We start from the raw sequence: 68,751 nt of genomic DNA, 5'->3' as shown, positions 1-68,751 counted from the left end.
GAGCTCCAACTCCCAGCAGGTGCCTCCCGCCCCGGCCTCCCCTGTGCTCGGGCCTCAAGTACCCAACTGACGCCTTCACGTGGGCGCGTCTGTGGAGCTTCTCAAAAGCTCCACGGGCACAAAAGCCAGCCAGGCTCCGGCCCGGCTTCTCTCTGGGAGACAAGTCCCCTGTCATCCTGGGGGGCGGCCTTTCTCTGGCCCCCCGAGCGCGTCCGTCGGCAAAGCCTGGTGGTGCAGCCGAGACAAATCTCGACTCGACCTCATCCCTCACCTCCGCCCTCCCCACCCCCGCTGGCCTCTGAACTCCTACAGCTGCTCCTTCATCAGTTCTCCCTGTTTCCGCCCCTAAATAAGTGTGGTCTCACTACCGCCCCTGCTCGCAGTTCCCAGCGGCCTCAGCGAGGCCATCTGGGCTCCTCTCTGATGCGTCTCTGCCCCCTGTGTGTCTCGTCCCAAAGCTGCTCGGCTGCCCTGGCTGCCTCGCTGTTCCTCCACACCCAAGCTCTCCTACCCCAGGGCCTTTGTACCTGCCGTGCCCTCTGCCCAGAAACCTTTCTCCCAGGTACCTGATGGACTCCCTCCTTCGTGAGCCACTTCGTCTGGGGGTCTTCCCTGACCGCCTTACTGAGGAGTCCCTAGAGACTGCCCCCGGTGGGCACACCCTCAGTTATCGCCAGCCCATGCCCCCGAAGGCCGGTTCGTGCCCACCGGACCCCGCTTATCCTGGAACAGTAGGTGCTCGCCAAGCCCTCGTTGGACAGACAGAACAAACAGCCACTGGGAAGGAGGAACAGGGGGTGTGACACCCCAGGCCGCCTCTCTCCACATCCTGGGAACCCAGCCCAAGCTGAGGCCCTGGCCTGAGCTCTGCCTGCCCCTCGCGAGGGCCTGGGGCTCCCAGCCCCGCCGCCCGAGGACCAGCCTCCTCCGCGCCGTTTTGGGGACGGTGTGGTTGGAAGGTGCCACACCCCGTCCTTGCTGGCTGTCCTGCCTGCAGGACAGCTGTGTGACCTCGGCAAGTCCCCATACCTCTCTGACGGTTCTCGTCCGAAGGGACGGGCCGTGCTCCCCGCCGGCCTCGGGAGCCACCCTCGGACGCTCAGCCCAGGCTCCGCGCTGACGCCGGTTGCCGTGTGACCTTGTGCTGGTCCCTCACGCTCCGGCCCGAGCTGCCAGTCAGCTTCTCCCTGTGCCGGGAGGGTCAGCGGTTCAAAGCAGGGACCTCAGAGCACTCTCGAGCTGAGACCAAGCCCCCTGGCCTCTCCCTGCCTCCGTGAGGTGACGACAACGGCCCCACGGAGCAGGTGAGAGTTAATGACCCCCCCGAGCATCTTTCTGGCCTGTGAGAAGTTCTGGGTGACGGTAGATGTGCGGCTGAATGATCCGGGGCGCCTCTGAAGCCAACAGGTGACAGGAGAAAATAGAACCCCCCCCCTTATTCCTAAAAACTGCACCCATTTCCCCCAAAGTAGGAGATCTTTGTCCTCGTACGAGTCACTGGGAGCGAGAGTTGGCAGGTAACATACAGGAAACCCAGTTAAAGGTGAATTTCAGAAAACAGCAAATAATTTTTAGCATAAGTATGTCCCATGCAGTGTTCGGGACATACTTGTACAAGAAAGGCATTCCTCCCCCTCCCGAAACTCACATGTAGCTGTCAGCCCTGCTGGGGGGTCGTCACCGGTGCGCACCCACCGCCGGCCCAGAAACCCACCTCGGGAGTGGAGCCGTGGCGTGACGGCCCCCCGCGTGGTCTCAGATGCGCCCACCGCCTCGGGGTGACTGCGAAGCTTCGGGGCCACCGGGACGAGGCTGCGGTTTGACGGGTGGCCACGAGGTGGCGCCATTGCTCCGCAGATGTAGGTCCTTGGCCCCTGCCCACAGAGCCCCCCACCCCCACCGCCTCCCGGACAGACCTGGGCACCCTCTCTCTGCGCCTGGGCTCACGGGGGGGGGGGGGGGGGGGCGCGCCACAGCAGGTGGCAGGGCGGATCCAAGGCTCTCACGGGGCTGCCTGGCTCTCCTGCTGCACATCGCCTCCCCTGGGCGGGGGGAGCCCGACAGCACCTCCCCTTGGGGGGGGGGCCCTCCTGGTACAGGCCTCGGCTCGCAGCCCCCTAGGCAGGGTGGGGGGGACCCCATGTGCTGAGGAGGTGAAAGTGAAGCAGAGACCTCCTCACCCCACACTCCTGCTCAGATTCACTCCTTCTTCCCTCTCGGTCTCTGTCTCCCACCTGCCCTGTGCCCGTCTGCTCCTGTGTGTGTGTGCGTCCGGGTCTCTGTCTGGGACTCTCTGTCCCTCCTTCCAGCCTCCATTTGCCTTGCCCTGTCACCCGGGTCCTGAGCTCCGGTGCCCCCTGTTTCCCGGGGGGGCTGCTGGGCACCTCTGGAGGAGTGAGCAGGGCCCAGCCCAGGGCTCCCCACACCTAGCCGATGCCCCTCGGAGGTGGCTGGTGGGATTGCGCCCGGCGGGTGCTGGGGCACAGAGGGGACCGGGAGCTCAGGGTGTGGCCGGGAGGACCCTGACTCCTCCCCGGGCAGCCCCGCCATGTGCTAACCTGTCTGGGGTGCAAACGTGAGCTAGGAACGAGCCGCTACCAGCTCTGGCCCTGGAGGTCGTGCGTGAAGGTCCGGTGTGGCCCTCTGACCGGGCGAACGGCTGCAGGACGCCCTCCCCAGCGGCAGGGGGACAAAGCCAACGACCGGGCTCAGTACCCCACGAAGTGTGGGCGGCATTTCCCAGCCCCGGGGTGCGTCCCTCGCCTGTTCTCTGCACGCGACCCCAAGCTCTGCCCAAGCTCGGAAGGCAGGGCAGCGGGGCTCCACGCGCACCCGTCTCTGACGCACCCTTTGGGGCGTCCCTGGGGGCCATTTGCCACCACAGCTCCCGGGTGCAAGGGCTCTGCCAGCCTGCAGCTCCCACACGCGGTCCGGGGGCCTGGATGCCCTCCAGCCAGCAGGTCTCGGCTGGAGCCCCTGCGGCTTCAGCACCTGCACGAATCACCACATTAACCACCCATTTTCTTAATGGAGTGTCAGCCCCGGAGACTTAGGCAGCATAAATAATGCAGGGCTGCGCTGCCCGTCACCAAACCGGGATGGCTGCTGTGATTCCCCTCCTTCCCTGAAAGTGCCTGGAGGGGAGGGGGCTGGGCGGTCCGGGAGAAGGCGCAGGCCTGGGAGCTGGGGCCTCACGGAGCACGGAGCAGGGCACCCCTCCTCCCCCCACCCCCCAGGCGGCCTGCCCCTTCCCACTCTGGCCACAGCTCTCCAGGTCCCAGGAGCTCAGAGAACCCAGGACCACGTCCTGAGCTTAGCAGACCCTCCTCCCCGGCCTCCTGCTTGGGTCTGCAACTGGGCCCAGACTGGCACGGTCACAGCCTGGGCGGGAAGGACAGGGCAGGCCAGGGGAGGCTAAGGGCAGCGCAGGGGCGGGTCCGTGGCCCTGTGTCCGGGCTGGAGGGACGGAGCAAGCTCGGCAGGTATCTTGGAGGAGGGGGGCTGGCCTCCCTTAGCTCTCGGCACCCCGGTGACTCTGTGGCCTTGACCGCGGGCTGAAGGTCTCAGCCCAGAGCCGTGGAGCCAGCTCTCGCGGACCTAAGCAGCTGCGGTGTCCAGAGTCTGACCACCAGGCATGTCCCAGCCGGGACCCTGCCGGCCGTCAGGCCCGCTCCTCCCAGAGCCCCACGGGAAAGCGTCTGCATGCTGTTTCCGGGCCACCCCTGCCGGGACTCCACTTCTCCGTCCTGGGCAGCCCCGGGCTGTGGGCTTTACCACCGACGTCCTTGGCTGGGCTTCTGCCCAGGGCTGCCTCCCCATCACTCCTGTGGGGTCCCCACCACGGCGTCCCTGGGGCCCCCAGGGCCTGGTGCACGGCAGGGACGCCACCGCTGATCGCTGAAGGGATGAAAACAGCCTTCTTCCTGCTCTGGTCCCTCCCGGCCCACGTCCCGCCCCGGGCTCCGGCAACAGCTCCCGGGTTCCGCCGGGGACACAAAGGGAGACCCTCACGGCAGTAACGTGGCTCCCGGCCGCTGCCCTGCCCTGTCCGCCCCAGGGGATCCCCTCCCTACACCTGACCCCCCCGAGAGGACGCCGGAGGCACACCTCCACCTGTCCAGCTGTTTGGTGTCGCACACGCTCTGCCTGTGTTTTCTCTCTCCCAGCCCTAGGCCGCTGTCCCCATCCTGCAGATACAGGACACTGAGGCCCAGAGAGTCCGGGCCGGGAAGAGGCAGAGCTGGGATGTGAACCCTGGTCCTGGACGCTGGGCGCCGACCACGGGGCTGTCCTGTCCCCCGCTTCTCAGATCTTCCGGGGCCCCCAGTCGGCTCCCTTGACTGGACAATCCTCCGGTGGAAGTCAAGCGAGGTGAGGCCTGGTTTCCATTAAACTCCATGTGAAAACAATTCTTTCCAGAGACATAAACAAAGAGGCTGCTTTGTTACAAACAAAGGCTGCTCAGGGGAGGCCCGCAGCACGCCCCACTCCCACGGCCGGCCAGAGAAAGCCGGGGCACGTGCAAAGGGGTCAGGGGTCGGGGGAGGGAGGTGACACAGCCTGGGCTCCACTAGGGACACCGCCATGGAGACGCACGGGACGAGGCCGGCCTCAGAGAGCCTGGGGGGCACCGCACGGAGCCCCTGGAGATGGGCTTAGGACCCCCAGCGCTTGGGGAGCCTAAGAGGCAGGCAATGAGGTCCTCTCGAGGCGGGGGAGTCTGTGCTGAGGGCCGGCGGTGGGCGGGAGGCCTGGAAACCCCCCACCTCTGGGTTCTCAGGTGTGGAGTGTGACCTGTGGCCACCTGTCTCCCCTGGAACAGCTCCACCAGCTGGGGGAGAGAGGGCGGCATCCTGGGGGACCTGGTTCCGAAACGCTTTTCTCTCTTTTTCCCCAGTAGACTAACTACACTGCCCATGAGTTTGGGATGTTTCCAGAACAGCCTCACGCTTCCAGTTTTAGCCTTCCAGGACAGCGTGAGCACTGGCACGTTCTAATGTGCCCGGGGGGACAGAGATCGAAGGCCCCGTGACACTCCCCCCGTGGACCGGCCACAGGGTGGACACGCGTCCCCTTTATCAGACGGGTAACCTGCTTCCAGGCCTGGAGCCCTTCTGCGCTATCCGCCGGGGACAATCTCAGGAGCACCATCAGCAGCCGGGGCGGCGCGTGCCTGTCCCATCTCACGCCCGGGCAGCCGCACTTGAGCGCGGTTTCCGTTGGCGAATCTGCGCCTGACTTGGCCGCACTCCCAGCTGTTCGTTAACCGGCACTCGGTCCTGGGAGGTGGTGTCTTCATTCCCCAGGGCTGCCCAGATGGGACTCCACAGGCCGTGGGGCCTACAGGCTGGGAACGAGGCGTCTCTCGGCTCTGGAGCCTGGCCGGCCAGGTCGGGGTGCTGGAGCGGCTGCCTCCCCCGAAGGGGCCAAGAAAGGATCTGCCTGTGTCCGAGCATCCGGCACTGCCCGGGGGCACCTGCTGGTGATGACCCCCTTCCGTGCTCTGCGTCCAAAGCCGCCCCTTTCGGAGGGACCCCAGTCCTGCTGGGGTAGAGCCCCTCCTCCAGTCTGCCCTCATCCTGATTCATGACGCCTGAAGGGACCCTGTCTCCACATAACGTCACATTCTGCGGTCCTGGGGGTTACGAATTCAACACGTGGACTTCGTGGGGGACACAGTTCGGCCCATCGCAGATGGGTCCACAGGCACCTGCCGATAGGAGAACGCTCCCCTGCTTGGGGATTTTCTTCGGCAACCTCCGTCAGCGGCAGGGGAGGGCCCCCCGAGACGCACCCTGAGCGGGCTAGGAGCAAAGGGTCCCGGCGGGAAAGGTTGGAAAATTCTGTGCTAAGCGATGGAATTCTTTCGGGGGGGAAAGGAGAGAGAGATGTAGAGCCAGCCTGTGGCTTCGAAGCTCTGTGCCTTCACACGCTACAAGGTCAGCAAAGCACTGAAACCCCCATTAAGCTGACAAGTACGCTCAGAAATAGGAAAATGATTTTTTTTTTATGGCCTTTACTGCTCAGACCCATCCATTCGGCTGAGAAAACAATACCCCACCAAGAAGGCGATCTGCTCCGGGTGTCCCCACGGCATGCTGTCACGTCTAGAATTACAGTCACACGGGTAACTGCCCGGCACTTAGCAGAGGCTCAGCAAACACCCGAAACACGAGTGCATGTATGATGTGCCTGCATGGATGAGGGAATGAATGAATGAATGAATGAATGAAGGTGGGTGGTCCAGATGCAGACTGTGTGGGGACTGCCCGGGTCGCCCCCCTGTCATTCGTTCCCGGGAGCCGCACGGACAGCTCCATCGGGAAGCAGCCAGGGCGTGGCTGTGCGTCCGCACCGACACCCTGTGGGAAGCACTCTTTCCAGCAGCACCTTGTGTGGAGCCAGAGCACGACTAGAGAGAGGTGATGGGGAGGGGGCCGATGTGTGTCACCACCAGAGGGACCAAGGAAAGAGGGTCCGGGGGACGGGGTCGCTGCTTTCACTCATTTGCAGGAAGGCTGCGGGGGGAGGGGTCCTGTCACGTGGGGCTCTGTCTCAGGGACATGGTCAGAACTGGTGAGTGGCTGCCCTAGGGAGGCGGAGAGCACTGAGCCTGTCCAAATATAGAAAGGGGGTACTCAGAAGATAGTGAGCTCACCGTCCCCAGAGGTGTGTGAGAAGGGCCATCCTACAGAGGCAGGTAACAGAGTTGTTCAAGTGTGGAAAGGGTGCCCTTAAGAGGTAGTGAGATCACTGTCCCCAGAGGTGTGCAAGCCGGGTCTCATCAGCAGTCCGCTGGGAATATCCTGGAACGCCCCAGTGGGCACGAGTATGGGCCGGGAGCTGAGTGGTCGGGGGCCGAGGGGGGGTCGCTCGCTGTATGTCTCGCCCTGAGACCCGGCAGGGAAGCCGAGCCCTTGTGGACGACGTCATTACTTCCACTCGCCCACCGGAGATTCACCGCCACTGTCCCAGAGCTGGCAGGCCTCGCTTTTTCTACTTCATGGAAGACAAGGCTGAGTTCCCGAGACAGCGGGTGCAGGGCCTGCCAGGGAGCTGGGCCCTCCGCTCGGCCTTCTGTCTCCCCGACAGAGAGTCCACGGGCGGAAAGCATCCCGGCTCCCCAGCCAGGCCTCGGGGCCAGCCTGGAGGGGACAGGAGCTCTGGGAGGAGGAGGAGGAGGGGAGGAGGGGAGGAGGAGAGGAGGGGAGGGAGGGGAGGAGGGGAGGAGGAGAGGAGGGGAGGAGGAGGAGGAGGGGAGGAGGAGGAGGAGGGGAGGAGGAGGAGGAGGAGGGGAGGAGGAGGAGGGGAGGAGGGGAGGAGGGGAGGAGGGGAGGAGGGGAGGAGGGGAGGAGGGGAGGAGGGGAGGAAGAGAGGAGGGGAGGAGGAGAGGAGGAGGAGGAGGAGGAGGGGAGGAGGGGGAGGAGGAGGAGGGGAGGAGGAAGAGGAGGAGGAGGAGGGGAGGAGGAGGAGGAGGGAGGAGGAGGAGGAGGAGGAGGGGAGGAGGGGAGGAGGAGGAGGAGGAGGAGGAGGAGGAGGAGGAGAGGAGGAGGAGGAGGGGAGGAGGAGGGGGGGGAGGAGGAGGAGGGGGGGAGGAGGAGGAGGGGGGGAGGAGGAGGAGGGGGGGAGGAGGAGGAGGGAGGAGGGGGGGGAGAGGGAGGGGAGGAGGGGCAGGGGAGAGGAGGGGGAGGAGGAGCAGGGGAGAGGGAGGGGAGGAGGGGCAGGGGAGAGGCGGGGGGGAGGAGGGGGAGGAGGAGGAGGAGGAGGGGAGGAGGAGGAGGGGAGGAGGAGGAGGAGGAGGGAGGAGGAGGGGAGGAGGAGAGGAGGAGGAGGAGGAGGAGGAGGGGAGGAGGAGGAGGGGAGGAGGAGGAGGAGGAGGAGGAGGGGAGGAGGAGGGGAGGAGGAGGAGGGGAGGAGGGGAGGAGGGGAGGAGGGGAGGAGGGGAGGAAGGGAGGAGGGGAGGAGGAGAGGAGGAGGAGGAGGGGAGGGGAGGAGGAGAGGAGGAGGAGGGGGGGGAGGAGGAGGAGGGGGGGGAGGAGGAGGAGGAGGGGAGGAGGAGGAGGGGAGGAGGAGGAGGAGGGGAGGAGGAGGAGGGGAGGAGGAGGAGGGGGGGAGGAGGAGGAGGGGGGGAGGAGGAGGAGGGGGGGAGGAGGAGGAGGGAGGGAGGAGGAGGAGGGAGGGAGGAGGAGGAGGGGGGGAGGAGGAGGAGGGGGGGAGGAGGAGGAGGGGGGAGGAGGGGGGGAGAGGGAGGGGAGGAGGGGCAGGGGAGAGGAGGGGGAGGAGGAGCAGGGGAGAGGAGGGGGAGGAGGAGCAGGGGAGAGGCGGGGGGAGGAGGGGGAGGAGGAGGAGGAGGAGGGGCAGGGCAGAGGAGGGGGAGGAGGGGCAGGGGGAGGCCGGCCGGGCCCCCAGCTCTGTCGCCGTGAGCCAAGGTGTTATAAAAATCCCAGGAATGATGATGGCTTCAGCCTGTCGGGCGGGGCGGCCACACCGCGCTGCTCGGGCTCCCGACGCCTCTGGGCGCGGAGGGTGCGGGTGCGGAGCGAGCAGGTCTGGGCTCTTGATTGGCCGCCGGCCTCCACCCTCCGGCGGGGAGATCAGGGGGCAGCCTCCGAACGAACGTCTGTCAGCTCCCCCGGTGTAATGGGGAACAGATGCCCCCGAGGGGCCCGGGGGGGGGGAGGGCTGCCCGCGGGGGCCGGCGGGGGTTCCGCGACCCAGCCGGGACTCGCCGCCCCGAGCAGGGCCGCCACCGGCCAGAACCTTCCGCGCGCGGCGCCAGGCGCTCTGTTGGCGCCGGCTCGTCACCTCTGACCCGCCCCGCGGCCGACGAAGCGGAAATGCCACGTCCTGGGCGCTGGAGGAGGAGCTGGGTGCTGGGTGCTGGGGGGGAGGCGCACACTGGGACGCGGACCGGTGCCCGGGGACAGCAGGAGGCGGGCGGATCTGAACTCGGGTCTTCGGGGCGTAAGGCCCGTCAAGTGCCCCCCGTGGGGACGCGTGCCAGCTCAGGTCCTGATGCCCTCACTCCCCGCGATCCGGTCACCAAAGTGCACGCGTGGCCAGGTGCCACCCTGGCCGGTGCAGCAGAGGAAACGCCCAGCTGGTGTCGGCGCTCCCGGCGGTGGCTTTGCCTCCTCTGCCACGTCAACGTCTGTCCGCCGTCACGGATCCAGGCGCAGAGACCGCAGCCCCAGAAATGCAGCGGGGCCTCCCCGGCACGGGGATCTGTTTCCCCAATTCCCCTCATCTAACGAACCGTGCTGAGCACCGGCCTCCGTGCCAGCCTCCATCCTGTGTCGTGGAGGGCGCTGGGTGAGGCGGGCGACGCCCAACGCGACCACAGCACGCGAGCAGGCGTGGAGGCAGGCGGTTGGTGCCACGGGGGAAAATACCACGATGGGGCACAGGGAGGAGGAAGCTGACGTTTGAGGGACGTTGGCACAAAGACCTAAGGGAGATGAGGGAGCGGGCCACGCGAAACCGAGAGCCAAGAGTCTCAGGCACAGGGCACGGCCAGTGCAAAGGCCCTGAGGCAGGAGAGGCCCGATGTGTTTGAGGGCGGCCAGACAGTAAGCCCCCTCCCCAGCCCAGATGTCTCGACGGGGTCTCCGTTTCCCATGGCTGCTGCCACAAACGGAAATCCGAAATCCAGGCATCACCGGGCCTCCCTCCTTCCGGAGGCTCCGGGGGAGGATCTGTCCCTGGGCTCTTCCACGTCTAGTGGCCACCGGCATTCCTGGGCTCGCGGCCACATGCCTTGTCCCTGCCTCCGCGCACACGGCGCCTCCACCCCTGTCGACCGTCCCCCTCTGCCTCTCCCCCGCGGCCGCTGGCCACATTCAGGGCCCCCCAGCAGCCCAGGAACATCTCCCCCTCTCGAGGCCCTCAGTCGCACCCACAAAACTTTGCTGAAATTAGGTCACATTTGGTGTCTGGGGATTCCAACACGGATGGCTTTCGGGGGGTGGGGGGCTCGTTTCTCAGAGAGGCCCCAGGGCAGGGCCGTCTCCACGGCAAGCCGGGCAGAAGATATTCGGTCAGCGGTGGAGGGCGGGGTGGCCAGTGTGGCTCTGGCGGGGCCCCACAAGGCCACTGCTCCTCTCTGGGGGGCAGCGTGAGGTGAGGGCGAGGCCTGGCCGGGGGCTCGCTGTCCCTGAGGTGGGGTCCCGGTGCCCTGTGACGGAGGGGGGCAGGGCGGCTGCGGGAGCGACACCTTCACACGCCCGCGGCCCAAGGGGCCGAGCGGAGCCTGGATCTAGTCGCCCGAAGGTATAATGGTCCCAGCTGGTGGCAGCTGGGCCGTGTCAGCCACGGACACGTGAGCGAGCGGGGCGGCCCGGCCCAGGGGCACTTCGGGAGCCCTCAAGACTGTGAATGCCGGGTTAGGAACCAAGGTAGGTGTTTCCTTCCTAGGAGAAGGAATCACAGAATTCCATCCGTTTAAAAAAAAAACAAAACCCGACAAATACCACAGATCCTCAGAAATCCAGAAAAAGAACATATGATTTTTATTACCTGCCTGACGACATGAAGCATCCTTTCCCGACGTTCTGGGCGTCTGTTTCTCCACGGCCTCGCCATGTGACAAGGCCCTCACGTCATTTTCTACCCAGAGGCCAGAAAGAGGAGGCCGGCTGCCTTCACGGGGGCCGCCTTGTCCCGCTCTGTGTTCAGACTCGCGGGGCTGTTTCCGGGACGTTTCGGTGCCTGGATGACTCAGCGGTCATCTGTCTGTCTGTCTGTCTGTCTGTCGGGGCCTCGCCCTGCAGCGCCTGATTCGCATTCTGGCCGCATTTCACGCGATCTTGGCTCCTTCCTTCGCAGATAAATTTACCGCGGACGGACCGTGAGGCGCCTTTGATGTCCGTCCAAACCGGGAATCTGTAATTCCTCACCGGTTTTATTGAATCGCTCCAAACTGTCTTTGCAAATTAGGGTTTAAAGGGCATCCCCGAGCCTCTCCGGCTTTGGGGAGCAGGCTCTGGCGTCTGGGCTGTGCGCAGGGGTCTCTTCGGGCCCTCGGGACTCCGTGGCCCACAGACTTTCCCCGGCACCTCGGCAGCCGCCTCCCTGAGGACGGCCGCCCTTGTCCCCACGCCTGCAGGGGAGCCTCAGAGCTCGCCCTGAGCGCCGCCCGACGGCCGGCCCGCTCTGCGCGGCAGCCCCCCAACTTCGCCCCGTGAATCTGCAGGGCCTGGGCTCGCGGGACGGGGACCCGCTTACAAGGCCTTCGGAGACAAGGAGCGCCAACAGCCATGTGCCACGCTCGTGTGTCCCGTGAAGCGTGATGAGGTCCCCCGCCCCCCCGGGAACAGGAAGGGGCCTGACCCTCGAGGCCAGGGGCCCCCTTCCCCTGCAGCTCGGGCCCCCTCCTCTGCGCGGGGGAACCGGGGCAGGTGCCCACCTCCCTGGGTCCGGGCAGTAACACCTGGGGGGCGGGGAGGGGGACGGGTGAGCCGAATTGCTCTACAAAGGAAGGAAAGGCCCCTGGGAGGGGGAAGGAATGCGGGTTTGAGAGCAAACAGGTGTGGCTTCTAATCCTGTTACCGCCCAGCCGGGACCCCAGGCAGGTAACTCAACCTCTCCATCCCCTTGCCCTCCGGCAAGAGACACAGCTGAGAGCACAGGCCGGGCCAGGCGGTGCCAGCGGGCAGGAAAGAGGCCGAGTGGAGGCCAGGGCGGGCTGCGAACCAGGGCCGCTGGTCTGCGTGCTGAACCTCACACAGGAAACAGAGCGGCCCTCGCGTTCCGCCACATGGTCAGGCCGCCTCGACCCCCGAGTGTGGGCCGCACGGCTGCTCACCGGTCCTCGGCCCGTAATTGCTCAAGGACGCCTCGGCCTGGCGCCCCGCTCAGCCTCCCAGGAGCTCGGGGAGGGCTCCTCGTCCACACCTGCGGCGAGCCGGCCCCACGCTCTCCCCTCGCCGTCCCCCGGCTTGGCCGAGCCCCGGACACAGGGCGGGGTGGCAGGCTACAGGTCACCTGAACGGTCAGCCCGCAGGGTGGGGGGCTGCCGCCTGGGGAGGCCCCCCGCCGCGCCTGCCCTGAGGGTTCCTCGCCACCCAGCACACAGCCAGGCTCCCGGCACGCACGGGCCCCGCCGGAGGAGGAAACAGGGGCCCCTCGTCATCTGCGCTACCTTTGGCTTGGTTATTGGACCGTGGTCCTCAGCAGTGCCTCCCGGTGACGCCCGCGTCCTGAGCCCTGGCCCGAGACCACCCGGGGAAAAGCCACCTCGCAGGTGGGTCAGGAGAAGCGCTCAGGGGGCCTCTCGTGCGTGGCCAAGGGCCCTCAGGAGATCGAGGCCGGAGGTGGAGGGAGGAGGGGGGAGTGCGGGAGCAGAGGTCAGAGGAGGGAGCACAGAGGAGGGGCCGCAAGCCTAGGGACGGGGCCTGGCGGGGGGGGGGGCTCCTGAAGCTGGATGGACGGGTGGGGGGTCCTCCCTGGGAGCCTCCAGGAGGAGCCGGCCCTACGGACCTGGACCCGGGATTTCAGCCACCCCCCCCCCCCCAGGCCGAGGACTATCTCACCTGTGTCGCTCGCTTTTAGCCACCGCGTTTGTGCTGATTTGGTGCTGCGGCCACGGGAAGCCAACCTCTGCCTTCCGTGTGGTACCAAGGACACCCGAGGCTTGGCCTTGGAGCTCACACCCCAGTTGGGTGGTCCGGGTCTGCTGCTGGGGACTCGCTTCACCCCGAGCCTGTCCTTCTCAGAGGGAAGAGCTAAGAACGTCTGGATGCCTGCCCAGCTCTGGATGCCTGTAGGTCACATGACAGAAGTGTCCCCTCAGCCCCACATTGTGAAGCCCGGAGCCCTGCTTTACAGGTGGGGAAACTGAGGCTCCGCAGGGCACTGGGGGAGTGATGGAGAGGCTACAGCAGGCGTAGCCGGGCCCCCTCCTTGGGGGAACAGGCTGAGCCCAGACCCCTTCACAGGGGCCGGGGGTGCAGGGGGCACGGAACCCCCACCCGTCCCCCACTCCTCCAGCTTCTCCCCTGCATCCTGCCCCCGAGGCTCTCCCGTCCCTCTTTCTGTCTTTCCGTCAGTATGACAGAACAATACGTTCGCAGACGAGTTGGATGAACCCAGCTGCCTGCCCCTGCCCCTCCCCCCACAACCGAGGACCCGTGACAGCCCGGCCCCCAGAGGCTGCCTCCAGCCCGAGCGGACAGGTGCAGGAGAACCCCCAGGCGGAGCCACCCGGAAAGGCCCGGGCCCTGCCGGGAGCCGCAGGGAGAAAGGGCGGATGCCACCTGAGCCGATCCACGAACACTGCTCGGGGGGTCTGGGGCCTGCTGGCGTCCCGCCGCTCGGAGGGACAAGCAGATCCACGAATGCACCCGTGCCAGGATCCCTGCAGAGTTCCCAGGGTGAACGGGGGTTTGAACGTAGCCCCAAGGCCCCGGGAGTGTTGTTGAGCTTGACGTAGAGAGTCCTAGTAAGGAGCGATTTTAGCAAACGCGCCCCCCCCCCCAACCCCGCCCGGGGGCAGAGGGACGGGTGACAGTGCAGGGTGGCCAGGACGGCACGGGGGCTGCCTCTGTGTGCCTCACAGACATTTCCCGGGACCCTCCCTTGAGCCAGGCCAGGCGCTGAGGACACGAGCAGGCACCGTCCCTGCCCCAGAGGCTCGGCGTCTAGGAGGGGAGACAGACATTGAGCGAATAAGCACAGAAACGATTGGGGAAGTGCATCAGGGAGTGTGTGCAGGAGGGCTTCCTGGAGGCGGTGAGCGCTGGGCAGAGGTCAGAGGGATGCCCAGGAGAAGAGGTTAGGGGAGAGTCACGAGGAGGGCATAGGAAGGTGAGACCCCACCGAAGGTGGGTGTGGCGAGCAGGTGGGGCAGCGGGCCAGGTGTCCCGTCTCCCCTTCCGAGCCGTGTGTAACGACACACGCGTGCCACACGTGGATAAGCGTGAAGCGTTTATACAGAAGGGGAAGGAGCAGAGGAGGCTCAGCCCAGAGGCCGCAGCGGCTGGACGGCGCCCTCAGGAGGCACTGAGGGCCCGAGGGCGCCCGGGACGCCTGTCCTGAGGCGGAGGGAGAGGTGGCTGAGGGCTTCGTCCTGCCCGGTTCCAGCACGTTCTTTCAAACTCGGGTCTGGTAGGGAGCAGAGGACTGGGGGGGTCACTAGCGGCCGGCCCCTCTGGGGTCCAGGCTGGGGCAGGGGGCCTGGGCTCCTCACCCCCAGCCCCTTTTCTCTACGAGACAAAGAGCCAACGAGGAGCACCACACGCCTCGGACCCCCGTGTGCTTCAGGGAGCCCAGCCTGGCCACGACCCCGCTGAGGACCGAGGCCTCAGACACGCGGGCAGCGCCTGCAGGCCGGCAGCGCACGTGGGCGCGAGATGGGCCCCCCCGCCTGGGGACCGTCAGCCGGGGACAGAGCGGTCTCTGCCCCCGGCCCCCCCAGGGCTCCCCTCCAGAGGGACCCGGGTGGGGGGCGGGGTCCGCAGCCCAGAGAAGGGCCTGATCCCAGGACCGCCCAGCGTCTCATTTCGAGGCCCCCGCAGCCCCAGGTGTCAGAACCGTGGCCCAAAGGCAGACCCTGTGCACCTGCCCCGGACACGCGGGCCCCACCAGCCCCGGCACGGCAGTTCTCCCCCAGACACGGCGTGCGGAAAAGGCAGGCGTCGGTTTTTGCTGTCCAGGCATCCGCTGCCCTTTCCAGAAGAGCCAGCCAGCATCTGTGAGAGAGGCGCACGGACTCGCGCTGTGCTCCGGGAGTCCGGGTCCTGTTGAACAGCGCAGTGGCCGTGCGGGGGCCCGTGGTCTCACTGCCCGCCCGGACCCCTGCCCCGGCCTCTCCCCGGCTCTCCCCGGCCTCCGTGCCCCGGGGCAAGAGCCTCGTTTCTTCGTCTGTCACGGGCGAGTCGGGACAGCCCATGAGTCTGCTGCACGGACCGCACGCGTGGCCACCTGTGTGCACGCCGGGCGCGGGCTTCGAGTTGGCGGACGCACCATCAGCCGTCAGCAGACGCTTCCCTAGCTGCTCTCTGTGCCACGCGCCCTGAATTTCATCGTTCCGGCTGCCCTCTGGCCGCGGGAACCAACCCCTCTGTGTCACTCGTGCAGAAACAGAGCTCAAATGTTTACCCGGCGGGGACTCGGGCGCGTATTTCTTTCTTTTTTTTTTTTTTTCAACGTTTTTTATTTATTTTTGGGACAGAGAGAGACAGAGCATGAACGGGGGAGGGGCAGAGAGAGAGGGAGACACAGAATCGGAAGCAGGCTCCAGGCTCCGAGCCATCAGCCCAGAGCCCGACGCGGGGCTCGAACTCACGGACCGCGAGATCGTGACCTGGCTGAAGTCGGACGCTTAACCGACTGCGCCACCCAGGCGCCCCTAGGGCGCGTATTTCTAAATATGTACAATGTTCACAGCAGGCGCTACTCATGAGCGCCACGGGCGGGCGGACGGATGAACAAAATGTGGCCCCTCCACACAATGGAATATTACTCAGTCTGAAAGGTCGGGAGATCCCGCGACCTGCCACCACCTGGATGAATCTAGAAGACAGTGGGCTCCGTGAAAAAAAAATCAGGCACAAAATAATAAAATAAAATGAAAATAAAATAAAATAAAATAAAATAAAACAATAAAACAAACAAAACCTGCATGATTTCGCTTATGGGAGGTCCCTAGAGTCAAAGTCACAGAGCCAGAAAGTAGGAGGTGGTCGCCAGGGGCTGGGGACAGAGTTTCAGTGGCTGAATTTAGTGCCACTCACTTGCATCCTTGTAACACGGTTAAGACGATCAACTCAACAGTACGTGAACTTCACCAGTTTGAAGAAGTTTGTGTGGCTTTATGGGCACCAGCTCCTGAGCGGCAAGGCCGGGAGGACCCACACCAGCCCCCTCCCGCAGGGAACCCCACCGACCCTTCCCACACCCGCCGACCCCCGCCCTGCCCCCCCTGGGCGCGCTGGCCCCGCCGTGGGCTTCCCAGAGCTTCCGGGTCCCCCTCGCTACAAGACAGGCCCCCACTCTCAGAGCCACGGGGAGGGAACGCCAGCCTGTGGACTGGACGCCCCAGGCACGGGACCCCACGGCCATGACAGAAGAGCTCACCCACCCGGACAGAGTCGCCCGGATGGAGAGGAATGCAGAACGTGCCTGGGGTGACGTCCTGGGCCCTTCTTTCTCTGCGCGGGCACAGCGGGGCCTCCGGCTCGTTGCAGCACGGGAGCAGGGGAGCGTCCTTCAGGCCGGGACGGCGCACCTCTGAGTGTGAACGGCTGTCAGAAGAGTGCACACCTCCAGGAAGTGGCTCTCAAGGAGGAGGGCACAGAGGCAGGAAAATGAAGTCTCTCCATGCGTCGGCACAGGAGTAAATTCAGACACGGCGCTACGACCCAAGGCCTCCATCATTTAAGACGTCTCTGCGCGCGCGGTCCCTGGCGGTGAAGGGGTGGGCACGACAGGCGTGGTCGGGCCTCCTGGAGCCCGCGGTCCGGCCACAGTCGTGCAAGTGGCCCCTCTCCGGCCACCCGAGGACTCCGCTCGTGGTGCTCACCCCTGCAGGGCTCCTCTCCTTCTGTCCTGTTTCCCCGAGTCCTTTGCGACGTGTGGTTAATGCACAACACCACTGCTTCACGCCTCCGGGGTTGGAGGGGCCCGGGTGTCACCTGGTGACACAAGAAGACGCAGGGTTTTGGTCATCGTGGTTTTCTTTTTTTTTTTTTAATTTTTTTTTTAACGTTTATTTATTTTTGAGACAGAGAGAGACAGAGCATGAACAGGGGAGGGGCAGAGAGAGAGGGAGACACAGAATCGGAAGCAGGCTCCAGGCTCCGAGCCATCAGCCCAGAGCCCGACGCGGGGCTCGAACTCACAGACCGCGAGATCGTGACCTGAGCCGAAGTCGGACACTTAACCGACTGAGCCACCCAGGCGCCCCGGTCATCATGGTTTTCAAGACAGATACCGAGGACAGCAGAAATAGGAAATCTCCGGAAAATTGCCAGTAACGTGGGTCTGGAGCATGAATGTCACTTTCTTCTTGACGACCCTTGTTGCAAACTCTCACAATGAGCCAGTTCTGTCTTTCAGAAAGTAGCCACAGAGCACCGCATGACCCAGTGATTCTGCTCCCAGGTACACAGCCCAGAGGATGGAAAGCGGGTGTTCAAACAAACGCTTGCACGTGAATATTCCTTGCAGCAATATTCACAATAGCCCAAAGGTGGGCTGTGAACCCAGTGGGAGAATGGGTAGAGAGTGACACCAGCAGGATGGCAGGGTAGACGATCCTACCTTTGTCCTGCCGCAGGAACCGTCGGACCGCCACCTGCGAGTGGAAACAGCCCTGTGAGGAACCTTGGGCAGTGCAGCAAAGCCAAGGATGGAGAATGACCTCGCAGAAAGGATCCTTGGGGGGACTGTTCCGCTGACGTGTCTGGAGCCCGCTGGGAACAAAGAAGAAGCCCCGTGTATCTGTATCAGCCCCGTGGCAGGTGCCCAAGGGAACCAACAACCAGCTGTTGCGGAAGTAAGCGTAGGGGCAAATTCAGAAGACTCCAACGCTGTAATGGTGGTCTGTAATTCACTTCACTCGAATATAAAGGTTAAGATAGGAATACTAAAAATTACTATAGCTACGATAATTTGTTAATGGATACATGGTGTAAAGAGATACAAATTGTGACATTTAAAACATACACTGTATGTGTGGGGGGGGCAGAAAAAGGGTGGAGTTTTTGTATGTTATCAAAGATAGCTGTTACCAGCTTAAAATAGACTGCTAACACAGTAAGATTTAACTACAAATCACAAGCCTGTAGTAAACACTCGAAAGAGAAAGGGCATCCTGCTAAGGAAAAGCGTTGAGTCACAAAGCAAGACAGCAAGAGATGAAGGAAGGAACAAAGAAAACACAAAACAGCCAGAAAACGACTAACGCGATGGCAACAGTACTTTCTTATATATCAGTTACTACTTTAAACGTAAATGGATAAAATTCTATCAAAAGACATAACGTGCCTGAAGGGGAGAAAAATAAGCCCAAACTATGTGCCGCCTACGAGGAATCCCTTGAGCCGTAAGGACGTGCCTAGGCTGGAAGTGAAGGGGTGGGAAAAAGACACTCCGTGTAGATGGAAACCCAAGTGCACAGGCACGGCTACACTTACGTCGAGGAAAGTACACTTCAGTCAGGAACTGTACTGAGAGACAAAGAAGGTCGTTACATAACAATAAAGCGATTAATTCATCAAGAGGATGTAACGATTATACATACACAGGCACCCAACATCGGACACCTAGATAAAGTGAGCAAATATGAACAGACGTGAGGGCAGAGTCAGCAGCAAGATAATGGTAGGAAACTTCCAGACCCCCCAGTTAACAATGGGTAGGTCGTCCAGACAGGAAATCATAATAAGTAAAAAATCGCACTTGAACTATATTTAAGACCAGATGGTCCTCGTCTAAACGACCACAGAAGAGTCTATCCAGGAGCAGCAGAACACACATTTTTCAGGTGCACAAGGAACATTCTTCAGGATAGATCCTGTACGAGGTCACAAAACAAGTCTTAACAAATGTAAGAAGATTGAAATCATATCAAGTGTCTTTTCCAACCACGGTGGTGTGAGACTAGGTATCCACAACAGGAGGACAGCTGTAGAATGCACCAATACGTAGAAATTAAACAACATACTCTTGAACATTGATGGGTCACAGAAAACATCAAAAGGGAAGTAAAAAAAAAATATCCTGAGACAAAAAGGAAAACACAACATACCAAAACATGTGGGATGCGGGAAGAATGGTTCTAAGAGGGAAGTTTATAGTCGTAAACATCTACATTTAGAACAAAGAAAGATCTCAAAGAAACAACCTAACTGTATACCTCAAAGAACCAGGGGGAAAAAAGAACAGACCAAACCCACAGTTAACAGAAGGAAGGAAATAAATATCGGAATGGAAATAATGAGGGGCGCCTGGGTGGCTCAGTCGATTAAGTATCTAGCTCTTGATTTCAGCTCAGGTCACAATCTCGTGGTTCGTGGGATCGAGCCCAGGGTAGGGCTCTATGCTGACAATGCAGAGCCTGCTTGGGATTTTGTCTCTCCCTCTCTCTCTGCCCCTTCCCCCGCCTCTCAAAATAAATCAATAAACTTACAAAAAAAATGGAAAGAAATGAAATACGCAGAGCCTAGAAAAACTATGGAAAAGACTGATAGAATGAAAAGCTGTTTTTTTCACAGCTGGACTAGGCTGACAAGGCTTTAGTTAGACCTAATGAGGGGAAAAGAGGGGACTCAGGTACGTAGACTCAGAAATGAAGGAGACAGGACAACAGACAGCTACAGAGGACCATACAAGGTTACAATGAACAATTATATGTGGAGAAATGGGGTAACCTCCAAGAAACGGATGAATTTCTAGAAACATACAATGCAGGAAAACTGAAATTAAACATCTGAGCAGACCAATTACGAGTAAAGGCCCTGAATCCATGACCAAAAAATTCCCAACAAAGAAAAGCCCACGACCACATGGATTCCCCAGTGACTTCTACCAAACATTTAAAGAAAAATTAATGCTGGTCCTTCTCCTACAGCTCCAAAAATTTGAAGAGAAGGGAATGCTTCCAAACTCATTTTATAAGGTCAGCGTCACTTTGGTACCAAAGGCAGACAAGCCTCTACAAATGAAGAAAATCACAGTTCAATACCCTTTATGAGCACGGATGCGAAATTTCTCAACGAAACACTGGCAAACCAGATTCAACAGCACATTAAAGGGACCATACACCACGGTCAAGTGGGACTTAGTCCTTGAGTAAGTGCAGCTGCCAGGATAGTTCGACACACGCGGATCGGCGTGGCACCAATAAACACACAGGACGCACCACATTAACAGAATAAGGGATAAAAATCATACTATTATTTCAGGGCACCTGGGTGGTGGCTCAGTCGGTTGAGCGTCGGACTCTTGGTTTCAGTTCAGGTCATGATCTCACAGTTTGTGGGTTTGAGCCCCACGTTGGGCTCCAAGCTATGGGTGCGGGGTCTGCTTGGGATTCTCTCCCCATCTCTCTCTGTCCCTCCCCTGCTCTCTCTCTCTCTCTCAAAATAAATAAACTTCGAAAAGATCATATTGTCATTCCGATAGATGCAGAAGCATCAACTGATAAAATTCAAAATCTTTTCACGATAAAAACTCTCAAAGAGTTAGGTATAGAAGGAGCATACCCCAACATAACACAGGCTGTATGTGACAGGCCCCCGGCTGACATCACACCCACTGGCGGATTCTTCTGGGATCAGGAACAAGACAAGGGTACCCACCCTTGCCCCGTCTACTCAGCGCAGCGCTGGGAGTTCCAGCCAGAGGACCCGGGCAGGAAGAAGAAATAAAAGGCATCTAAGTCAAGGGCGCGTGGGTGGCTCTGTCGGTTGAGCGTCGGACTCTTGGTTTTGGCTCAGGTCATGATCTGAGGTTCATGGGTTCGAGCCCCTTGCGCTGACAGTGCAGAGCCTGATTGGGATTCTCTCTCTGACCCTCTCTCTCTCTCTCTCTCTTTCTCTCTTTGCCCCTCCTCCACTCACGCATACTCTCTCTCTCTCAAAATAAATTAATGACAACTTTAAAAAAAAAAGGGCATCTAAGTCAGAGAGGAAGAAGTAAAATTGTCCACAGAAGACATGATCTGACGGAGAGACCCTTGAAGACTCCACCAAAAAATGGTTAGAACTAACGAACAGATCCAGTCTGGTGGCAGGATAAAAACCAGCACGCAAAAACCAGTTGCATTTCTGTATACCAGCAATGAGGTAACCGGGAGAGAAATTAAGAAAGCAACCTCATTTGCAATTGCATAAAAAAAATAAAATAAAAAAACAGGAATAAACTTAACCGAGGAGGTGAAACTGAAAATCGTAAGACATTGATGAGAGACTTTGAAGACACAAATAATAGAACGGCTTTCTATCCTCACAGATGGGAAGAATTAATATTGCTCAAACGTCCACACTGCCCAAAGCAATCTACAGACACAGAGCAATCCAATGGCATTTTCCACAGAAATAGAAAAGAGACAACAACTCTAAAATTCATGTGGAACCACAAAAATCTCTGAAGAGCCAAAGCAATCAAGAGAGAGGAACAAGGCTAGAGGCGTCGTAAGTCCTGATTTCAAATTATATTGCCAAGAAAAGTAATCAGATACATTACAAACCAGTACGGTGCTGGCATAAAGTCGATACGCAGGCCATCAAAATGGAATGAGAGCCCAGAAATAAACCCACGCATAGATGATCAATTAATCTACGACGAACGTGCCAAGAACACACAACGGGGAAGGACGGTCTCTTCAGTAAACGGTATTGGGAAACCCGGATTTGCGCATTCAGAAGAGCGAGGCTCTTACACCACTTACGAAAACCAACGCTGGTTGCATTAAAGATGCAAACGTAAGACCTGAAACCGTGAAACTCTTGGAAGGAAACATAGGGAAAGCCTCCTTGACGTGGGTCTTGGCAGTGATTTCCTGGACACGACCCCAAAAGCACGATCAACAAAAGTAAAAATAAACAAGGGGAACCGCACGAAATTGAAAAGCTTCTGCACAGCAAATAATCGACAAGATGATGGGAGAAAGCACTTCAACAACGGAATGGGAGAATGCACTTCCAAATCCTGTATCTTCTCAGGGGTTAATGCCTAAAACACATAAGGGACACCATAGCTCAATGACAAGAGCCCCCTCTGCAAATAATCCCATCTGAAAAAATGGGCAAAGGACCTGAATAGACATCCTTCCGAGGAGACACACGGATGGCCCACAGGTATGTGAAAGAGGGCCCCACATCCCTCATCATCAGGGATGACAGGGAGAGGTCACCTCCCGCCTGTTAGGATGGCAATTGTCCAGAAGACAAGACACAACAGGTGTTGGTGAGGATGTGGAGAAAAAGGAACCCTGTGCGCTGCTGGTGGGGACGTATGGGGAACAGGACGGAGGCTCCTCAAGAAGTGAAAAATAGAACTACCCCACGACCCAGCAACCCCACCCCTGGGTATTTGTCTGAAGGGACTGATGTCAGTGTCTGGGAGGGACATCTGCGCCCCCGTGCTCCCTGCACCATTAACACGTTGGCACCACGGAGACGTGGAAACCATCCGCGCGTCTGTGGAAGGGTGACCGGAGGGAGAACAGGCGGTGTACCGTGTGTAGGAGACAAGAGGACGGCCGCCAACCCCACGGAAGAACGTTCTGCCGTTGGTGACCGCGGATGACCTCGGAGCGCATTTCGCGGAGCGAAAGAAGCCGGGCAGAGAAAGTCGCATACGACACCACTTACGTGGGAATTCTAAGAGAAAGAATAGTCCAAATTATAGAGTAGTGATAGAATCAGAGACCAGACGGTGGTTGGCAGGGACCAGGGGTGGGGAAAAGGGGGTGTCGGTCACAGGACACAGATTTCGGTTATAAGGTAAGCGCCGATGAGGACCAAAGGCACAGCACGGCGCCCGTGGCCAACTGTGCCGATTTCGTTCTTGAACTTGGCTAACGGAGTAGACCCTACGCGTTCGCACCCCCCCTGGAAGAGTACACGCGAGGCGATGGCCGCGGCAATGAATTCAACTTGGGGATCGTGTCAAAGCGCATTCGTAGGTCAAATTATCACACCGCACGCTTCGAACATGTACAATTTTGTGTGTCAGTTGTACCTCCATAAAGCTGGAGGAAACGCGTGAATGTGTAAGGGAAATGCGGCGCGTCACAAGCCGCGAGCGCGCCCGGTCACGTTCAGCCACGAAGAGGAACGGGGGTCGGGGGGCTACCACTGGCCGTGTGGGTCCATTTATGTGAATCATGCGGAATAGACAAACCCAGAGAGACAGACGGCAGACGAGGGGTTGCCGGGCCTGGGGCCGGGGTCTCCCTTGGCGGCCGTGGGAATGTCTTGGGAGCGGGCGGCGGCCTGACCCGGTGCCTGTCCTAAGTGCCACCGAGCTCTACACCCTGATTTGATGTCACGGGCATTTCGCTTTCATCAAGACAGCGATGGTGCACCCCCCCCTCCCCCACCGGCTTCTCAGACGTCCCCGGGGGGTCTTCCTTCGCCCTGCAGAGCGGCCGGCCGACGCCCCTGAGTGAGGGGCTGCTGGTGGGGCTGTTCACCACCTCAGCTGCCAGTTTTCTCCGTTGTTGTTTGCCTCAAAGTGCTCCAGTTCCCCTCGATGTCTGGCTTCGCCGGCCACGGGGCCGCGCGCTTCGGGGACGGGGCCACGGCAGTTTGCAGCTTCTCCCACCAAGACGTGGGGTTCGTTTCCCAGCCCCGGAAGCCGGGCTGGGCTGTGGCTTGCCTCGGGGACAGGCCTGAGCAGGTGCCGGGGCCCAGCGCGGGAGGTCACAGCCGCGGGAATGAGCAGGGTCAGGGGCCGACAGGGTGAGGAGGGGCAGGGGTGCGGTGCAGCAGGGCCCGGCAGGGCAGGGGTGGGGCGGCTCCCCCTGCTGCACCGGCTGTCAGAGCCCCGAAGGGAGCAGAGGCACCCGCCCTGAGGGCGGCCTGGTGTGGGGTGTGTGGGACCGAGTTCAGTGCGGACAGAGAGGCTGGTTGCATTCAGGACAACGGTTATGTGAGCCAACGCGCTGAGGATGGGAAAACCCAGGGTCCTGTGGCCACCGGAGGGGCTACGGATACAGAGAGAGGGGGAAAGAGGAGCAAACCCTGAAGGTTGCATCTGAGTTGGGATCACGGGCGTAAAGTCATGGCTTGTGACGCACACAGGCATGGAAATGCTTGCACGTGCACCTAAATGTGTGTGTGCGTGGGAGTGTGTAATTGGGTGTGTGCGTGCACGCGTGCCAGAGGCATCCACATTCCCCACCCCACCCCGGCCACCCTGGAGCAGTAGCCTTCCATCTTGGCTTCTAATTCCCTTTCTCCGTAAAGAGGAAGCAGGGTCCTGGGAGAAGTGGCCGACCCAGGACTGGGGCAGGGAAGAACCCGGCGAGCCTGGGCCATCGGGCCGCGCTAGAAAGCAAGGGGGCCCTCCAGGCGGGAGAGGTGACCAAGGGGCCACCGCGGAGGAGCCCCGCCGGCCAGAGACGGGAAAGTCTGTGATGGAGGGCGGTGCTCCCCCATCTCAGTGCCCCTCCCTCCAAAACACTTACCGTCGCCGGGAAGGGGACGGAGCGGGCCGGGAACCACGCGGCCAGACGCAGTGAGGACAACACAGGCTACAGAACGTCTTCCGTGATTTCCCCGCGAGGACGTAAGGCCTCCATCGACTCCTGCGGAACATCACCAGCCCCAGTGCGTGACCAACGGCCGCGGAAGGGAAGCCACTTTGTGACGCTGCCCATGTATCTTTGGAGCAAATTCCTGGGCGCGGCCTTGCCCGGTGAAAGGGTGAACACACAGGCAGTTTCGCCAGAAATTCGGCAAGGCATTTGAGGACGCAATTCCTCCAGTCCCTCTGGCAGCTGGCACTTCTCAGGGCAGGTCCTCGGCGGTCACACTGCGGTGGGGAGTCCTCTCCTGCTCTGGCCTCGTGGGCCGTTCCTCACGGGACGCCCCACGAGGCCAGAGGGGAGCCGGGGGCTTTCACTGGCCTCCCTTTATAAGTTCTGCAAGCTGCGTGGCTCAAACGGCAGGAGTTTGCCGTCCTGCTGGTCCGGAGGCCAGAAGTCCAGGGTCAAGGTGCCGGCAGGCAGGTTGCTCCTGAGGCGGCGAGGGCGACCCTGTCCAGCCTCTGCCCTGGCTGCCAGGGGTCTGCGGCATCCCCTCGGCGGGTCCCTACCTTCCTCTTCGCGTGGTGTTCTTCCTGTGCGTCCCACTTTCCCCTTTGTGTAAGGACACCTGTCATGTTGCATTAGTATGCTCCCCCTATGACCTGCCCTTAACTAATTACATCTGCAAAGACCCTGTCTCCAAATAAGGTCACGTTCTGAGGTCCTGGGGGTTAGGACTTCAACCTATAAACTCAACCCATGACATTTCCTTCCAGTGCAAAGGGCTCCTTGAGCCCTCTGAACAGGGAACACCTTCTTCCCCCGCCTTGGGCACCAAGAGGGACTGTCTATTCATCACTTACTGCTGCACCTTCACCGTGGTGGCCGAGACTGTGATCGTTCACTAGGTCCCGGGTCTGTGGGCTCAGCTGGGCCGTTCTTCTGCAGGTGTCCCCGGGGCCGCATGTGCAGCCTGGGGCTGGGCAGGGGCTGGGCGGGGCTGGGGGGGCTAGAGGGGCTGGGGGGGGGGGGGCCAGACGGTCCAGGACAGCCTCCCAAGCAGGTGCGGTGTGACGCTGACCGTGGCTGCACCTTGCTCTCTGTGTGGCTTCTCACCCACTGGAGGGCCAGCTAGGGCTCCCTCCTGTGCCAGCCTAGGGTCCGAGAGGGCCCCAGCAGAAGGGACAAGGCCTCAGAGCTCCTACAAGGGCCTCACGCCATATTCTGACAGTCCCAGCCAGTCCCCTCCCGAGGCCGCCTCTGCAAGGGAAGTGCATGCCGGGACAGCAGGGCACCGTGGGCCACTTCCCACCATGGAGCGGAGTCTGCTGGGTCCTGGGTCCTCCTGTCCGTGAGGTGGCTGCACTGGGAGCGTCAGGGGGGCTTGCACTCCGCCCTGCACAAGACCCGCCCCCAGCCCCGATCTGCACCCCCAGCCCCGATCTGCACCCCCAGCTCCTGTCTACACCCCCAGCCCCTGTCTACACCCCCAGCCCCCGTCTACACTCCCAGCCCTGGCCGGTACGCACCCTGCTCTCAGGGCTTCAGGACTGTTGTGAGGTTAAATGAGATGCCGGGTGTGGGGCGCCTCGCCCTGCCTGTGCCTGGCAGCAACGAGCCCCCTCTTTCTCCCCTTCTCCTGCAAGCATTGGGTCCCAGCTGGCCCGGGCCAGCCCTCCAGGAGCAGAGCCCCATGGCCCGCTCCCACGGGTTGCTCTGACCCCAAGCTGGCTTCTCGGATGTGACCCCGATGCCCTTCTCTAATTTGTAAAGCAAACTCCAGGGAGGGTGGGGAGGAGGGGTGCGGATAAGGACTCTTCACGGGCCGCTGGGTCCTCTCTACTCCGTTCAGGACGGATTAGGTAGCCATCCATCAGCGGCCCCCGCCAGGGGCCTGAAGGAAAGAAAGCTGGGGAGTTGGGCAGGGAGCCACCCCTCCCTCAGAACCCTCAGAGCCCCTGCTGGGAGGTCACTGGCCAGGGCGGGGTCCCCAGGCTGGCCCGGTGGCTCCGTGACTGGGCACGCTGATCCTGAAGCCCTGGGAAGGCAGGGTTTTCTCTCTCTGGGGCCATTTGTTTCCGAATGTCCCCCAGGGACTGGTCCCTGGGGAAGCGAGGCCCCTCCCTGAACAGCCTCTGGGGGTGGGGGGTGGGGAGGGGAGGTTAACGCCCCAATGGCTGCAGACCAGCCTTTTGGAGTTGAGACCCTTAGAAGCTTGATATTTGTCCTTAGGTGTGAGCAAGGGCACCCAGGCCCCTTTTGCCCAGCCCCGCCTCCCGCCCTCCTCCCTTCTCTGGCCCAGGCTCCCACAGCACGTCCTGGAGCCCAGGATGGATGGAGCAGTGGGTAGGGCCACCTGTTGAGCACCCCAGACGGCCACGACCACGCCGGAAGCCCCCGGAACCCTCCTGACAACCGAGAGGGCCAGCATTATGGGCCCGTCACAGAAAAGAGAAGCTGAGTTCGCAGCCTGGAGGTGGGGGAGGGGCAGGGGGCCCCAGGCAGGCTTCTGTCTGAATCTCCGAGGCCATCCGGTGGACGCTTCCAGAACACTCGCTCCTAAGGGCCGCGCTGGCTCACCCCCTCCCGGTTCATGCCAGCGGCTGTGCTTAGTCATGTGGGAAGGAAGCCGCTGCATGAGTGGACAGATGGGCCAAGACAGATCCATCACAGACGGATGTGCAAGGTTCTAGGGAAGAAGGACGGGTGGCTACGGTTAGCGGGAAGGAGGGGACTTGCGAGCTGGGTCTCAGGTACAGCAGCCTCGAGCACTGGTCCCTTCGTGCCCCTGCGGGGCGCCCCGTGACCCTAAAGGGACGGGTCCACATCCTGACTCCCAGGACCTGTGACGGTGACCTTACTTGGAAAAAGGGTCTTGGCAGGTGCCACTGACTCTGTTAGAGATCTGCAGAGGAGGTGGCCCTGGAGTGAGGTGGGTCCTGTTCCTGGTGGCTCGTGTCCTCGTGAGACAAGAGAAAAGGCGGCTGGGACACAAAGGGGGTGGGGGACACGTGAAGACAGAGGCGGAGATGGGGCGACGTGGCCATGAGCGCCGGTGCACCAGAAGCCAGGGGAAGGGTCCGTGACCCCCGGACTGGGGACTGCAGGCCCCCGGCCTGTGGGAAAGGACCGCTGTGGTTTTCAGGGGCAGGTCTGCGGTCACCGGGGACAACAACCGGGACAGGAAGGTGAGCACGGGGTCCTCAAGCAGCTCTGGGGGCAAAGGGAGCTTGTCCGAGACATTCCTGGAGGAGGGAGCCACTCAAGGGGAGGACGAGGGATCCAAGTGCAGTGAGTGTGGAGGGAAGAGGGACGTGGGGCGTGTGCCCTCAGAGGGGCCCGGGGTGGAGGCCGGGTGGAGGTGGGCAGGCGCCCCCGACACTCCCCGTGCCCCAGACTGGGGGGCTCGGGCGACAGGGCTTCGTGTCTCAGGCTCCAGTTGTCCCGGGTCACGAGTGCGCCCGGCAGATCGGGCTCCTGGCTGCAGACCCTGCCTCCTTGCCTCAAGCTCCCGGGAGTGGAGAGAGTAGCTACCTCCCTCCCCCTCCCGGGGTCTCTTCTCAGGAGGACACTAATCCCCTTGCGGGGGCTCCACCCTCGAGACCTCGTCGCCTCCCCAAGGCCCCGCCTCCTGACACCTCCCACTGGGGGCTAGGCTTCAACACAGGAATCTGGGGCACACACTCAGCTTGTGTCAGCTTGTGTCTAAGTAATCTGTGCCTCACTGCCCCCCGGGGTGTGCTCTGTGATCCTTGGTTCCCAGGACTGTGACGGCCACTCGCTGTCCCTCTGCGATGGGCTCTGGGAGCTGGGGTCTGTGTCCCCTTCCCCTCCAGCTGGGTCCCCTCAGGCTCTGCCCCCAGGAGTGCTGGGGGAAGGCCCAGGAGGGAGGGTCCCACCCCTTCCTGTCTGCTCCCAGCTTGTTGCCATGGCAACGCCCCTCCACATGCCGGGCTGTTCTTTCCCCTGCAGCCCCTGAGCCCAGTCTGTGGCTCCTGCTCCCCCTGACCCCAGTCTCACGGCTGCGCCCCCTCTGAGGTCTGGGCCCAGCACCAGCGGCCCCCCATCTGGCAGCTGAGTTTTTTTTTTTAACGCTCATTCATTTTTGAGACACAGAGACAGAGCATGAGCGGGGAGGGGCAGAGAGAGAGGGGGACACAGAATCCGAAGCAGGTTCCAGGCTCTGAGCTGTCGGCACAGAGCCCGACGTGGGGCTCGAACTCACCAATGGTGAGATCATGACCTGAGCTGAAGTCAGACGCTCAACCGCCTGAGCCCCCCAAGTCCTCCCCTCCCCCATCACTCCTTCCTCTGTGCATCCTCCTTGGAGCCCTGGGGGTGCGGCTTCTTCCCACGGTGGCTGTCTTCTGACCTCCTACGATCTTTTCCCGCCTTTCCAGGTCTCTGACGCCTGGTTGGAGGTTCCTTCCATGAAGTTCCTGTTGAAAGAACTGCTTTCTGCCCCAAGGGCAACCTGCCTGAGAAGTGATGAGGGAAGGGGGTCTCTGTGCCCCGAGTTTGGAAAGTGCTGGCTTAGCCTGCTTTCAGGGGAAGGCCCTCTCTGCAGGGGCCTCGAGGGGTTAATCCCAGGTCTCTGGGAGGGGGGCGTCCAGCCTGGTGTGTCTGGGTCCTGAGTAGTCACTGTGTGAGAGCCCCAGAAGGACCCCATGTTCCACAGAGTGTGTCTTGGGAGACCAGGTGTCTGTTGCTGCACTGGCCCCCCAACTCTGGGCTCTCTGGCCTCTGTGAGGAGCCCCCCGACTGGCATACCTGTGGGGGGGTGACACCGTCTCCCGCACAGCCCATCCCCGGGTGCTGGGGGCTCTGACAGCCGCAAGCTGAGGCCCGCCGTGGGGCGACCCCTCCAAGGCCCTCCAAGACCCCTTGGAGCCCCTCCAAGGCCAGGGCTCCCCCTCAGGAAGGCGGGAGGACCAGGTCTGGCTGCGGTCGGGCTGCCTCCCCCTCCCCTTGTCTCTGTCTCTGCACAAGAGCGGACAGGGCGAGGTTTCCAGAGCCTGTGTTTTCGGGGAGAGGCTGCCGTTTCAGGAAATCAGGGCAGGCGACACCTTCCGTTGCAAGAAAACGGCCGGCCGCGTGTCGGTCCAGCCAGCCCTGGACAACTGCGAGCGGCCCGGGGGAGGCCAGACAGGCAACACTGATCCCTGGCTCAGTGAGTCCAATCCAGAGGCAGGACCTGGGTCCCCCCGCCCCCACCCCGTCCAGGGCTACAGGTTTCGGGGGACAGCGGCCGCTCTGCCTCCAGCCCAGTCCTCACGGCTGCAGAACGGGCTCAGCGATGCCTCCCCAGGTTTGTGGGGGCACATGATGACAGAGATGCCAGCCGCCCTCGGAAGGCTGGTTCTACAAGCCGTCCCCCCCCATAATTCTTTGGCTCTGGAGATGGGGAGCACATGTGCTTAAGATACAAAAAATGATGATAAACATTACCCAGATGTCTCTGCTCCCTCCAAAGGGTGGGGGGGTGGGGGGAAACATATGAAAATAAATTCACTGTGAGCAAACTTCATCTTTGTGCAGGGAACCGGCTTCCCCTCCATCAAAAGACACTTTCCCTTAACTATCATTAACACATCTCCAGACAGGAAAAATGTATTGCTGTTAGCTTTGGACAACTATTGTGCTAATCTCAAAGCTAGAGACAAAAATATGCTCCAAAGACAATATGGATGCCATTTCTTTCTAGGTTTCTTCCCATGTTTGGTCAGCAGCTGCAAACCAAAGTGCTTTTAGCTCCTGAGGGGTATAGCTGGAAAGTGCCAGAAGCTAATTAAAACCATGGGCTGGGATGATGCGGGCTGGGGAGGATGTCATCCTTCTGGCTTCTGCTGTCCACCTGCTTGCCTCAGGGACCCCGGCCACCTTCTCAGGGTCATGAACTCCTCAGACCTGGATGCCCCTCTGAGAATCCCCACCCCCGACTCACCAGACACCCTCCTCTTCCTTGTCATGGCGCACCTGTCCCCTCCTGCTCGTTTCATTCACGCGCTTGGTCAGCCCACACTGAAAACAGCTGCATCGGTTGTGCCCGGTGCCGCGCTGGGGGGGTGGGCAGCAGGGACCTGGGGCCACCCTCGGGACAAAGGCCCCGACGGGACAGAGCAAGGGGGGCTGACTCCGCCCTCGGGAGCGGAGAACCTCCCTGCCCAGAGGACATACAAGCTCTCAGCGATGGCGAGAGATGTTTCTGATGGGCGCTTGGCTTTCTAGGGTGGCGGGTAGGACAGGTTAGGCAGAGAGATGGTCCCCGAGGCAAAGCCACGGAGGTGTGGGTGGGCTCACCCATCAGGGACCTGCAGGGAGGGGCTTGCAGGAGGAGACACAGAGGAGGGCCCGGGGGCAGGCAGGGCTTGGTGCCGGGTTAAGGGACCCATTTGCTGGGCGACCTTGGGAACGTCCCTTCGCCTCTCCAGGCCCCGGTTTCTGCCTTTCTAAACTGATGACACTGAGTCGCCTCACAGGCCAGCCGGGTTGTCATCTAAAGGCCACGACTCCCACTCGGGAAGGGCCCTGGTTGCTTGCTCCCTGCTTTTCCAGAAACGATGGGCACGCCCCGGGCGCGCAGTCAAGAGTCTTGCAAGAAGGGAGGGAAGACACATGTGTAGCTTTTCGCCGGGAACGCGGGGCTGTTTGGAAATTGCTGCCGGAGATTCCAGACCCTTCTGGGTGAACTCTCCCAAAAAGTGCTCAGTTGAAAAAAACCAGACTCCTTAGTTGGGGGGGGGGGGAGTTTTAAAACCCTCCAGGTTTCCCTGGTAACGTCCGTTTGCCTGCAGAATGGGAAGTGATCTCACGGAGGACCCGGCGATTCTGGAGACATCTTCCCAAGCCGAGACCCCCGGGAGAAGGGTTAACAGCTCTGCCAAGTTCTCTTTAAATCGGCCCCGTGCAGCCCCTACTCCGAGCTTACACGTGCTTTTCGGTGCATTGAGCTGGGGCCGTGTTGATTTGTTTTTCCGGGACTTATTTCCATGTAAATCGGCTGTCCTTCAGAGGCCCTCGTCTTGCATAATGCAGGAGCTCTTGAAGTGAAATCAATCGGAGCTTGAAGGAAATGGATGTGTATTCACATCTTCTGGGGTGGGCTTTCTGCCCGGCACCTCGGCCGGAGCTCACGGGCTCAATCCCTGATGGCGCGAGTGTGCACGTGCTCGCGTGTGCAGAGTCTGGGCAGCACAAGGCGGTCCGGTCGGTCGGTGTCCTGGATCCAGGACTGGCTCGGTCCAGGCTGGGGCCCTCGCCCTTTCCATCCCCCTGCAGCCCAGCTGGGGGCCGGGGAGGCCAGGTCAGGGTCTGGCCGCAGGAGGGGACTCAGCTGTGTTGGAGGCTGGGGTGGAGCCCCAGGCTGGACCTTGGACTCTAGGACCCAGGAAGGCTGAGCTGGGAGAGCGCTCAGGCCCAGTAGGTGCTCACACGCACACACACACACACACACACACACACACACACACACACTTAAAGCCCCCTAAGTTCCTGGAACTCCCAGGAACCAAGGTCCTGCCTGCGTTTCTCCTGCTGAGCCGGGGCTGGGTCCTTTCCCTGTCTGCGTGCAGCTGGGTCCCCAGATGAGAGAAGAGAAGCCCCTCATGGTGGGAGTGGGAGCAGTGCGCTCTGTGGGCACCCTTACCGGCCCTGCGACCCAAGTCGGGGTTGCATTCAGGTATCAGCCCGCCTCCAAGGCTTCTCCCGCCTTTGAGGCAGGTCGTCTGCAGAGAGAAGTTGGTGCCTCTGCCCGGGTGGGTGAAGGAGCCTGACTGTGGATCTCCAAGAGGCTGCCTGGGTCCCTCGGCTTCCCCAGACCCACGGGTTCCCCGAGTCCACAACGTCAGTGCCCAGCACCATCGAGAGGCCTGGGGCATTACGTGGCTCCTCTGGGACTCCGTTCCTGTCCCCGAGTGGGGGTGACCGCATGCATCCTGTGCCCCCGCTCTCCCAGCAAGCCACACCTGCCGCATGATCTCCTTCATGGTCCAGACAGGCGAACTCCTGGCACGGAGACACGAACCCAGAAACCCACAGGCGTGGCTGGACTCCGGTGGTCCTGAGGCTTATGTGATCATGGGGCTCCCGTTTGAAAAACAGAAGGACATAGGACTGTTTGTTTTGGGGTTTTCTATTTTTTCTATTTTTGAGAGAGAGAAGGAGGGAGGGAGAGAGACAGACAGACAGACAGAGAAAACACAAGCGGGGGAGGGGCAGAGAGGGAGGGAGACACAGAATCTGAAGCAGGCTCCAGGCTCCGAGCCGTCAGCACGGGGCTCGAACTGTGAGATCATGACCTGAGCCGAAGTCAAAGTCGGACTCTTAGAAGTCAGAGACTGGAGGTCACAAGCTTAACCTACTGAGCCCCCCAGCCCCCACCCCCCATTTCTGTTTGTTTTAAACAAACCATACGTCCTGGTGAACACCTGGCTTGGGGTCCCTGAGGCCTGGGAAGGGGTCCCGGTGATGAACAGCCCTTGGTGCCTCTGTGTTCACAGTGAATCTGCCTTTGAATTTGGGTTGCCAGACCCCACCCTGGACGCCCTTCTGCAGCCCCCGGCCCCCGGCCCTGCCCAGCGCCCCACCTCTCATGCGCAGTGGGTTGTCCCCTCAGCCCACACCTGCCAGCCTGTGCTCAGCTGCACTGTCACCCCCGGGAAGGTTGGCCTAGGCTCAGCCCCGGCTGGGAGGGACCCAGGCAGCTGGGCAGAGGCCACAGGCCGCGGCCTCAGAGCCGAAGGGAAGGTGGGGAAGCAGACGGGAGGAGGGGGGGCTTGAGGGGAGGCCTGGGAGGCACTGCAGGTGCCCAGCGTCCCTGTCACTGGCCCAGCTGGCGCTCCTCTAGAGTCCCCAGTGCAGTCGGAGACAGCAGCCCACAGGCCACCTGGGAGGACAGCACAACCCAGATTTGCAGGGACTGACAATGACCCACGCCTGGCAGGCAGCCCCAGGACAGAGCACATGGTGCGGAGCGAGAGGCTTGGGAGAGGCCCTGCGGGGCTCGGGGCGGGCTTCCCGACCTTCTGGGGACCTGGACAGTCACACAGGGCTCTGCCCTTCTTCCCCGTCACTGCCTGGAACGTCGTGATGCTTATTAATTTTTGAACAAGGGTCTGCATTTTGCCACAGAATTGTGCAGCCACAGAGGCCTGGAGAAGAGGGAGCCTGGGTTCCCAGGGGGTGTCAGAGCCCAAGAGTGCAGGGCCTGGGGCACAGCTAGGCCTCCCACTCCGTGCCTTGCCACCCAGGGAGGATGGACGGGTGGAGGGTCTCCGTTCCTCATGGCCCTGCCTAGGCCTGCCGTGTCCCCCGTCCTCCCCCGACGCCAAAGCCGCAGGCAGCCCCTGCGGGGGTAGGGGGTCAAGGCTGGGCGGAAAGGTTAAACAAGCAGAGGGCGAGGGGGGTGGGGCTGCACGGGGAGAGTAGCCGCGTCCCCAGCTCCCGGGGAGTCCTGCTGGGGGAGGGGAGGTCATCCTCGGGAGCGGAAGGCCACCTGCCCCTGGGGTGGGTGGGGGGCGGGGGTGATCAGCGCGGAGTGGGGGCCGCCAAACGGCAGGAGTGCAGGGCCTGGGCCCGGCCCGGGTAAGACCAGGACAACCCCGGGCAGGCGGGTCGGGGCGGAGACAGCCGCGGCGGGATCCAGGCCTGGCGGCCAGAGTCGGAAACTCCCAGAACCACCACCCAGGTGCCGCCTCGGCGGGACATTTCAAACCACACGGAGGAACTGGAGCCCGAGTGCTGGGGTGACAGCCGCGACCCGAGGGCAGAGGCGGGGCCCGGGCGCCTTAAGGTAGGTCTTTGTTCTTGCCGCGGAGACGCTTTCGGCCTCGGGGAAGGTGTTGACCCGCCGCGTGTGGACCCGGGCGGCGCAGGCGGCGCAGGGGCGCGGTTGCAGGTCGGGCTCGCGGAGCCAGAGCGGGCGGGCGCCGTGGGCACCGGGGCTCCCCGCTGCCCAGACTTGGGCGCGGCCTGCGCCGCGCTAGCGCGTGGGCGTAGGCTTTGGTCTGCAGGCGACACATCCCTGCCGCCTGGCGAAGGCAGCCTGGCCCCCGAGGTCTCCCTGGCGGGCTTGCCGTCCGCGGCTCAGCCTCTCCCCGCTCTGCGGAGGCTCGGTTTCTGCATCGGGGGATGGACGCCAAGGCGGCTCCTGGCCACGGGGCAGGAGTGGCCACGGGGCAGGAGGGCACAGCTGAGGGGCGACGTGGCGGATGCCACTCCAGCAAAGGCCCGAGACGAGCGGGAGCACCCACTCTGGGACCGAAGGGCCGAGTCCGCTCCGAAGGCGCAAAGGCTGGGAGGGGGGCGGCAGCCCAGAGGGGCCGGGAAGGGGGGCGGTGGGGTATCTCCGAGCTGGAGCGGGGCGGGGTGGGGGGGTCGTTTCCCGGGACGGCTTCTCCCCAAGCGCCTGGGGCTCCGACACCCTGACACCCAGCCGCGCCTGGCCGCAGGTCCCCGGCCTGCCCCTCGGGCTTTGTGCCTGCGCGAGCGCGGGCGCCGGGGGCTTCGCCCGTCGGACCCTAATTCCCACCCGGGGCAAACAGGTGCCGGGTGCCTCGGGGACTTGCCACCACGGTGCGAGCCCGCTGTGCGCAGTCATCCGCCTGCGTCCCCGCGAGTGCGTCCAGTCAGCAAATTGTCAGCGCCACCGTCCCTCCCCCCCCCCCCCCACCTCCGCTAAAAAGAATCGGAGGAGGCTTCTTCTGGAGCGAGGCGCCGGCCTACGGGGTTGAGGGCAGTCATTGGCCACCAGACCCAAGCTGCCTGAGGTCCCCAACAGCATCAGGAGTGGGAGCGCGGCCATAGGGTGTCCTCCCTGGAGAGAGCCCACCGAAGTCCGGGGAAAACAAGAAAGAAACCCAGATACCGCGGACAGAGGGGCCGGATCCTGCTTAAAATATGCGCAAACGCTGCAGGCTGGGCGGAAGGAGGGTTCGCGGATTCGCGGATTTGCGGATTCGCGGATTCGCGGATTTGCGGATTCGCGGATTCGCGGATTCGCGCAGTTAGCCACCCGCCCCCACCCCCGACCCCTGCCGCCGGCCTCGGAAGTCCCGGCCCCGCCGGCCTTTGCGCGGCACCCGCGCGGGTGTGCGCCGGGCGGGATGTGACAGGAGCCCGGTGTGGGGCCAGCACCGCTTGCTTCTTCCCGTGGAGCTGCCCCGCGAGCCCCCAGCTCTCCCGCCGGGGCGGTGTCGCAGGAGGGGGTGTTTCGGGTCAAGTCAGTGACGGCGCTACCCGCCGCCCCCCCCCCCCGCCCCGCCCCGAGAAGCTGTCCTGAACTGCCAGCGCCTTCCGCAGGCACCGGTGTTTGAGGGGTGACCCTGCGCTCCGCGTAAGGAGCCTCGGTCTTGGCCTCTGTGAAATGGGGCTAACAGGGCCTCCAGGGCATAACCTGGGGTCTTTTGGATGCCAGCGCAGGGGCTCGCTGGGCTTCTCCCGCTTCCCCCCTCCCCACACCCCACCTTACCCCCAGCAGCCCCAGGGAAGGCCAGGGACCAAAGCAGGCTTCCCCACCCGCAGCTCCTAAGACTCCCTGGTTGGCTCTCCCAGCCAGGCTCCCCGGATTCGCGGCACCGCGCTGGGAACACCTCCCATGAGCTGGAGGCCTGAACTGGGACTGAAGAGCTACGCGGAAGCAGCTCTCGCTGGGAGAGCTGCCTGGAGGAGGTGATGTGCACGCAGGCCGCACTCTGAAGGTTGGTCTCTGAGGCCGAGTGAGTGCACCCTCCCACCATCCCTCCTTCCCCGTGTCCCCTGGGTCCCCTCTGTGTCCCGCTGAGGACACTGGCTCGCTGGCAAGCATGTGGCAGCAGTTGGGACTCACCCCTGCACTCAGCAAATGTTTGATGAGCGGCTTCCTCGTGCCCAGCAAGGTTCTAGGCCCTGAGGACCCGACTGGCAGTGAACTAAAGCCGGGCTGCCCTGGGGGGGTTTGGGGGTGGGGTGGGCAGGCAGTATCCACACTGCAGGCCGTGAGGACAGGCCGTATCTGGGCGGGAGAAGGAGGCATTTGAGCTGGGCCAGAGCGACAAGACCCCTGGCTCCACGCTGGGGGCGGGGTTGGCGGAGCAGAGGAGGCACAGGGTTTGGTGTCACCGTGGGCAGCCGATGGGGAAGGGACAGGACCTGGCGGTGGCTGCCAGGCTTTATGAGGCAGGTGGAGAGGCAGACTGCCAATGCAGGCACCGCGGGGCCTTCCCTCAAAGCCGAGGCCCTGACTGCCGCCCACACGCGTGCCTACAGGGAGATCACAGGACCGGCTGCCCGGTGGCCTCGCCCTGCAGCTGACCACAGCCTCCCCTGGGTCAGTGCAGGCACGGGGTGGGGGGGGTAAGTGGCCCTGCAGCCGCCCTGTGAGGTCAGGATCATTGTTGCTCCCATTCTCTAGATGGGGAAACTGAGGTTTGAGTTGTTCGGCAAAACAGCATTAAGCAGAGTGGGAGGAGGTGTGCCTGATTTGGGGTCCCCTACCGAGGTCAGGCCAGCTGGGACGTACCTCATAATCCCAGGGACAGCTGGTATGGGGGAGACAAACCCACTGAGGCCAGGGTCTGCCCAAAGACTCGGCAAATTCACATTCAAAGCAGAGCAAGCTTGAGCCTTCCCGTGCTGTCCTGGGGCAGCCGGGCAGGCGGTGACTGGGGAAGGGGAGGGGTGTGGAGCCATAGCTCACCCCTGCCGCTGGCCACAGCCCTGGGAACCAGCTCCCGGGCTAGCACAGGACCCCCACACCTCAGCTGGCCTGAGCAGGCCCTGGGGAGAGGTGCCAGGGACGCCTGGGCCGGGGGGGCGGGGGAGCTGGCTCTCCCATTAGCTCTGGGTCAGCAAATGGATGGGTGCGGGATTGGGGGGGAACTCGGGGCTGGGCAGGCTAAGCCGGTTAAATTAAGACAGCGTCAGTTGTGGGGAGCCTAGAAAACCCTCCCGCCTCTGGGCTCCCAGCCCTGTCTGGGCCCCTCGTGAGCCCCTTCACCTGGACGTCCTGCCCTGGACAGTGGGGACGGTGACAGCACCCGTATGAGGACAGGTCTGCTGTGGTGCCTCACTGCTCGGGGCTTGTGTGGAGCCCTCAGCCAGGGGCTCGGCTGGGATTTGCTCCTCGGCTGCTCCCTCCCTCTTTGGCGGAGAGGTGACCTAGGGAAGGCCCTGTCTTCTTGGCCTCCGTGCCTCCCTTTCCCCCAGGGGGTGGCTCTCAGTGTTCAGTTGAAGGCAGATGAGCCCACTGGTCCTGGAAACTATCGGCAGGATGGTCTCAGGGTCCCCTGGGGCGAATCCCGACTCTGCCACCGTCCGTAGGGACCCTGGGTGAGGGCCACCACCTCTCAGGACCTCCGCTCCCTCCTGGCAGAGCCCGGACAAACCTGGGCCAGGCGCCAGGACTACGTATCAGAAGGGTAGCGGTCCTGCACACTTTTCCCTTTCACTTCCTGTCCTTGGACTTTTCTGCCTTGTGCTCCCCTGGATCCCTTCCGCCCCACACAGGGAGGAGGAGGGAGGGAGGGAGAGGAGAGGGAGGGAGAAGGGGAGAGAGAGGAGGGGAGGGAGGGGAGGGAGGGAGGGAGGAAGTTTGGGGGAGAGCCCCCACGTGTGCACTAGACCCGAAGAGGTTTCAAGGACAGCCGAGCTCAGCAGGGGCCCCAGAGGTGTTGACCCCTGGGCCCCTGCCAGCAGGGTCTCTCCCTGTGCCAGGACCCAGTGTAGCCAAGTCCATTGGGCCGCCCGCTGGCAGCAGTGGCCGGGGAGGGTGTCTGAGAGGCAAGGCAGAGGCAGCGGAAGTTCTAGAAATTCCAGGAAAGGCAGCCCTTCCTGGGGTGGGGCTGAGCAGGCCCTCGCGTGGGGCTGAGGAACTGGGGGCCGCCGGACCCTGAGGGGCGTTTCTGATTTATGTCCACAATATATGTTGCCCACCTGCTTACGCCTGCTCTGGGGCTGTTTCCGGTGAGGGTGACGCTCAGCAAAGCCCTGGGAGAAGCAGCCCCCCCCCCCGCCCCGCCCCGGGGCGCACTCCACTCCTGGCTCAGGGACCGCCACTCCCCACGTCACGGCGAGTCTGGGGCCACGAGCTTTGCCCACTCAGCTCTGCCTCCACTGAGGGGAGTCCTCCCTCAGCTCCTCCCTGGGGCTGTCCCCGCCCCACCGTGGGGCTGCCCCGAGGCGCAGCGGGGCGCCTGGGACTGGAACTGCTGGAGGACCCCCGGCGGCTGCAGGGGAGTACTCTGCCCCCAGCCCCGCACTCACATCGGGCCAGCCCTCCCTTTGCCCTCTGCAGAGGTCGGTGGCTTGGACCATTTTGCATCACTCCCCCCACCCCAGGAGAAGGCTCAGAAGGAGTGCTGCTGGGTGCAGGCCCCGTGCGCCCCCAACCGCCTCCGCCCCCCCCAGGCCACGCAGCTCATTTCCTCCTGGCGCCTGGTCCCCCCACCCCCGCCCCCATACAGAGCGGTGCCAGGTGCACACGGTGCTGGGGAAGCTCGGCCATCTGGGGTCCCTCGCACTCTCCCCTTGGTGTGGGGGAAGGCGTGGTCTCCGCCCTCCAGGAAGTGGCTTTTCAGCTCCGTGGAGGACGTAGATGTCTCAATCTCCTCGAGGCCTTGGGGTGGGGAGGGGGGGTCCCCAGTGAGCTGCAGGGAGCAGGGGGGCCGCTGGTGCCACTTAGCTGCCAGAGGAGGGGAGGGCGGGGTCGCCGTCTCAGCCCCTTGGGGGCGTCCAGGGCCCCTCCCGTGCTCCTTGCTGCCACTTGCACGGCTTGGCTGGGTCAGTCCCATTAGCAGGTGCATCATCCCCCTGAAAAAACTGAGGCTCAAGGGGGCTGTGGGCCCCGAGCTTGGGCGTGGAGTACCCTGAGGCCGGACAACGGCTGCTTGTGGCATCCTGGTCCGCCACGAAGGACAGCCCCCGGGACCGCGCAGGGCAAGGGCCGAGCTGATTTCAGAGACCCTGAGCTGGCCTTGCAGGGCGTCAGGGCTGAGACCCTGGCAGCTCAGCACAGCCCTGGGGACACCCACCTCGGGGTGTCTCTGCAGGCCTTAAATGAAGGTCTGTCCTTACAGACTTCCCAGAGGAGCTCCTCCCCTCGGTGGAAGGGGGAGGGCGCAGCTGGGGTCTGATCACGGCCCCTGTCTGGGAATTACATTAAAAAATATTTTTTTTAACATTTATTTATTTTTGAGAGACAGAGAGAGACAGAGCATGAGCGGGGGAGGGACAGAGAGGGAGACACAGAATCCGAAGCGGGCTCCAGGCTCCGAGCTGTCAGCACAGAGCCCGACGTGGGGCTCCAACCCACCAACCGTGGAGGGCTCTCTGCCCTCCACCTTGGTTCTGGTTTCAGGAGGAGGAAATGAAAGTGAGATTTCCACTGAAACGTGTACCAGACACGGCCAGGCTGGGCACTCCCCCCCCACCCCCACCCCCACCGCCGCGGGCCGCCTCCGCTAACCGTGGGCTCAGAAACAGCCAACAAAACATGGGCTCCCCTGGATGCCAAGGCTGCTGCTGGCCTTGAACTTGGGCCCCATGTGGCGGCGACCTCGTCCTTGATGGATTCTGGGTCTCGGGGGAGACGCTGTTCTTCCGTGGCTACGTGCTGGGTCACAAAGCTTGGGTGAGAAGGACGCTGGGGCCTCGGGACCCCTCCCGCACCGTGTTTTTTCGTAGGGATGGTGTGAGGACGCAGGGCGGTCCTGAGGGGGAAAGCGCCCCTTCGCACACCTCGGCGGGAAGGGTGTTCCTTCGAGCCAGTTCCCGAAGTGTCCTCAAGGTGGTGCTGTTGGGACAGGACCCGCTCCTCCAGCCCCTGCGTGGCTTCTGCTTTTTAAGCTTTCAGAATAAATTAGCCTTAGGTGCCTACCTCCTCTGCGCTGCAGAATTCCAGCAAAATCTGGTTTATTTAGAGATTCGGGTCCAAGAAGCTGTTTTGTTTTAGCACGTCCTCCCCTGGCCCCGGGAATGTAATGTAAGGCGATTTGGACCCTCGCTGTTTCTGGACGCATTTATTCGGGAGTTACTTTCCGGCTGGTTCTGCAAACCACTGTCGCTGTGCCGCGAGCCGCTGGGGGCACTGTGGGCTGAGGACCAGGCCCCGCCTTGCACGCGGCGGCCGCTGGTTTCCGCCTGCAGCCGGGACGCGGTACAACCTGTTCCGCCTCCCACCTCGTGCCCCCCGCCGGACTGGTCCTTTTGGGGTGCCCCACAGAAGCCGGAAGCTTCACCCGTCAGGAAGAGTGGTAAGCACGGGGGCTGCGGGCACTGGGTGAGGTTAGAGACCCGCCAGGAGGCAGGACCACACCCCTGGGGGCCCGGCGGAGGGGTGAGGGCGCAGGGGACGGCACGGCGGGGCGCGCACGTGGACAGAGGCTTCTAACTGAGGGGCGCAGGCAGGACTGGACCCCGCCCCACCCCCTCAGGCATGAAGCGTTCAGGAAAGCTGCCATCACCCGACGCTCTCGACGGCACGGGTTTGGGGTGTCGTGTGAAGTCAGGTGAGCCGCACGTCCGACCCGATGGGCGCGGGGGCCCAGCAATCCAGCGCGCCCTCCCCGCCACCAAGGGGTTCCCCTCCCTGCCCACCCCTGCGTGTCCAATCCACACGGCTGTCCCCGGGCAGACTCTGGCCAGCCTCGCGTGGGCTCAGCCCAAGGAGGGAGCCCCGGGGAGAAGCCAGCAGCAGGAGCCACGTGCAGGGGGCCAGACGGGATCCCAACCACGCGGCCGCAGCGTGACTTGTCTGACACTGGAAACAGGGTCTTGTCGAGGAAGGGAGCGGATCTCTGGGCTCACAGCTCCTCTCCAGAGACACACACACTCCCCTGGACGGCCAGCCTGGCTCCAGCCTGCCTCAGCCCCAAGTGTGTGCACCGGCCTGGATCTCTCCTCTTCCTCGGAGCGAGCGGGCTCTCACAGACCGTCGCTCACACAAGCTGGGACCCGGCTTCCGAGGCCCCATATTTCTGTTCATCCTCACGAGTGTGAGTAAAGGGGATGGCAGGAGCAGGGAAAGAGGTGGTGGGCGATCTTGTGTGGTAGTGAGTTCCCTGTTAGGAGAGGTGTGCGAGCAGCAGGTGGATGACCCCTGTTAGGAAGATTCTACACTGAGCCGTTGTTCGGGACCCTCCCTCTGAATTAGTTTTCCAGGATGATGTCCGGGCATGGCTTCAAGCCCGCCTTCTGGCTTGCCTCCCCCAGGCCCAAAGAGCAGACGACGGGTGTACCCGGTAAGTGTGGAGGGACCCCGGCCCAAGCGGCCGCACTGGGGGCTGGTGAGGACGTAGGTGGCGTCGTGGGCTGAATAACGTCCCCCAGGGACGGCAGTCCTAATCCCAGAACACACACACGTGACCTTGGGTGCGAAAAGGGTCTCTGTAGCTGTGATTAGTCGAGGATGTTGAGATTATCCAGGATTACCCACATGGGCCTTAAATGCAATTACGCTATGCTAATAAACGGGAGACAGAGATCACACACACACACACACACACACACACACACACACACAGAGGGAAGACAGAGGCAGAGGTGGGGCAGGGCGGCCACAAGCCCATCACTGCCTAGAGCCCCAGAGGAGCACGACCGTGTGGACACTTGATTTCGGCCCAGCAACACCGATGTCGGACTTCTGGCCCCCTGGACTCTGAGACAATACATTTCTGTTGTTTTAAGGAGCCCAGTTTGTGATTTAGTAGTGTGGCCAGGGCCGGGCGCCCCCACAGGAATGCTGGTGGCGGGGGGCGGGGGGGGGCGGCGGGGGCTCATAGCCCCACGGAGCTCGGGCGGGGCCAGGGAGGAAACCCGAGCCTCCTCTCCTTCAAAATCTTTGTCACACTTGAGGTATCAAGCTTCTGCCAAGGGCGGAGCGGATGTTCCCAGCAGGCCCTGTCGCGAGACATGGCACGGCGCGGGAGAGCATCTCGGACGAGGAGGAGCTGGCGTCGGTAGGGTCTCCCGGGGCCGAGCCTCCAGTCCCGGCCGAACGGTCGGGAGCAGCCCAGGCTGGAGGGCAGATGATGACAGAAGGACTGGGAAGCGATTCACTCTCAATTCACCCCTCCGTCGGGCAAGAAGGCTCACTGGACCGGGGTGAGCGGGGTGCTGACTGCCTCTCCCCGGGGGGGTGGGGGGCTCGGAGGCTTGGGCCAGGGGCTAGAAGGCTGGGGGGCAGTGGTGCCTGCTGATGGCAATGTCACTGATCGGGGTTCGAGGGGGCGAGCGTGGGGTGGGTGGTCCGGGCTCCGAGGGGGCAGGAGGAGGGAGGAGAAGGTATAATCTCATCAGCGCACAGCAGCTGTGTGCGCTGGCTGGACTCCAAACGCAGTGCTCCCTTTCCGGTTCTAAACTGCCCGTCCACCCACAAGGGGGCCCGGTGGGGGGTGACGAAGGCGAGGGGCAGGGACAGTCCCTCAACTTAGGTGCCGCTGTATGCCCATTCGTCTGGCAAAAAAAAAAAGGAAAGAAAAAGGAGGTACGCGGCCTGTCGGCAGGGGTGCGGAGGAGAGGCGCCCCGTTCGGGGCTGGTGCAGGTGTGAAGCGTGGCAGCCGGCTGGAAAAGCAGGGTGGAAAAGCGTATCAGGCACACGCACGTGCTACTGGGCCCCTCAGTCCTGCTTCGGGGTTTTGTCCCATAGACACAGAGGGAGCCACACCTAAGGGGACAGGGACACGCTCCCGCGGGAGAGGACGCAATCCCAGCGTCCCGTGAAGCCGGACACTAGGTCAACGCGTGGAAAGGAAGGCGGGGGAGAGTGCGGCCCACCCGCCACGGGATGGGCGCAGCCGCCACGCGGGTGACAGCCGAGCCGCGCACGAAGCCACGCCCCGGACGGAGCCCGCGTCGAGCAGCGACTCCGAGACCCTCGGGCATCTGCCGTTGCCGCCACGCACGTCTGTGTCTCCGCGGGTCTGTGTGGGGTTGAGTGGGTCCGGGGGGGAGGGGGGAGGGGGGGGAGGTGCCCCCAGGTGGGCGGCGTGGGTTTGCAGGGGCACAAGGTGTGGGGGGCGGACACTGAGGGCGACCACGGCAGAATGCACGTGAGCCCAAGGCCGCGCAAGGGGCACAGACAGGGCGTCCACCTGTGCGTGCAAGGGGCACAGACAGGGGGCAGATGTGTGGGTGCGGGGGTGGGGGGCGTGCTGTGAGGGTGGCCGTGTGGAGGCGTGGAGGGGTGTGCAGATGCGTGAGGGTGTGTGGGGAGAGGTGTGCGTGTGGGTGTGAGTGTGGGGGGCGGACGGGGGTGAGAGTGGGTGTGCACGCGTGTTATACGTGCTTGTAGATTACGTGAGCGCGTACGAGTAGGTGCACGGGTATGAGGGGGTGCGCGTGTGGATGTGTGACGGGAGCAGATTGAGTGTGTAAGCGTGTGTGTATGGGGCGTGGGCGTGTGAGGGGTGTGTGTGCGTGTGTGAGGGGTGGGGGCGAGTGTGCGGGGCGTGGCTGGAAGTGAGCGGGGGGCGTGGGGGGTGGCCGTGTGCCCCAAGGGGAGCAGGAGAAGCCGGGGGGCCGCCGAGCCCTAGGGGCGGGTCTCGGGGTGGCGGGTGTCCAGATGGCCCGCATTACCTCCTTTACATCATCGCGGACTTTTCACATTTCCAGATCCTCCGTGCCGGGCATGTATTATTTATATGATACGAAAGTTCTTCTGCGGTGGAAAGAGATTGGGGTGAGGGCCCCGGAGGGCCGGGGGAGCGGGGCAGGCGCCTCGTCTGGGCCAGGGGGGGGCCCTCGGGGACGCCCTCATCCGTGCGGCCCAGGGGCCGGCCTCGGGGGACTCCCTCGGCCCGTGCTTCCCTGGGTCGGGGGCTCGGTGCCCCGACAGTCCTGACCTCGCCGGCCCCCTCCGCCCCCCCTGGGGTCCCCCGACCTCTCCCCCCACACCCCCCCCATTCCACCGCGGGGTGGCCCCGGCAGGATGCCCGTCACCACTCTTCCCCCCCAGAGGATCGCTCTGGGGACGTCTTTCTCCATTTCTTTGTTTAAATTCAGTAATGCCCGCACCTGGCACAAAACCCAAATTGCGCCAAGGTGCAAGGAGTAGGACAGCCGGCACCGTCCCACCCTCGTCTCCGGGATGGAGCGTCACCCAAGCACCACCACCACCCCCCCCCCCCCGTCCCTTCCCACAAACACGAAGGCTGTACTCACGCGGGGGCTGCTGGAACTCGGGGCCACACGCTGGGGGCTCAGGACGGCAGAGAGCGACTGTCCCTCAGCTCTGGAGTCCAGAAGTCCGAGATGGGGGTGTCCCGGGCTGCGCTCCCCGGAAGGCTCCCGGTGGGGTGTGGGCGTTAGCTCCAGTCCTCCCTGTGCCGCCCCCGTGCGTCTGCCTCTTCGGCGTGCTCTTTCTAGAAGGACACCAGGATCAGAGGCTCGGCGACTCCAGTGTGACGTCATCTTAACTAATCACACCTGCCCCCAAATCTCAGGACTCTGTCCCCAGCTCGGGTCACATTCTGAGGCACTGGGGTTAAGGCTTCAACACAGGAATTTCGGGGGGACGCGATTTAGCCCCTCACAGAAGCGGGCGCAGGGGAGTATAAGCGAACATACCTTACGTGGGGGTGTGTGTGTATATGGACCTCGTGGTACTTGCCCCCCTCGGCCCAATTTCTCACCTTCTGTGCTCCGGCTTGCTTCCTTCCCCCCCCATTCCCGCAGGCGGGGGTCCGCTGTCGAGAGCACCCCCTTCTATCCCAGGCTGCAGGAGGAGGCAGCGTGGCGAGGAATCACCCTACTATTTACATACCCAGCTCCCCGCGTGGGCTCTCGGTGGTTCTCCATCGTGGCCTGTGGCAGTGAGTTACCTCCGGGTGGTCCACGGCCCTGCCCACGGTCTTTCTGGGGGAGGGGGGGGATTGTGAGCGTCGTGAGGTCACACGTATGAAGCCCCAGACGGGGCCTGCCCACAGCTGGGGCTCCGGGAAGTGCTCGCTGAACCCGCTGGGCTGGGCGTGGGACTCACTACCGTGTGTGGGGAGGGCGAGGGGTGGGGCCCTGCGGCAGGGACACCGAGCAGTGTAGGGGGACGCTCCTGGGAAGAGGCTCCAGCCGGCACCCTGCACGGGGGTGGGGCACAAACGCGGCCTGCTGGGCCATCCCTTCCAGGACCAAAAGGGGCGAGCCCGCCAGACCGTGGGGTTCCCACGCCGGCGCTGGCCGGCTGAGGTTTCCAGAAACTCCCCCCCAGCTCCTGGGAAGAGGTTCCCCACACTGTGGTCCCCACCCTTATTCCAGACTCATTTCTCCAAGTCACTTCCCATCAAGGTCACGGGCAGCCCAAGCTGTCTGAGGGTCCCCAGTGGCTGGGATGTAACTCTGAGCACAGCCTGCTCCATTGAGGAAACCAAGCCCTGCTTCCCCTGGACGGTCCCCTTCATACTGGACCCAGACGTGCCTGCACCCCTGAGCCTCAGAGACCACAGCGTTGCAGGAACCGGCACATCATCACGCTCCCAAACAGCCCTGACATGTCCATCCAAGGAGTGTTTTCTGGAGCGGCAGTTTTGCAGACATTGTCTCCGGCCCCAGGGAGCCTGGTTATGCGCATTTCCCCGCGGGAGAAAGTGCTGCTCGCTGGGTCCCAGCGGTGGGCGCTCTGCAGGGCCGGGACCCAAATTCTCACATGGCCCTGAAATGCGCTGAGAAAAAAAAAAAAAACCAACCTGACGGGTGGACAGAGGGCCGGATAGACGGGCAGATGTGGAAAAGCAAACGTGCTAACGGGAAGAATCTAGATGTAGGCGTTTGGGTGTTCTCTGGCCAATTCTTTCAACTTTCGCACGTTTGAAAGTTTTCAGAATAAAACGTTGGGGAGAAAACATACTGCCTCGTGAGTGAGAGTTATCAGCAAGGTCCAGGGTTCGGGGCGTCTGCTCTGGGGCGGGGGGAGGCGTGGGAATCAGGTGGGTGCTCACCCCAAGAGAGGACAGGACAGGACAGGACAGGATGCGGCCACCAAGCCTGGGGTAGGGGTGAGCAGAGGGGGCCGGCCCGGCTCGGGCCCAGGTGGGTGCTCCCCGCAAAGGCCCTGACGGTTGGAGATGGAGGTGCCTCTTTGCACGGCTCCCCATTCCCAGGGGGGCTCTGTCAGGGCCGCTGACCCCCCCAAGGGGACAGGGGTTGGCACATCTTTTCATCTGGCCCCTCTCACACGAGCTGTCAGTGGGAAGGGCTGGGCCCCTTCCGGGTGCTTCCATGAGGAGGGGGGGTGTCTTCAGGACTGGCTGGGCAGCGCTGGTTGGTGGGGTGATGCTCACACCCCACTGCTCCACGGGCCCAGGATGCCATCTTGCTCCTCCCACCCCTGCTGTCCCCTCCCCCCACTCCCTCCTCCCCCCCCCCCCACTCCTTCTCCCTCTCCCACCCCAGGGAGGGGAACCATCCCCTTGACGCCTTACGAAAATTAGCTTCCTCTTTCGAGTGCTTAAAACGGGGGACTTTTGCAAGGAGGGATGTGGCTCGAGCCTCAAATGCAGCCCGAATAATTTTCAGACATTTGGTCTTTCTGAGAGCAAACATTTGGATTACACACCAAAGACCAGCCTGCGCCTTGATCTCCCCCACCAGCCCCTCGCGGTGGACGCCCTTATCCTGGCTTCCCAGCAGGGGTGTCGGGGGCAGGGTCGGGCCCATGGCCACGGAGGGGGGCTCAGCAGCTGAGCTCAGTGCCTGATTGCGCATCCGGACAGCCACGAGGACACTTCACGCTGGCTGTGACGTGGGGAGCAGACCAGCTGACAGGCCGGTAAGGAGGCACTGGGGCTCTGCCCGCGGCCCGCTCGGCCCCCCACACCCGCTGACGGACCCTGGAGACGGGGCCCTTTGGCACGACCGCTGCCCTCACTTGGACCCTCCCTTGGGCTTGGCCATCTCCCATCCACTTTGCCATCCCTTCCAGGCTACTCCTACGGCTCTGCTTTAGCCCTGACACCTCCCTGGTTATACGACCTTCAGTGGCTCCCTGTTGCTCTGCAAACTAAGAACCCTATGCTCTAGCTCTCCACACACAGGCCCTCTCGACTGTAACCCATCCCCGCTCTCTCCTCCCCGGCAGCAGGTCCCCCTTCACACCCCTGCCCCTGGTGTGCAGCGACCTCATGCTAGGAATAACCAGAGAACTGCTACCTAAAACAACCTGGCTCCCCGCCCCCCCCACACACGTCACAGGGCCACAGAGGAAAGTCGGTACCAGCAAGTGCTGGTGAGGGCAGGGACACCGGGAGGGCTGCTCCGAACCGTCTTTCTGAGGTGCTGAGTGATGGCGCATCTGTCCAGACCCCCACCCAGGAGCGCCATCCGGGGGCACGCACCCCTACGCCACTCTCAGAAAGACAGGCAGGTCTGCCCCTCCCCGTGATACGCACAATGGCGGGAGGGCTGGCTCTCCACCCCTCTCCTTCTCCCTCCCCTGCACCTCCTCCCTCCTCCTTCCCCCTCCCCCTCACTCTCCCCTCCCACCCCCCTCTCCCTCCCCCTCAGCCCCTCCACGTTGGGTCTGGGAACCCAAGTGGTGTGGAAGCCAGGTCTCGTGGAGGAGACCCAGCCTCAGCCCCAGATGAATGAGCCACCGGGCTTCAGATGCGTCTGTTTCAGTCTTCGAGTGTTCCCGCCAAGGCCCCAACATCATGCACAGGAGGCAAGGCATCCCAAGCCCCGGACCCCATGTGGTTGTTGTATACCCCTAAGTTTGGGGCAAGTATGTGATGCAGCCATAATAACCAGCACAAGGCGGCAGGGCAGTTGGGTCAGTACCCAGTGATTTACGAATCCGTGCCACGCGGATCAGCACGGATCTCAAACTTTTACTTTCAGGGGGGAAAATAAGGGACAGGGGAGGTACATACACAGGGCACAGGGTGGGGGGTGCGGCGGGCATGAGGGTGAGCTAAGGCCAAGGGGATAGGGGTGAGCGAGGAGGGAAGCACGAGTAAGACGAATTGTAATTCAAAAGTGGACATTCCCGGGGCCCCCCGGGGGGGGGGGGGCTCAGTCGCTTAAGCATCCGACTTCGGCTCAGGTCGTGACCTCGCAGTTTGTGAGTTCGAGCCCCTGCGTCAGGCTCCGTGCTGACAGCTCCGAGCCTGAGCCTGGAGCCTGCTTGGGATTCTGTGTCTCTGTGTCTCTGCCCCTTCCCCACTCACGTTCTTCTCTCCCTCTCTCAAAAGTTAAGTAAACATTAAAAAATTTTTCAGTGGACGTTCCCTGAAATTATTCCAACCACCCTCCCCAAACAGCTTATTAAGACCAAACAAAGCAGGTGGAGACCGGCTGCAGGTTGCTGACTCCCGATGGGACCTTCTGGGATTTTTCCCACGACCGTGTCTCTGCCTTGCAGGGCACCGTTGATGACCAGCTCTGAGCTAGGCACTTGGGACACAGGTGCCAGGGCACAGCCCCTGCTCACTGTCCAGCTGAGAAGACCACCCGGCGTCCTCTAGGAAGGTTTGCTGGGATCCCACCGCAGTGTGGTCCCACTGCACAGGGGAGAGAGAGAGAGAGACCCAGAAGGGGGAAGGAAGGACAGGAACGGACAGAGAATAAGCGGGGGGCGGCTGCGGGGTGCCTCACAGACACGGAGACACAGGCACGCTCTACTTTTGTGCCCCAGGAGTCTCTCTGCCCAGAGCCTGCCCACAGGGGATGGCAAACGTGAGCTCTGGCCCTCTGAGCGCCAGAACCTGGGCTCAGGGCCCTAGGCGGTGGCGACAGTCTCCAGACAGTGCCCCCAGGGAGGAGTGCCGGACACCGTCCGGGCCGGAGAAGGGCCAGCCCCTCAGAGCTGCCCGCAGGTCTGAACGCACGCAGCCTCGGTGGTGGCGATCCCCAGTTCCCGCCTCTGCAGACGGTCCTGTCTCAGAACTGGCCTCTCCTCCCACCTCGATGCAGGGCTGCCCTCCGCTCCGGCTCTGGGACCGGCCCTGTGCACAGCGGCGGGAGGCCTGGGCAAGCGCCATGCGGCGGGCGACCTCTCGCCTCCCTGGCCGACCCCACGGCCCAGCGGCGACCAACTGCGGCTCTGCACTGCCCGCCTCGTGCGCTGGGGCTCCGCCGTCACCATTGTCGTGACCGTCTCGGGGACCCAGCGCCGGGCGCCCCCGCCGCTGCCCTGTGCCCGCGTCAGGGAAGCGCCTTCTGCAACCCCCACAAGGCCCGTGTGGGAGACACGAGAAGGCCCACGCTCCTCCGCTCGCCTTCAGCCCGTCCCCGACCCGGCGGCGCGGCAGAGGCAGGGGGGCGACCCTGGCAAGAGAGCACTGAGGCTTGGGTCCCCCGCCTGGGCGCACCCAGCCCCCCTCCCAACAGCCTGTCACCGCGGGGCGCCCCCCACCCCCGCCCCGGCGGCCACACAACTAGAGAGCAGAGAGAACTGAACCCAGACTCCGGAGGAAGCCCCCACGCTTGGAAATCATGGCAGTGAGGGCACCAGCCTCTCAGGCTTGAGGTTCGAGAAGTGTGCTGAAGGAGGGCCCAGGACATCTCCCTTAAAGTGGGTGGTTACGTCCCCACAGCCATTGTCTTCTTATCTGGGCACCTCTCGGGCCTCAGTTTCCCCGACTCTCAGAAATGCCCTCTGATTAGACCGTGTGGTCAGCTCCCACCCACCCGGCTGGCACTTCTCTTCCCAAACGACTGGGGTTGCCAGCTCTCCCCTTGGCTCAGCCCCTTCCGGCTCGACCCCTTGGAGTCTCCCTGACCCCGGGAGCCCCCAGAGTGTAATACTTGGAGACCCCAGCTCTCTCCACTCTTGCACAGCGTCCTCATCTACAAAAAGGGGGATAGAGCCCTCATCTCCGTGTCTGCCTCCAGGCTGGGGAGAGCCCCTGTCACCGCCAGGCTTTGCCCCTTCTGGGGCCCGATGTGAGGGCCAGAGAAGATGGGCCCGGCATCTGGTTCCTGAGGCTGCAGAAACCCCCTAACCCCCCAGAGGTCCTTCCCATCAGCCGCGGGGGAGAAAACCGGGGGCTGGTGAGACGGGCCAGGGCAAGCCGGCTCCTGCAGGCACTCCAGAAAAGACACACGGGTGCGCAGCGTTTCACCTCCGCGGCCGCAGGCCGGCAGAATCCCGCGGGCTACGCCTCGTCCGGGCCGGCTCCGCGGCCTTGCCACTCCGCTCCCCCGTCCGACCCCAGGCCCCGACCGCCGGAATTCAGGCCTGCCAGAGCCACTTACCAGACGGTGTGGTCTCTCCTCGCCTCGCCTCTGTTTTCCCCTCTGGAAAATGGGGTTGATGCTCCCGGCCGCCGTGGCTGATCTGAAACTCGGAGCGCCGGGGGGCCGGCCTGCAGCCGTCCCGGGAGAACGCGGGCAGCACGCGGTTGGACAGGAGCCACCCCGGCTGGCACTGGGAGGCAGGATGTAGCTCTCTCTCGGAGATAACCCGCGTCCGGTGAAGCCGGCTCCACCCGCGCGACCGCGCTGCGACCCGGTGGCTGGGCCGTCACCTGCTCCCGGGCGGAGCTGACACAGCCCCGAGGTGGCGGCGTGGGCCGGGACGCATTTCTGTCGCCGCGCTCCCTGCTGCAGGAACCGGACGAGACTCCCCACGGGTTCAGAGTCTAGAAACGGAGGCTCAGTGAGGGATGGGGCCTGCCCCCCCCCCCAAGACCTGAGCGGCCAGGGGCACTGGCTCTCGCCCCCACCCCCTTCCTAAGGCCCGAGCCTCCCGGGGAGCGGTGCGCGCAGCGGGCGGGGCCACAGGGGTGGGGGTGGGGGCGAACACCTCCTTACGCTCAGAGGCTGAGCCCGGGAACGAGAGGGTTCCATGCACCCCCCGGGGCACTGAAAACATTTTATTACGCGTGGGCACCGAAACCGGCCGCAGCCTCGCAGCCCTGAAGCCGGCTGTGGCCCGGCCTCTGGCGGTGCTTGGGAGTCGCGGGGTCTTCACGCCCCGCTCGCACACGCACCTCCACACGCGCGCACACCCCGCACATACCACACTCGCGAGCGCGCGCACACTCACTCACGCCCGGCGCGGCGCTCGCCCCGCCGCGAGGCAATTACGGCCGTGGCCGGGCGCTGATTGGCCAGCACGGCTCTCTCCGGGGCCCCGCGGCCAATGGGCTGCCGCCCGGCCGAGGCCACGCCCCCTCCCACCCCCGGCGCGGGGGGCGGCGCGGGCCCGGGCAGCGGATCACGCGGGGCCCGCCTGGCCGCGACCCCCGGCCCGGGCTCCCCGCGGCCGCCCCCACACCCCCCACCCCACCCCACACCCGCCTCGGCCGCGCGACCGCCCGCGCGCCCGGGTCCCGGCGGCGTCTCCGGGCCGCGGCCGCGCTCGGGGGGCCCCACCCCACGCCCCCCCCTTCCCCCCGGCGACCCGCCCGGCCCGCGCCGCCCCGCCCCCGCTGGCCCCTCCCCCCGCCCCTCCCCGCCCCCAGCGGGGCCGGCCCGGGCGGCGACCAGAGCGGCGACGTGAAAGGCGAGCGAGGCGCTGCCCGGCCGGCTGTCGGCGCGCACCCGCTCCCGGCCCAGCCCAGCCCCGCGCCGAGGCCGCCCGCCCGCCGCCCGCCCGCCCGCCGGGGCCCGACGCCAGCGCTCCCGGCGGCGGCTGCAGGGCCCGGCCCGCGCGTGCGCCGAGGGAGCCGCGCGCCCCTGTCCCCAGCGGGGCCCGGGACCCCGAGGAGCCCGGCAGAGCCCGACGGGCCCGCGGGCCGCGATGCCGGACGAGCTGACGGAGCCCGGGCGCGCCACGCCGGCCCGCGCCTCCTCCTTCCTCATCGAGAACCTGCTGGCGGCCGAGGCCAAGGGCGCCCGGCGCGCGGCCCAGGGCGCAGGCGGCCGCGAGGACGAGGAGGAGGACGACGACGACCCGGAGGACGAGGACGCGGAGCAGGCGCGGCGGGCGGCGGCTGCAGCGGCGGCGGCAGCTGCGCGCGGGCGCGGGGCCCGGCGGGGAGGCGCGGGCGCGGGCGCTGCTCGGGCCCGGCGCGTTGGGCCTCGGTCCCCGGCCGCCCCCCGGGCCCGGGCCACCCTACGCTCTGGGCTGCGGCGGCGCGACGCGCTGGTACCCTCGGGCGCACGGCGGCTACGGAGGCGGCCTCAGTCCGGACAGTGAGTGAGGGCGCCGGGAGGGGTGGGCCGGGCGGTGTGTTCGGGGACTTTGGGTCCGTCGGAGGCCTTTCTGGGCCACCCTCCTTCTTGTGTGCAGCGGGGGCCCCAGCGGAGCCCCTGGTGGGGGCGGGTTTGGGGGCCCACTCCCTGGGTCAGGGTCCCCGTGCGGGGGGAGAAGGCTTTGCAGGGCTCGGGCTTCACCCATCGCCAGACTCTGCGGGTCCCAGGGAGGCTGGGAGAGCCGCGGAGAGGAGTCTGGGGACCGGGGACACCAGGCAGTGGACGAAGAGCGAGGGAAGCGGGGTGGGAGAACGAGGGAGAACGAAAGCACAGGTTGGATGGGAGAAGAGGGAAGGACGGAGGAAGAAGGAGAGGGGTGTGGGGGAGAGGGGAGCCCGGAGAAGGGAAGTCCTAACAGCAGAACCGCTGGCTTCGGTGGAGAGACGGGAGGGTAGCAAAAGAAGGGAAGACAAGTAGAGCCGGAAGGGGCAACGTGAAGGGGGCTGGAGCAGAGGGAGCCACTGACTGGGGGTGGGGGGGTGGGTGCTGAACACACGGGCAGGAGCATCTGTGCCCCCACTGCCCCATCTCCTCAGAGAGAGCCGCAGACAGGGCCTGGGCTGCTTGGGCCTTGGCCTTGGTCCTCCCGGGCACCATGGCCGCAGCTGTGCCAGGCAAGAAGGCGCCCCTTCGGAAGCCCCCAGTCCCACTCTTCTCTCTTCCTTTGCTACCCCTCCCCCTCCACGTCTTTGTTCCCGCTGAGGGCTCAGAGGCTGGGAGTGGGGGTTCTCAGCCCCAGAGCCACTCATCCCCCCCCCCCCCCCCGCCGAGTCCTGCCCCCTCTCCCCGGGGTCACTGCCCCCGCGGGGACCTGCCCCTTGGAGGAACACCCCTGGGAGGAACACCAGGAAGTCATTCCAGCTCTGGCCCCCAGGCTTGGCCAGCACCCCACACACATATATGCACACACCGTAAAGCCAGCTTTGGACTCTTACAGGCTCTTGCTCCGAAATCCATTAGTGTTGCTGGGGGGTAGGTGGGCCAGACCCCTCTCACCTCTTGGATAAAGCCCCTCTCTGGAGTGGGAGAGACCGTTTTGCAAAGGGACCCACCTCTCAGAGCCCATACCCAGAAAGTCTGGGGTCCCCACCCCTCTCACTTACGCTGGACCAGGTCTCAGTGGTTTCCCTGAAATCAGGTGACCAAATTTAGTGCCCGTCCGTGAGTGTTTCTGAAAAGATCTGGCAGGGTGAAACGTGTCCCCCAGCTTGCCCCAGAGTTTCATCTCCGCCTACGGCCCGGTGGCAGCTCCAGGAGAGGTGGTTCCCCATTTCGTGCGATGCGGGTTAGGGTCCAGGTTTCCCACCGGGGCTGGCAGGCCTGGCCGGGTGCCTTGTAGCGATGGGGCCTCTGTGAGTCTGGGGGCTTGGGGTGTCGGGGGAGGGGGTGGAGGCAGAGGCTGCACTATCTAGTGGCACACAGCCTGGAACCCGACTCCTTGCTAGCACCGAGAAAGCTCACAACACCGGGGTTGGCCAGGGGCACACGCGGACCTGCACACCTCTGTGAGCACAGGGGTATGGCCAAGCACACACGAGCCCAGCAGCGTTCGCACGCCTTACAGACCCTCACGTTGCCGCCACCCCCGCTGTCTTCCCAGGGCCGTTGGGGCCACACTTCGCTCAGACTGCCCCCCTGCCACGCCTTGGCAGGGGAGCCTCCACGCCTTGGCAGGGGAGCCTCAGGCCCAGGGGAGGCGGAGGACGAAGCAGGCCTGGGCCCGGCTGGGACCCCCGCAGGCTGGCCGCTGCCGATTTCCAGCCGGCCTGGATTCTGGGCAAGCGCCTGGGCCCCCGGGGCGACCCCTCACCTGGGAGGGACCACCCCTTGTCAGCCCTGGGGGGCATCTCCTTGTGGGAGTTCGGGTGAAGCTCAGAATTTGCAGCATGAGCTCAGGAACCCTGTGGCCTTCTGTGACCCCGAAGCCACAGGCTTGGGGTGCCGTGCAGCTGCTGGGTGCTTGGGCAGAGCCCCATTTGTATGTGCTCCCTTTGAGCACGACTGGGGGGAGGGCGGGCGTGTCTGTCTCTGTGGGCACTTGGGTGAGGGGTACAGGAAATGGGGAGTGAGTGGCCCGCCGGTGTCACCTGGGGTCTGGGGGATCGTCTGCTTTCGTTTGTTCTGGGTCCTGGGATGTTTCTGTGCAGGCGGGACGGGGAGCGCTGCGTCAGTTTCTGAGTGGTCGGGGAGGGGTCACTGCAAGTCTGTTTCTGTGTCTGGGACGCGTGGTGCGGGCCTGGGTGCTGGGCAGTCAGGGAACCCGTGTGTTTTCCAGTGCGTAGGCGCCTCGGAAGGACATCTCTCCTCCAGCCCTGCTGTGCCTGCAAGGCCTTTCCGTGGTTCAGAGCGGAGGGAGCCAGTGGTTACGGGAGTCGCTCTCCTTTCTGTGTTTCTGCCTGCGTTTTTGTGTGTCTTTCTTTCCCTTTTTCTTTTTTTCCTCGTCTTTCCTCTGTTCTCCATTGTGGGTGTGCACTCGTGAGGGACAGTGAGCTGGCCAGCCTGCTGGTCTTCGAGCTCACCTCTTCCCGGCTCTTTCTGCACCCCCCTGGGTGAGATCCGCGGGCCCCGGTGCGGTGCGGGGTGCAGGGCCCTGCGCAGGGAGTGCTTCCCTGCTTGCAGCTGTGGGCGAGCCCGTGGGGGGAGGAGCCGGCCGCAGGGATTGGGTCTGGGCATCAGCCCCCCGGGACCGACCGTGTGCCCCTCTCTCCCCTGCAGCCAGCGACCGGGACTCACCGGAGACGGGCGAGGAGATGGGCCGCGCCGAGGGCGCCTGGCAGCGGGGCCCCGGGCCGGGAGCGGTGCAGCGAGAGGCGGCGGAGCTGGCGGCGCGGGGCCCGGCGGCCGGCGCGGAGGAGGCGGCGCAGCTGGCCGAGGCCCCGGCCGCGGCGGGCGAGGGGCGCGGCGGTGGCGTCGGCGTGGGCGGCGGTCGCAAGAAGAAGACGCGCACGGTTTTCTCGCGCAGCCAGGTCTTCCAGCTCGAGTCCACCTTCGACCTGAAGCGCTACCTGAGCAGCGCGGAGCGCGCCGGCCTCGCCGCCTCCCTGCAGCTCACCGAGACGCAGGTCAAGATCTGGTTCCAAAACCGCCGCAACAAGTGGAAGCGGCAGCTGGCGGCCGAGCTGGAGGCGGCCAGCCTGTCCCCGCCGGGCGCGCAGCGCCTGGTCCGCGTGCCGGTGCTGTACCACGAAAGCCCCCCGGCCGCGGCCGCCCCCGGGCCCCCCGCCGCCGCGCTGCCCTTCCCGCTGGCGCCCGCCGCGCCCGCGCCGCCCCCGCCGCTGCTCGGCTTCTCCGGGGCCCTCGCCTACCCGCTGGCGGCCTTCCCGGCGGCCGCCTCCGTGCCCTTCCTTCGGGCGCAGATGCCCGGCCTGGTGTGAGTCCCACCCGCTGGGCCCACTGCGGGTGGCCGCCGGGGACCCCCCGGGCACACCCGCGATGTGTGGAGGGGGGAGCCGGGGCGCTCCGAGGGCCCCTCTGCCCCCCCGTGGCAGGCTGCGGCCCTGGCCCGAGTCCTGTCCCAAGCTCATGCAGAATGTAACAGGGGTGTCTTCGACCGCGGCTTCCAAATAGGCCGGATCCCTGGCAGGGAAGAGGGCATCACGGAGAGGCAGTGCGCCCGGCAGGAGCCCGGAGCCCCACAGGCCAGGCCTCAGCGGCTCGCAGCCAGCGCGGGCCCAGTCCGAAGCAGGCACACGGGCCGTCAAAGGTGCTTGGAAGCCACCGCTCCCCGTCTCGCCGCCCCCCTCCCCCAACACAAACGTCCCTTCCCAGGACCGCGTGGAGCCCAGACGGCAGGCCTCGGGAGGACTGTGATCAGCCTCATGGCCTTGCCAGTGGGCCCAGCAGAGGGGAGCCCCAGGGAGAGCGCCCATGTGGAGGGGCCGGGAGAAGACCCCGCCAGGTGGCCCTTCGCCAGACTGTCTGCTCTGCGCCCCGGGGCGGACCGGAGCTCCTCTCCCGGGCTGCGGCCTCCAGCTCTTCTGGCGAAGACTTTTTTAAAAAACGAATCTACTTATTTGCGTAACGGAATAAAAGGGACGTTTTCTGACGCTTTCTGCCGCTGTGTGGTCCCTGGGGCGGGGGCCCCCTCAGAAGCGCCTGTCCCTCCTTCCTGGAGCTCTTTGCAATTCGGGAGCCCAGGTCTGGGGACTTCCCCCGGACAGGAGGCCCAGCAGGACCTCAGGGGACGTCGTGGTGGGGAGGACGAGGGCACCGAGCATCCTGTGTCCCACGGGTCCTGGGGCCTCCACAGAACCCGAAGCCATGAGTCGAAGCACCCGCTGGCACTCTCCTTTGGCACGAGCAGCTGCCGGCTGTGTGGCTCCCGCATCCGAGTCCCCTTCCTGCACTAGCTCTGAGAGGCACCATCACGGCTGGCATACCCGCTCTTCTTTCGGCCCAAACAAAACCCAGTCCCAGCAAGGTCAGGGGGCAAACGCGGCTCTCCAGCCTGCCTGTGCCCCTGGGCCATCCGCAGGCTCTGGCAAGCTGGGGACTGAGCTGATGGCTCTGAACAAAGCTTATTCCAATAGCCTGCATTACGGTGGCCGCCAGCCTCCATCACCCCCCCCCCAAGACCGGATTTCGGGGTGAATACAGGGTCCCCTGTGAGGGTGTTTGGGAGGGTCACTTCTGTAACAGAGTCCGGTCCCCTTGAAAACCTGTCTCTGTCCCTCAGCTTCAGCCTCCCGGGTTGAGACACACAGCATCCGGGCCACACTAGGGCTCGGTGTTCTCCCTCCGCGGAGGCAACAGACGGCCCGGGAGAAGGCGCCACCGGGGTCTTCCCTGGGCTGGCAGTCCATCTGTCCGTCTACCCCTGCCATCCAGCTCCCGGCCCCCAGCTCCCAGCGCCCTGAGGCTGGGTCCCAGAAAGTGGGGCCTCCTGCAGGGGCAGCCAGTGCCCCCTCTGGGTCTGTGCCTTGGGGCTCGTGGTGCCTGCAGAGCGTAAGGGGGTGGGCATCAGGAGACACTCCGGATCCCTCACCCAGCGCAGCCCCTGCCCCCCAGGTGCATTCCCAGCTGCCACCTGAGCCCCCTGCAGCCCTTCCTGGGCTGACTCTCCTCTGGCTTAGCGTGGGAAGCTGCCCACACTGCTTTTCTCCAAACTAGGTTTCATTTCAACTTTGGAAGGGACTTACAGGATCCGCTTCAAGAAAACAAATTTGCTGCTAGTTCTTTTCAAAGGCCGGGTCCGGTCAGCGGCCACAGGGGGCAGTGGGGGGCAGGAAGCCCCTAGCAGCCGCTGCAAGAGCAGCACAGACCGTCCCTCCATCTCCCCTCCTTCCCCCTCCCATCCTGCCCGCTGCAGGCCTCCGAGCTCCTGCCTCAGGCTCCCCCTGGGGTCCCTGCCCTCTCTTCTTCTCTTGCTTCTGTGGTGGCCTCTTGAAGCCAGTGGACCCATGGCTGCCAGTCCTCCAAAGGATGCGACCAGCCTTCCGCCGGCAGACCCAGCCGCACCGCAGAGGCCTCGGGGCCGTGCTCTTTCCCTAAACACGCCAGGCCGGCACCGGGCGGGTTCTGGCGCTCCTCGCGGCACCCTCTCCGTGGTACAGAGAGGAAATGGTTCTCAGGGACCGCCAAGGTCAGGGGACTTTTAGATCGCAAATGCTACAAGTCAGAGGGGTTATCAGCACGATGCAACCTGCAACCCTTTGATTTGACTGTGGCTGGCGTGGTCCGTCGGAAGCTGCTCACCACTGGGCCGTGTGGGTCGGAACCACAGTCCCAGCGGGGGTGGGGGGGAGGGGGGAGGGAGAGGAGAGTGCAGGTGCCCCGCGTCCAGAACCTCCCCTCTGCCCACCAGGAAGCAAGAGCCTCCACCTGGTCACCCAGCCTCCTGCTGTCGCAGACGCAAATGCAGTGGATTCAGAGAGAAGGGCTGTGTCTTTCCCCGGAACAGTCAAAGGTTGAGCTGTCGAGAGGCTCCCTTGCCTGTGGCCCTTCCTCTGGACGGAGGAAGCCGGGAGGTGGAAAGAGGGGCTGTCTGCTGGCTGTGTGGGAAGGGCCGGGAGCCAGGAGCCCTACAGACTCCGGATCCTCTGGATCCGAGCCGGGGTGAGGCCGGCTGGGCTCCGGGAAGCTGGCTCTACCCCATAGCGACCGGCATCCTGGGTGTCACAGGGAGAATGGCACAAACCACTGGCAAACCGCACGCAGCCCGGGAAGCGCGGGACCAGGCTGGGGAGGCACCTGCCCGAAGTTCCGGCAGCATCCATCACCGGGGCTCCTGGGCTCTGCTCCTGGCAGAAGACGGATGCCTTCGACCCCTTTCTGCCATACCTGCCTCCCCCTCTTCCGGAACCCCCCACCTCACTTTCTCCTTAAAGCGAGGCCCGATTCCTGCCACACTGGGCCGCCCGGGGCTCCGGCTGGCAGAGTCCCTGAGCCAGGCAGGGCCAGCAGGGTCCGGACACCTGGCCCCGCCCCACTCGCTCAGTGACCTTGGACAAATCCCTTCTCTTCTCCGGGGCCTGTTTCCTCTTGGCAGACCTGTGTGACGAGGGTGGTCTCTAACCTGTAAAGGCGTAGCTTTCTCTGAGCTGCGCAAGGGTCAAGGTTCCCCAGGCCACAGGGGCACTCTCCTCCGGCATCTGGGGCCTATGCTGCTGTGGGACTGGGGGAGTGACCCACGCCGTCAGCCCCTCTCGGCCCCCTGCCTGGGCCCTACAAGAGCTACGTGGAGAACCAGAACCCACCCCCACCACCCCCCACCCCCGGGCGCGCCAGGACCTCGGAAGGGGCATCGGGAAATTCTACCAGAGGCTTGGGTCGTTCCTTGGGTCAAAGGCAAGCGTGGAGTTGCCATCTATGTGCCACCCACATAGAGCCAGACCTGCCGGAAGCAGAAGCACCTGCCCTGTTTCTCCCCAGATAGTTGCCCTGTGTGACCCACGTGCCCTGCCACGCCAGGCCCCCTCCCCCAGAGCCCCGGTGAGGGCGTGGTGAGCACGGTGGCAATGCCCTCCTGGTGGGCGGTTCCCCACCCCCTGCACTTTGAACCCTGCCTTTGTCCTCCCCCACCCCCCCAGCGCCTCCCACTCATCCCCATGGGGCCCTTCTCATCAGGTCAGAGGTGGCCTGTGGCCTCCCCCGCCTCCCCCCAAGCCTGGCCTGGCCATGTGGGAGGTTTCCCAGCACTCGGCTACCCAGAAGGGGCAGGGAACTGGTCAGCTGGGGTCAAGAGGGAGGCAGCAAGAGCCTGGTCTGTCTCTCGTTTCCCGTGTCTGTAGGTGTCTCCCTCCCACGCATCCTGAGTGGCTTTCTGGCCCCATCGAGCGATTCTCAGAAGGGGAAATTAGGTTCCAAGAGGGGCAGAGATGCTGGGGCAGGGACCCCAAGAGGTCACTCAGCCATGGGGCCCTTCAACTTTCTTCCTTCCACCTTGTGCTAGGAGCTCAGCTGCCCACCCCTGGGGCTCCGCACTGGGGTTCCCGCTCCCTGCTTGTGCGAATACTCGGGCGGCATCCCGATCTGCCTTCCTACCGGTCCGAATCATCTGGATAATTCCCTTTGGCCACTCTGCCCCTCCAGTGGCCAGGGCGGGCGACCACCAAGCTGCCTGCCTATGGAGAGGCGGGGCGGGGGGGGGGTCCCACTGGGCAGCGGGGTCTGGCCTCCTTCAATCCTTTGGCCAGAAGCGGTGCTGGACTCCGTGAATCGAGCCGGGTCCCCAAGATGGTTCGCCCTGCAGGCCGTCTGCCCTGTCGGGGAGAGGGGGACGGCCCCTCCCAGGTGGACTGAAAGGGGTCTATCCTGTTGTGACAGTGCTGAGCTCTGAATCTGGACGGACCCGTGAGACAAGGGCTCGAAGAAAGAAATCAAGAACCTGGAGGCAGCATGTGGCTTCGCCACCGCCTGGCGTGCCTGGCGGTGCCGCCCTCACCCGCTTCCCAAACCGCTGGCCTCCGTTTTTGTTGGCTTGATTTTTTTTTATTATTAAAGGAGTGGTGCTTTTACTGATTATCTGGAAGTCGCAGTAAGGTTGACGCACGGTATGTTGTCTGCATTTTCACCCTCAAAAGTCAACGGCCTCCGAGTGCACGGCCACGTTGTGGATTTATTGTGAGGTGATGGACGGCCGAACGGTGAATTTTAAAAAGTTCTTCCCGGTTAAGGCTGTGCTTACGTGTTTACCAATGAATGCTGTGACGCCTGCGTTTGCTTACAAATATTGCAACCGAATAAACAAAGTAATTACACAGGAGAAAGGAAAGCCAGGACAGACAGCGCTGGGTTGGTCCGGAGTCCGTGATCGTTAACCGCCGGGTGGGGACCCGGGGGCTCTTTTTAAGGCTTCCTCTACTTTGTTTTACATTTGAAACCTTCCACGATAAGAGTGCTTTCAGAAGTGACGATCGGGGAAACATCACAGGCATGTGCCCCGCGTCCTGGGTCCGCTTCCCTTGCAGGCCCGTTTTCATCCCGTCAGGGGTCTGACCTCGGTCCGCTCACACGCTGCGCGCTGTCCCTCCTTGCTTGCTGCGAACGGCCACTTAAAAACCCGCGCGCTCGATCTCTGCAAGCGTTTCGGACTCAAACCTTCCTCCTTCTCCGCGAAGGCCTCCCTGCCTCCACCCCTCCCCACTCGTCCGGAGCCCCTCCGGTTCCCCACCGGCGCGCGGATCACCTCCGCGGGAGGCCTCCGAGTCCAGCGCTGGACGCAGCAGGGCGGCGGGATCGCTGGCGCCGCCCTTGGACCGCAACCTCCAGCGGCCTGTGCCGCCCGGGCCCGACCCCGCCGCGGGTTTGGCAGACTGAGCCCCGCTGCGGTCTCTCCGGTCCGCGTTGGTGTCGTGGGTTTCCCGGTGCTTTCTTGGCGCCCTCGGCGTCCCTGGGACCACAGCGCTCCAGACTCTGGCAGAGTCGGGTTGGGTGGCCCATGGCTGGGCAGGAGACACCCCACCCCCGCCCCCTTGAGCCTGGGGCTCCATCCCTCGAGACACACTAGTCCTAAGGGTGCGCCCCATCCCCTCTGAGGGCATCAGCTCCCGGATCCCCGGGGGTGTGAGGGTCCAGGCGGGAGGCCCCAGCAGCGGCCGGTGGGGAGCCGGAGAGGTGCCCGCAGGGGCTTCCGAGGTTTGGGCGCCCCATCCGCGAATTGCGGGTCTCCCCGAGGTCTCGCCAACCCCCCGGGGAGCTGGGGTCCAGCGGGAGTTGCTGACCCCCACGACCCCGGCGGTGCCTCCCGGGCTCTCCGCCTGCCCGGCTGCGCGCTTCCCTCCTCGCTCGATTCCCGGAGTTAGCCGGCCTCGGCCTCTGCGTCTCTCGCCTTTCCTTCCCCGCTCCTCCCAGCAGCGCCAGGATTCGGCCCTCGCGTCCTTCCCCGCGGACCGCGCGCGGGCCCCGCTTTGTTCCATTCCCCCTCTCCGGGAAGTGGTTCCTCCCCCCTTCTGGTGGGCCCCGGCGGGAGTCGGGGAGGCGGGGGCCCCCTGAAACGCGCTCTTTCTTTGCGGAGACGTCTCCTCGACCTAGGCCGTTGGAAGCGCGCACGGATTCCGACCCGCCGGGGCCTGCGTCGCCCGGGTCGGGCTGCGGCGAGTCGGCTTCGCCATTTCGCTTCCGGACCCCGCCGGGCCTCTCCGGCCGGGCTCGTGCCCTCTCCGGGCCCGAGCGTCCCTCGGGGCTGCCCGAGCTGGGAGGGCAGGGACCCGCGGCGGCGCCGGCTCCCGGGACCCGGCGGACGCCCCGCGCCGAGCGGCCCCTACCCCTCCGCGGCCGCGGGCACCCGGGCCGCCCGCGGTCCTCCCGGGGGCCCCGCCCCCTCCCCGCAGCCCTTCCGGCCCCGCCCCCACCCTGCCCGCCGGCGCCCGCGCCCCCTCCCGGCCCCCCAGCCCCGCTCACCTGGCGTCTCGGTGGCGTCTCCGAGTCTGGCTCGGCCTTCGGGCCCCGCCCCTCGGTTCTCACCTCGCCCCTTCCCGCTCCCCTCTCCCCCCGCCCGTTCCTTTCCCCCTCGGGCCCGGCGCTCGCGTTCAGAGGAGGGCCGCGAGCTCACGCTTCAGGGCAGGGGCTGGGGCCGGGGAGAAGGGAAGGGACCCGGGAGGCTTCTGGGAGGAGGCGGCATTGAACCCGAGGGCTGGAGAGGGGTGAAGCTCGGGGTGTGCCGCAGGTGGGGAGCTGGCGGTTCGCCCCGAGGCTCGGCGCTTGGAGGGGGGGGGCGGCCCCACCCCAGTCTGCGGTCTGGCTCTCTCGGGCCTGGCCTCCCCCCTTCCCATTCTGCCCTCCCGGAAGGATGGGGCGCACAGTTCAGATCGCTGGCCGGTGTCCTGCCTTCACGCGCCTCCGCGTGCCTTTGGGAAACTCGATTCACTCCCTGAGCTCAGCTCGCCCATCCGTGGCACCGCCGGGATGCTCAACCCACTTGGTCTGGGCGCAGAGAGCCTCAAGTGGACCCAGCCTCCGTTCACACACACACACACACACACACACACACACACACACACACACACACACGGCCACGCGGCGCGCCCCTGAGGGTGCCCACGCGTCCGACCCCGCAGGCCGGCGCACGCATGCGCAACAGCCGCCCACGAACACGGCCGCACCCCCAACCCCGCAGGCGCCGGCCCCGCCAGACCCCGAGCCCCCACTCGCCGAGGCACCTAAATCTTCCGCCCTTCAGGCCCAGCCGCCAGCAGAGACCCAGCGTGTCCCAGAGCCTGCCTGCCGCCCCCCCCCCCCCCCCAACCAAGGACGACTGAGCCTCTAGTCCCAAGCACACCCCTCGCTGCAGAAATCCCGTTCCCAGAAGTGGACGCGGACCCTGGGCCAAAGCCTTAAGACGCCGGGCCCTGCTCCGCCCGAGGCAGAGGGGTAGACGGCCCCTTAAGCCCGCCCCCCCTTGCACTGGGGCTTTCTTTCATCTGGGAGCTGACCGAGCACGTCACCCGAAGTGCCTCAGACACCCCCACGATGACCTGGGGGTGATGCCCCCATTTTACGAGGAAGATCGGGGTAGCGGTGCAACCCCGGATCCCACAGGCCGCGTTGCAGGGGAAGGCAGAGAGCTGTGTTCAACTCGGGAACCGGGAGGGTCGGCCCCCCGCCCACCCCCCCTGGCCGAGGTTGGGGCGAGCGGGTGGGGGAGAGCGGCGCATCACCTCAGAAGGTGTCGGTCCTCCAGCCCGGTCCCCCTCGACCTTCCTCCAGACTCCCCCTCTTCCAGTAGGACTACCCTTCCCTATGTGGGTCCCTACGTGGGAGTTCTCGGGCGGCACCTCTGTATCCCAGGCTGTACCCCAGAGGCCGCCCAGGGCAGCGTGCCTCCCTCGGAGCGTTCTGATCCCCGAGGATTCAAGCCGTTTCTGTGGATGGGGCCGCTTAAAAGGATTCGGTTCTCGGGGCGCCTGGGTGGCTCGGGTGGTTAAGCCGCGGGTTCTTGATTTTGGCTCAGGCCATGATCTCATGGTTTGTGAAACCGAACCCCGCCACCGGCCTGTCATTCTCTCGCCCTCTCTCTGCCCCTCCCCTCCTCTCAAAATAAATAAACATTTAAAGAAAGAAAAAGCAAGCTTTAAAAATACTCCATTCTCCGGGCAGGCGACAGCCCCTGGGTCACCTCCCCAGCAAAGCGCCGGCCCCTGAAAGGCACTCTGGCCAGTCTGTGTCGCCTCCTGTTGGAATGGTACAGATAAACCCCATGTGGCCCCAGGAAAGGCAGAGACGGGCTCCTGGGCTGCTCGGAAGCAGAAGCCAGCCACCCCCCTGCCCTCCCCCCTCCCCGCCCCCCCTCTGCTCCTCAACTGAGCCACAGTTTAGCCCAGCGCCGGGAGGCAGGCCTCACGCGCGGCCAGGTCCCCTGGGAACACGAGGGGCTATTGTCTCCCCACCACCCCGGGTGCAGGGGAGGGACCGGGAGGCCCCATTGGAAACCTGGCCACTGAGGACCCCCCCCCCCCCCCCCCCCCCCCCGGCTTGGTGCCCTGTCTGAGCTCCACGATCTCCCGCCCGTTTCCAGGGGACTTCTCAAGGTTTGTCCTCAGAAAGTCTGATGCTTGGCAAGGCCTGGCGAGGGAGCACCTAGGACTCGACCCCGGGACCCCCGCCAATCAACCTGTGACTGGGGGCGGGGGTCGGAGGGTGCGTCTGTGTGTGACGGTGCCCACCCCTCCCAACCGTGCGGCCAGGGGCGGGGAGCTCAGCGTGCGTCCGGGTCTTGGGCCGCCCGGGGCCGGAGCCGGGCCTCTCGGCCCCTCCCGGACTCTCGGGGCTCCGGGGCGCACCCCGGCCGCGGCTCGCCCTGGCTCCGCTTCCCCGCATCTCCGCTCGGCGTCCCGCCACCCTGCCCGGAGCGGCGCTGGGGCCCCGGCCCCGCGCGCGGAACCGCGGCGTCAGCACATCCGGGCCCCGCTCACTTGGGTTCGAGTTTGTTTCTTTCTTGAATCGCGCAAATCCACTTCCCCTCAGTGGGCGGGGCTCGGGGCCGGCGACCCCGCGGTCCCCCGCCTCCACCCGCCGCGACCCCGAGGCCGCATTGATCCCGCGTCTGTGCGCGGCGCATTAGCCCTAATGGTTTCGCTGATGATTCGACTTCTTTTTCGTTAAAAGCCGCCCCCGGTCCTCAGCCCTCCTCCGCCTGCTCCTCTCCAGGCCCCGCCGCCCCGGCGCGCCCGCAGCCCCGCGCATGTGGGACCCGCCTGGCCGCAGCCCTGCCGGTGTAGACGCCGCGGGCGGAGCGCGCTCCGGGCGGAGGGCGCGGGCTCGCTCGGGGGAGGGGCCGCGGCGACCTGGGCCCTTCGGGGACCCAGGCTCCTGGCGCCGAAGGAACGTGCAGACCGGACAACGAGCCCTGCGAGGTCCATGGGGCAGACGCTGCAGGACCGCGGGCGATCCAGAAGCTGGGGGAGCCCGGCGACCTCGCGGAAGGACCCCCCCGTCCCCCCACCACGCACACACCTCCCGGGAGGCCTCGGCCGGGACACCGTTGGGGGAGGCGGCCACACGAGCGAGGAGCGCCCCCAGGAACCCGCGGTTGGAGGGACTGGCCCCCTCGCCCCTCGCCCCTGCAGCCCTGAGCCCCTGCAGCTCCGCGCACCCTGCGCCCCTGCACCCCCTCCTCGGCCTCCTCCCTGCGGAGGGTCCCTGCGGTTCACAGGGAAACGCAGTTCCTTGTAGAAAATGCAGAAAATGCAGGAAAGAAAGGGAGAGAAAAAAGGCATCACAAATCCGACTACACGGACAGCCAGAGTTTTCAGTAATTTGTCACCCCCCCCCCCGCATTATTTATTGTTTTAGAATGGGCAACGGAGGGACCGGACGCAACATTCCCACCCGTAAGCACGTCTACGTGGGAGGACGCCCTCCCTGCTTCCAAATGGAGACACTCTTACTGAGAAAAGCACACGGTTAAGGTGCAACGCGACCAAGTTTAACGAATGTGCCCGTGTAGCCACCACCTGACTGCGCTTTTTTGAAGGAAGAAGTCCCATGAATGTCAGAGGACTTAAGTGGACAGAGCGGGGGGGGGGGGGGGGCACATGTCCGCTCCTCCCCCTCCTCCTGGTTCCTGTTACGATGACACAACGCTGTCCGTGCGCACAATTCAGATGTTCTGCTTCCAAGAAGGGAGTGAAAACAACAGTCAGAAGCGGTTCCAGCCCGCGGAAGGACGCGGCCATGCCCCTGGCTGGCCCCTGCCCGCTCCTGCCAAGCTGTTCCTTGATTTCACTTCTTGTGTTTTTTGTTTCATTGTAAAGGACTCTATCAGGTGCCTGGGGCCTTTCCGGAGAGGGGAGTGACCTTGCTCACGGGTCTGCTTACATCCCCAGCCCTCTCTGCCCTTCCCTCCCATCCTCCAAATTGTCCTCTGGCACTGGGTGCTGAGCTGGGGACCCGAGCGCACAGGGCTGGCCGTCCTGTAAACGTCCTGCACGGCTGGGTGTGAGCACATACGACTCCTTCGCTTTTTTCTCTGTACCTGTCACTCTTCCAGGAAGAAGCCCCCTTGCAGGAGGCTGGCCTCCCGGAAGAGGCCGGTACAGGCACCCACAGACCCCATGCCCTCGGGTGGAGGGGGAGAGGTGACACAGGCAGGCTGGGGTTTCCAAGGAGACCCTCTTGTTTCTAGCTCTGCCTGGACACCACTTTCAGAGGCCCTGCCTGCGCCTCATTCCCCGCCTCCGAATTCTCCAGAGCCCTCCCACCCCGGGGGGGCTTCTTGGGAGGGACTAGAAGCATCCTAGCCCGGGAAACACCCCCAAAGCCTTTTGAGTCGTCCTGGGTGACTCCTTGGGGTCACACCCTGCGGGAAGGCTGCAAGGCGTCACGCAGAAACATGTCCCCCTGGCTGGGGCTGAGGGGCTTCCCCGGGGGGTGGGGGGCGGCGAATCCTCAACTAGCCTCCCTGGGAAATCTCCCGAGGGCTCCAGGGACTCAGTGCCAGGTGAAGCAAACATTTTTTTTGTGTTTAAATCTCTACCAGGACTCCTTCAAGTGGGGGCTCACTGTGCAGCGAGCCCGCCCGGACCCCACCCCAGCTTGATTCCCCCCTGCCCCGGCCAAGTGACCCCTTCCCGCACCCCGGCAGCCCACGGGCCCTCCCATCGTCCCATTGCTCGGTCACCGCTGTTTCTCATCATCTGACTCCTTTGTGAGGAGCTCTCCGGGGCGGGACTCAGGGCCCGCCGTCCCCGTGAGCCGCTCAGAGGCCGCCCCGGACAGGTGCTCAGTCACCAGTGGTGGAAGGACTAGCAAGTGGGAGTGAGGTTTAATCCCCGCGTCAACCACGTGATGTGGGCCAGGCCTCAGATCTCACAACACTGGCTCTTCCGGCAGTGATGAGCCCGAGGAGACCAGACCGGCAGATACATCTGTACTGAACTCTGAGCGAAGGGGCTCCAGGGCGGCGGGGAAAGCCCATGGCGGGGCGCGGGCTTCCTTCCGGCCCTTCGGGGCGTGTCTACACGACTCCCTGTTCCGCACACGTGTGTTCTTAAAGATACCAGGGCGAGGAGGGGAAGAAATCCAGGGCTTCTCACCCTCTGGGATTGGCGTTGCTTGTGGAAATTGTTTCTTACGTGTCTACAGGCGCACATTTATTTCAGGGTGCAAAATGCACGTCTTGCAGTGGTCTTACCTACATCAAGAGGTCGAAGGTCGCTGGCTCCTGGTGGCGTCCTTTTCGCTACCTTATCTTCCACGTTTGTTGGTTTTTACTCGGTGGAAGTAATGTGTATTTTTCTTCACGTGGTTCTCCGGTATCGTGTTAGGGTTCTCCAGAGAAACAGAACCAGCTCTGTATAGATGAGAGACAGAGACGGAGAGGCAGAGAGAGGGAGAGAGAGTCGGGGAGAGGGAAGGCTGGACAGTCCGAAGTCTGCAGGGCAGGCTGGCAGGCGGGGACTCAGGCAGGGTTTGTCTGGTGCCGTGTCCAGGAGAATTCCTCCTACTTCAAAGCTCAGCCTTTGCTCTTAAGGCCTTCCACTGATTGGGCGAGGCCCACCCCCCCTGGCGAGGGCGGGGGCGTCTTCTGCTTTGCTCAAAGTCTACTGACTTAAATGTTAATGCCGTTTGAAAAACCCCTTCACGAGACACTTAGGCCTGAGTCCAAGCAAGCGCCTGCCAAGCTGGCACGTAACATTGGCCAACTCAGGCACTCCGGCCTCTGTGTGGATTTTAACATCCTCCCGGCACATCAAAGGACAAAAGGACATCCTGCACTGGGATTTCCACGGGCGGTGTAGGAGCAGGACCTGAACTTGAGCCGTCTCCAGGAGCCTCGGGCTCTTTGCCCACTCAGGGTTCCCCGGGGTCGGCCCCCGTTTGGGCACTGGCCCGTGGGGAGCAGGACATGGCCTGCCGCCAGCTGCCACACCGCGGGGCTGGGCTCTGGCACTTTTCACGCCCGATGTGCATCCCTCACCTCCGTGTTCCCGGGCCCACGGAAGCTGGGTCGGCGCAGGGAGAGGTGGTGGGTGTTCCTCCCACGTTGTCCAGGTGGGGGCAGCGGAGGGGGCCGTGGGGGCCGGGAGACCGGCCCACAGCAGACATCTGTGTCCACTTCCGGTGGTTAAAGACGTAAATGCAAAATGAAAAAGCATAACTAGCTGGACAGACTCTTCAGTTTTTACCTGGTCCCACGGGAGGGGAGGCCTCTCTCTTCTCCCCTCTGGCCTCTGAGCCTGGGCCGGCCACTCGCCCAGAGACCACATTTCCCAGTTTTCCTTGCAGCTCTCAGCCCGGTCGTGACGAGGCTCTGACCGGTGACCTGAGGAGACTTGCCGTGTGCGACTCCAGATCTTTCTTTCAGCAGGAAGCCGGCGGTCCTCGGTGCTCTTCTCTCCCTTTCCTGGCTGCCGGGACGGGGCTGTGACAGTCAGGTGAGGACCTGTCACTTAAAGCAGAGCAGAACCCCAGACAGAAGAAGCGGGGTCTGGTCAGAGTCGCCCCACCCCTGGACCATTCACCAGCTTGCGTGTTCGTAAGAGAGATGGAAACCTGTCTGGCGTAAGCCACTGCG

The 68,751-nt window shown here is 63.8% G+C and overlaps 1 protein-coding gene and 1 long non-coding RNA gene across 2 annotated transcripts; one reads left to right on the top strand and one right to left on the bottom strand.

Moving 5' to 3' along the window:
- Nucleotides 1-42,628: 42,628 nt before the first annotated feature.
- Nucleotides 42,629-50,850, bottom strand: LOC128776685 (uncharacterized). The gene is made up of 3 exons (XR_008421879.1): nt 50,355-50,850; nt 44,331-44,530; nt 42,629-42,731 (listed from the first exon to the last, which is right to left on the bottom strand). It is a non-coding gene; the product is annotated as an uncharacterized LOC128776685 (long non-coding RNA).
- A 917-nt stretch (nt 50,851-51,767) lies between these two features.
- Nucleotides 51,768-55,773, top strand: HMX1 (H6 family homeobox 1). Its single transcript, XM_019453812.2, is given in 3 exon segments — nt 51,768-52,029; nt 52,031-52,238; nt 55,014-55,773. Coding segments are annotated over 3 exon segments (1,053 nt in total). The 5' UTR covers nt 51,768-51,843; the 3' UTR covers nt 55,673-55,773.
- Nucleotides 55,774-68,751: the final 12,978 nt, after the last annotated feature.

The sequence above is a fragment of the Panthera pardus genome, unplaced genomic scaffold (assembly GCF_024362965.1).
Source record: "Panthera pardus isolate Hobbes unplaced genomic scaffold, ASM2436296v1 HiC_scaffold_13, whole genome shotgun sequence".
Classification (NCBI taxonomy): domain Eukaryota; kingdom Metazoa; phylum Chordata; class Mammalia; order Carnivora; family Felidae; genus Panthera; species Panthera pardus.
This window is presented reverse-complemented; position numbering and strand designations above follow the sequence as displayed.